At 41.8% G+C, this 70,986-nt stretch overlaps 6 protein-coding genes and 1 non-coding gene across 10 annotated transcripts in view; 3 read left to right on the forward strand and 4 right to left on the reverse strand.

The window, feature by feature from the left end:
* Positions 1 to 10,853: 10,853 nt before the first annotated feature.
* LOC115354800 (U4 spliceosomal RNA) lies at positions 10,854 to 10,994 on the reverse strand. The gene has a single exon (XR_003927802.1). It is a non-coding gene; the product is annotated as a U4 spliceosomal RNA (small nuclear RNA).
* Positions 10,995 to 17,494: 6,500 nt separating this feature from the next.
* On the reverse strand, positions 17,495 to 25,164 carry ppp2r3c (protein phosphatase 2, regulatory subunit B'', gamma). The gene is made up of 13 exons (XM_030044708.1): positions 24,993 to 25,164; positions 24,706 to 24,830; positions 24,066 to 24,170; positions 23,189 to 23,301; positions 22,795 to 22,892; positions 22,423 to 22,493; positions 22,183 to 22,315; positions 20,795 to 20,850; positions 20,365 to 20,440; positions 19,466 to 19,602; positions 19,040 to 19,177; positions 18,490 to 18,549; positions 17,495 to 18,115 (listed from the first exon to the last, which is right to left on the reverse strand). The coding sequence occupies exons 1-13, from the start codon at positions 25,057 to 25,059 to the stop codon at positions 17,921 to 17,923; spliced, it is 1,374 nt and encodes a 457-aa protein (XP_029900568.1). The 5' UTR covers positions 25,060 to 25,164; the 3' UTR covers positions 17,495 to 17,920.
* Positions 25,165 to 25,416: 252 nt separating this feature from the next.
* Positions 25,417 to 37,780, forward strand: prorp (protein only RNase P catalytic subunit). Its single transcript, XM_030044706.1, is given in 11 exon segments — positions 25,417 to 26,282; positions 26,739 to 26,877; positions 27,130 to 27,364; positions 27,550 to 27,824; positions 28,218 to 28,265; positions 28,737 to 28,869; positions 34,781 to 34,885; positions 36,636 to 36,684; positions 36,687 to 36,783; positions 37,250 to 37,448; positions 37,569 to 37,780. Coding segments are annotated over 11 exon segments (1,878 nt in total). The 5' UTR covers positions 25,417 to 25,813; the 3' UTR covers positions 37,698 to 37,780.
* Positions 37,781 to 38,548: 768 nt separating this feature from the next.
* On the forward strand, positions 38,549 to 45,105 carry psma6a (proteasome 20S subunit alpha 6a). The gene is made up of 7 exons (XM_030044969.1): positions 38,549 to 38,739; positions 39,570 to 39,664; positions 40,407 to 40,488; positions 41,057 to 41,212; positions 41,929 to 42,107; positions 43,435 to 43,529; positions 43,886 to 45,105. The coding sequence occupies exons 1-7, from the start codon at positions 38,664 to 38,666 to the stop codon at positions 43,941 to 43,943; spliced, it is 741 nt and encodes a 246-aa protein (XP_029900829.1). The 5' UTR covers positions 38,549 to 38,663; the 3' UTR covers positions 43,944 to 45,105.
* Positions 45,106 to 46,937: 1,832 nt separating this feature from the next.
* On the reverse strand, positions 46,938 to 60,437 carry nfkbiab (nuclear factor of kappa light polypeptide gene enhancer in B-cells inhibitor, alpha b). Its single transcript, XM_030044415.1, has 7 exons — positions 60,432 to 60,437; positions 52,037 to 52,335; positions 50,223 to 50,328; positions 49,905 to 50,115; positions 48,954 to 49,042; positions 48,160 to 48,420; positions 46,938 to 47,563 (listed from the first exon to the last, which is right to left on the reverse strand). Exons 2-7 carry the CDS (start codon positions 52,288 to 52,290, stop codon positions 47,528 to 47,530), a joined length of 957 nt encoding a protein of 318 aa, XP_029900275.1. The 5' UTR covers positions 52,291 to 52,335; positions 60,432 to 60,437; the 3' UTR covers positions 46,938 to 47,527.
* A 2,421-nt stretch (positions 60,438 to 62,858) lies between these two features.
* insm2 (insulinoma-associated 2) lies at positions 62,859 to 64,936 on the forward strand. The gene is made up of 2 exons (XM_030044410.1): positions 62,859 to 62,975; positions 63,053 to 64,936. The coding sequence occupies exons 1-2, from the start codon at positions 62,859 to 62,861 to the stop codon at positions 64,934 to 64,936; spliced, it is 2,001 nt and encodes a 666-aa protein (XP_029900270.1).
* A 1,821-nt stretch (positions 64,937 to 66,757) lies between these two features.
* The window catches only part of ralgapa1 (Ral GTPase activating protein catalytic subunit alpha 1), a 91,240-nt gene continuing 87,011 nt past the window's right edge, over positions 66,758 to 70,986 (reverse strand). For all 4 annotated transcript variants that reach the window (XM_030044409.1, XM_030044407.1, XM_030044405.1 and 1 more), the window contains one exon: positions 66,758 to 70,986. This exon is cut by the window's right edge and continues 453 nt beyond it. The gene's annotated coding sequence lies outside the window, so the exon portion shown is untranslated.

A 70,986-nucleotide genomic window follows, 5' to 3' on the forward strand; every position in this document is an offset into this window, starting at 1 on the left:
CATTCAGAGGTATGCTACCATTCATTTTTGCCTTCCATCTTCAGAAACTACTGTATTTAATTAATATTTACATGATGAAATACACAGTGGTTCATAATATAAGTCATTGCAATAAAGCTTTCACCATACTTTTATCTTTAAAGTTTTCAGATTTGCTTGTGAGTGCATACCCAAGACTGGCAAATATCTGTGGTGGCTGGATGCTGTATAAGTCCACAGGTATGTAGGCATATATAGTGGATTAATGTTTTTTCAAAATATTCTGTCTATGAGTCTGTATCTATATTCAATCTATATTGCTTAGTAAAATTTAGTATACTTTTTCAATTTAGGTGGTGGTGGGCAGAGGAAATTGGTTGTTATACCCCCAGATCTACAGGGATACACTGGTCAGCAGCTAAAAGCAGTGAGCGGGAATGGAAAAAACATATTGTACATTTCTCCTTTACAAGAGGAACTTGATACAAATCCATTACCACCTGAAGCAAAGGAGTTTGAGAACATGCCCAAAGCTCAGTGTACAACCTGCAAGAAAATGGTTCCACTGCAGATTCTTCCGGTACACATCAAGGAATGCAAGAAAGAACTTGTAGATTTGTGCTATTCTGCTGAAGAGGTATGTCATAGCTTCATCTTTTAGTCTGTATTGCAGAGCTGTTCATTTTGAAAAATGAAATGTTATTCTGTATTGTGACACACTTACTTATTATATTTCTCCCCTAGGAAAGCTGCAACGAAGAGCATGAAGATATATTCCCAGACTCTGTTTGCAACCAGACAGACAAGGTGAAATTGTTTGTGCCTTCCTGGTAAATTAAAGTGATCCTTACCTTTCTGGCATTTCACATTGGTAAAAATTTGAGCATCATCAAAAAAGTGCCTAATTTAAGGCCTAATTTACACATCATTAGACGTCTGTTTTTTACATGCAAAAAAGCACTGTAATCTCCAGTTAGTCAAGGTATTTTCTTTGCAACAATTACAGGTGATGGTGTTAAGTTTTGCATGTCACTTTCTGGTGCTATCGATCAGGTCCTACAAGCATTGTTAAAGGCCATTTCCAGTCATAATCAGTGTTTGTCTCAGAAATCAAGTCACCTATGATAAGTTCATCTCATACCGTGCATACACCCAGCTGCAGCATGTGGACGTTTATATTCAGTTTTGTTCAAAAATGTATCATTTTGTCAGTGTGAACGTATGGGCATCGGACATATTTAAAATTGTTCTGTAGTTGAATGTTTCATCCTTCTGTCCATCATCAATTCCTAAACACTCGCATTTAAAAGGCTTTTCATCTTAGATATATTCTACTACATTTCTGGACTAATATAAGGCTTTATTCCTATTCCTTGTGAATTCTGTTTTTAGACAGCAGAGTGTCCTGTATGCAAAAAGTCGTTTGAAGTGGACATCATTGAGATCCATGCAGCTACATGTGGATTACGGTAATATTTATGATTTCAGTGAAACTGTTTAAGTGTATACCGACATTCATTTGACTAATTACATTCAAGGAGATTGCCTTGCATACTTGTATATGTATGCAAGTGTTGATTTCAAGAAAATTTAGGATGAGCTGTTTCTTTATGTGTACAGGCCTTCAGACGATCTCATCCATGACTCAAGTGAATCAGTACCAGTCAGTCCAGTCCGTACCTTAGAAAGGTAATATTGTACATTATGTAATTAGGGTGACAAATTATGTTATATGTGTAGTAATATAATGTTGTAATATAGTGTGATACTACAGGATCAATCATATTTTTGCTGTTGAAAATTTTTGTCATGTTGGAGTCACACAGACAAATGTGCTAATCCAAAAACATGGTATGTTTGTGACAAACATCGCTCTTAACTTGATTTGCATTTAAGCTTCTCTTCACCCTTTGAATTTCACCTGTATAGGAGGTTTGTTAATTGCTGCATCCTAAAACCACCCTGCTGCAAACAGCTGTAAAATCAAATCATACAGACAGTAAAACCATATCTAATTTTAGTTTTCTATTTAAATGCTCAATGAAGAAATAGATAAGTAAATAAAGCACTCAGAAAAGACATGTTGGTGTCTACTTAAAAGTTGTCTTTTTTTTTTTTTTTTTTTTTTTAAATTCCAGTTCTGAGGAAATCTTGAATTGGCTCTCTTGTCAAGTTGATGAAGCCAACACATTTTCCATCTGTGTGTCGCGGACTGACCTCTTCAGCAGAGGCATGCAACAGTGGCAACGCCAGAAGAAGACCTCGCCCAAAAGTAGACTGAAGGTCACATTTTTTGGTGAAGCAGGCATTGATACTGGTGCCCTTAGCAGGGAATTCCTCACAGGTAAAAAAGTTAGTCCATATTTAATTTAATCTAATACTAGGTGCACACTGTTTGTCCATATTTGTCAAATCAGATGCACTTGATATGGTGTTAATAGGTGGCCTCTGGAGAAACAGGAGAGACCTTTTGAATTTCCTGTGTTTGCTGTTTTACAGAAATGCTGGCAGAGATTGAAAAAAGACTCTTTGTCGGAGGTTCAGATAAGAATGGAAAGAATCCTGCTTATTGTCTAAACAGTTTGGACTCTAACTACTTCAGGTGTGTAGTGAAATTCCTGTAGTGGTTGGAGTGAGACTATTCATAGTGTAATAATTTGCCCCATACCTAAATTTACATAATATTGTGTGTATGATATTCAAATGAACAATCTCCTCTTAATTTAGCATCTGATTGACAAAAACACAAATAATAATTTTATACAACTGTAAATATATTCAAGTAGTTTAGTTGCTGAGTTATTTTGTTTTGGGTAGGAGTGCAGGGGAAGTCATGGCAGCTAGTCTGGCACAAGGTGGACCTTGCCCTAACTTCATGCGTGAGTGGTGCTTCAGATATCTCTGCTCAGGTGACTCTGACAGCATACAAGTGTCTACCAGTGACGTCACAGATTTTGAACTGTCACAGCTTATTGAGAGGGTAAATACAATAGCTTGCACAATTACTTTGGTTTGTTGCTTGCAGAGAACCAGGATACAATGCAACTTAATTTCACTTGACACCTGTTCTATTTTCAGATAATGAATGCTGATAATGATAACATCAGTGACCTGGTTGATGATATAGTTACCTGCGGGTACACCAGAACAGTGTCTTTAGAGAAAAGAGAGAACATTATAAGGTATTTTGACATTTTTGGTTTCTATTAAGGCAAGGATGTACAAGAATTTGTGACTTGAATTACTTTTTGGCGCCGCATGTAAAACATGGAATCACTCTGATGCAAAGCTGTGTTGTACAGTTTGTATTTGTGTATGGAATTTTTTAATGAGTTTTTTTTTTAATGTAGTTTTGTCTTTTATCCTCTACGTGCAAGTTTTACCACTTAAGTAGATGAAACATTTTGTCCATTAGGACTGTTGTACTTCATTCCACCATGAGAGTCATCCCGATGCTTGACCAGCTCAGAAAAGGCCTGCAGCTGTATGACTTACCAAAGATGATGAAAACACATCAAGACCTCTGCCTCCCACTGTTTGTTCCAGGGGAAGATGATAAGGTATAATCATGTGTTTTAGAGTGCTATTAATTGAGCATGAATGTCTTTTGCAAGAGGTACAATGTAGGACTGAAATGCACTTCCTTCTTCTTAAAGGTGGATGCAGCCTTCCTCCTGGAAAGGAGCCGCCCTGTCTTCAGTGAGATTGGTTCTGCCAAGCACCAGATGGAAGTAAACATCATGAACTTTCTTCAGGACTACCTTCAGGAAATTGAGGATTCTGGTATGTTTTAGCCAAGATAGGGTTATAAAGAGGTTAACTATAGAATCCATGAAATTTAAATGTTTTTGGAAACTTGATGTCACTGTCCATATGTGAGCTCAAGAATAATAGTTTCTTGAAACTAGGAATTACAGATGGATGAGTTGCATAGTTTTATTGACAACAATTAGGGGTGTGTGAACGGTTGCCACAACATGATGCCTGTCATCCAGCCAAAACAAATGCAACTGTTAAAAGGTCTATGTAGTTTCTTTTATTTATCAAATGTTCTTATACTCAAAATGGTCAATATGACTTGTGTATATTGGATCTATGTAAAGCATTGTCAACTTGAAAACTAAAATGTATTATTTTCAATTCAGACTGACATTGTGTTTAATTTTTCATTAAGAAGACGACTCCAGCAACAACAGCGCTACTGCAGCAGGCTTGACTGTAGGACACATCATGCAGTGGATGACCGGACAACGACACAAGCCTGTTCTGCCAAGTGAAAAGAAGGACTTTGTCATAAATATGAAATTCCACCATGACTGTGACACACAACACACTGTTTGCTTTCCAACTGTAAGCGCCTGCAGTTGTACAGTCACGTTTCCCACAGCTCACCTGAAAACTTTCATAGAATTCAAAAATGTTTTTACACTGGCCATATGTCACGGGCAAGCTTTTGACAGAGTGTAACAACTAAAGTTGTCTAAAGTAAGTCTAAAGGGAAAAACAAGACACACAACTGCAACATGTCAAATCCAGTTTGAATCTTTATTCATTTTTAGGTGACAATTTCCTGGTTCAGTCAATTTTTACTTTTCATTGTTACAAAGCCACTGCTTTACTGTTAATGACTGTTTACCTCAAAGTTAGTTTTTACCTCTGTTTCTGTTGAGGATACGCAAAGTGAAAATGTTCAAGGTTTGAAAAACTCACTTAACATATACAGGACTGTTTACAGTGTTACTCCACCACCATCATACAAACAAAATACAACACATCTAAAGGACTACATTTAAAGCAGTACTATACAAACATTTCTACACATACTGTATGTTTGAGACTCATGTTAAATTGAACTGATGAGCCTTTGTTTAACTGTCTGTCCATGCCATTAAATCTTTTACAACATCTTTTATATCTCAGGCATTTCTTGTGTTGCCCTTAGACTTTCAATACACTGAACCATAGTTATGTAAATGTCTCTGCCAAATGATTCAGATGATGCCAAGGGATTTATCATGGAATGTATAGTTTCCATAATATACGGAGTTAGTGGCCACTCAATTTCCTGGACTTGAACGCCACACGGTTCCTCATGCACAGCATCAAACATCTCCCAGTCACTTCCAAATAGCTCCATGTTCTGAAAAAACAACAAAAAAAAAAACAATATTCTTCAGTATGAAACTGCATTTGCCAAAGTTGTATTATAAGTTGTTGTTTTTTTTTTTTTACATGATAATGTTAAGAAAGCAAAACTAGGCAGATATAACAATTTAGCCATAATATGACCATGAGGCTAATGATTTAGGAATATTTCACTGACGCACACAGACCTAGTGCAGTGGCCACAAAACATTTAACCAGAGAATAAAATATGGATGTTTTAGTAACAGAAACATCTATCACAAATTTTGCTTTGTTGACTTGTTCTAATTCTGTGATCACGTCAATAAAATAACTCCCACATATAATTTTTCAACAATTTGCTCCTGAATTTTAACCTTCTTGAAGATGTTAACACCATTCAAATGGATTGCTTCTATATAAACTTTAGCCTCTAAACATTCAGGTTTAACACTTGTCAACTGCACTCTGCCTCTGTACACAGCACTTTGAGTTTGAGCATTAACAAACCTGCAAATCTTCATTTGAGTCACAAGGGTTCTTCATGTGACCCAAAACCCAGAGCTGGTTCGGAGAGAGTCCACCTTCAGACCGTAAAGGATGGTTGTCCCAGCCTTCTGTGAAGGTGTGAAGGGCCTCTGCCAAACGTGGAAGGAAAACATAGTGGGCACAAAACAGATGAACCACATCTGCCAAATCCAACAGGCCATCTTCCTCGAGACTGTGAAGAACTTCATAGTACAGTTGTGTCACGCTGGTCCAGACATCTCGCCACAGGCGCTCTATTCTGGATCAGAAACAGGACTTTTTCAACTTAAAAGTAATAACTTAAATTGTCTGACTGAAAATACTTTCCAACAATAATTTTCAATGTTCTTATTAATGCAGGGTTTCTGCAGGATCTTAAAAAGATAAATTAAATTTAGTTAAGTCTTAATTATGTACGTTCATTTACTGCTTCCTCTGCAGCCTTTTGAATAAAAAAAAAAAAAAAAAAATTGTTGATTGGAGAAAGGTATTAGTATGATTCTCAGTTGGTTGTGTGTGTTGTAGTTTTATTCTGAAGGATCCATGTGTTGAATTCAGTGCTGGATTCAAACGGGAAGCAAACAATCAGTGTGAAGCTCAATGCATTATCTGCAAGAAGACCCTCAGATTAGACTTGAGACTCATTTTTTCATACTTCATATAGGTCTTAAATTTACTTTATAATGGTCTTAAAAATGTCTTAAAGAGTCATAAATTTTGGCTTGTTCAAATCAGGAACCCTGTATTAATATACTGTAAATTAGGTGAATTATTATGGTAACCTCTGATTATGTACACTCCGCCCAGATATGAAGCTCCCTCTTCCAGTGCCTTTCACAGTGAACATCGTCTCAGCAATAGCAACATTTTCAACACCTTCATCGCCCCTTACCCTTGAAAATACATGGGAGAAATATTCAGTCATATTCATCACAACAAAATCAAACATTACTGAAATGAGTAATTAGGGCATGGAAACAATAGCCCATGTTTGTAACATTGTGTACCTAGAGGGCCAGCCATACTTTTCCACTGCCTCCAGGAAAAATGAATGAGCAGTGTTGGCGCGATTATTAGATCCTGGTTCCAGATAGAAAATCTGTATAGAAAGACAAAGAGTGTTTGAACCTGTGGAGGCAAAATACTAAGGCCTATAATACATAATGCATCAAAACAAACAACAATAAAAAGCATAAATAATCTACATTGATCCCTAGGCGAAAATACAGGAATCATAGTAACTGTGGTAAAAGCAGGAATATGAATAGATAAGGGTCAAGAATACCAAGCATAAGCATAAAAGAAAAATGGAATAATAATTTAAATGAGCTTTCTGTAGCATTTCTACTGATCACAGAAATTGATTAGAATGAACAAGTTTTGTAGAGTCATCAATATATATAATGTTTTAAAATATTTATCCCCTGCTCCTCTCCTCCTTTGTCTTCCCACCTGCCTTCCTCATCCATCAACCACTCTTGACCTCTCATTCCCTTCTCCTCTTTCCCTCATATTTTTCTCCATATGATTGGCCAAAAAACAAAACAAAACAAACATTCTGTGTAATTTTGAATAAAGAAGTCTCTCTGAGTGCAGCCCCTTTTACTTTTTGGTGATCTTTAGGAGTATATTCAGGACATCACACCAGGAGTCCACTGAGCAGTGGCGGCCATGTAAAGTGAATCAATATTGCTCCCTACAATTGTCATCTAGGCAAAGTGATGGAGTGGAATATGATTAATGTGATAAAAAGTTTTTAAAATTCATTGTTAATGATGTATGTGAACCATATGAGTAAATATGCAATTTATGATCAGTGAATACATTAACACAAACATTTACAGAGATAATAAAGCACTAATAAAAGGAGACAAACCTTTCTGGAATACCCATCTATTGCTCCAAATATGATGATGTTGTACCTTAAAAACAAAAGATGAAATGAAAATAAGCGGTCAATCCCCCACCCACCCACTCTCCCCCAATGAATAAATATGTAAATAATTGTCTTACCTTATGAGCTTATGGTTTGTGTCCACATGGACTAAGGATAAAGGCCCCTGCACAAAGTATGACCTCCTTACAATGCACCCCAGCTGTGTCATCCTTTCCAAAACACCTGGAGCATCAACTCTGTGCATTGACTCCTTGATGCGATCCCACTGAACTCTATGTCCATCTGCAAGCAGACAACCCTTAACCATTCTGTATCCTGCATTTGGGATCCTGCTTTTTATGGACTGCACTGCATCATCCAGTTCACTATCAGATAAGCTGCTGTATGTAGATGTTGTGGACAACCCAAGTTCACGCATACGCCGAAAGATTGTGCTTTGGCTGACACCCAAAAGACTTGCAATGCAAGACACTGGTAAGGGCATGCTGATGAGCCGGGACAGAAGCTCCTCAGAAAAAATGAACTTTGGTCGGCCATGTCCTCCAGCTCTTGTAAAAGCACAGGGACTCTCTTGGGAAATAGCTGCGTGGATCTTACTTTGCAGGGATAAAAGACACTCCACAATTTCAACTGGGATGTTCAAAGTAGTAGAGGCAGCCGTCAAAATAAATGCTTCCTGATTTACAACGTAGTGGAAATAGTCCAAATTCAGGTGTGGTTGACTTAACACATCAGTAATCCTTGATTTCAGACGTTCCAGTAATTGAGTAGCCACCTGTCCCTGTAAACAACAAAATACAAATTTGATGCATTAAAAGTAAATGACACTGTGAATTTAACTGTTTAACAACATAGAGTACTCTTTCAATACTGTATTGAGTGTATTCTATATATTGTAACGTTAGGATGGACAGACGTTCAGTCACGGCTGACCAATCAGAATGCAGCATTCCCTTTAACTGAAAGCACACGCGGGCGCAAACGCAATAATAATGTCCAAACTCACCAAATACTAAATAATAAGAAGTCCTGCCGGGTTTACTCTCCTTAAAAATCTCACACACTCTACATTAACCTTTATTTATTTGCCTACAGTCAGTTTAAAACTCAGTCAGCATTAAATTAGCGTCATCGGCATGAAAACATCGTTAGCTTAGCCTCCAAGAAAAAGTCTGTAAATAGTAATTGCATATTATTTAAAACAGAAATATTTCATGAAATAACTACTTCTTTAAATAAATAATGGACATACACGTTTATAAACTTTACCTGTGATGTTCCCTCGGGGTTAGCAGCGCCACTCGGTCGGCTGTTGCCATCGTTGCCCTCCATGCCCGCCTGCCTCTGGAGCTGTATGCGCATGCGTGGTTGGAAGAATCTAGGATCGATTATTATCCCCTGCGACCTGAGTGACGTCATTTCAGCACCGTTCAACTCGTATTCGTAAACTTGGAAGTCGTATTCACAGTGAAGATTCTGTACTTGTAGAAATTTGATTCGTATTCACAAGACTTTGCACTCACAGCTTTTAGATTCATATTCATAAAAACAATCCTAACCTGAACCCAATTTCACAGACTCACGGATATGACAGCAGAATTTTGTGTGCAACAATTTTTTTTACACATGAATTGTTAACATTATGAATACGAATTATTGAATTACGGACACATCTTTTTGACAGCTATCTTACTCCATATTAATCCCGCTTCATGATACAGGCCTCAGGTATAGTCAGCTAACTTGCCACTGGATACAAAAACGAGATTCATTTTACACAACAAACGTTACGGTGTGATTCGCCTGGTGCTAACCATCTACGTTAGTTAGCTAAAGCTAGCTAACGACCATTAGCTAACGCTCTCTAAATTACATACCTTCGATGTTGTGCAAATAGCTGGAGATGTATAACTTAAAACACTTTTCTTGTTTGCTTTTGGGGGCAGGGGAAGTGGCAGCAACGTTTCGGTGGACATAGTTTATCGTTAGTCTGGGCAAATCCGTGAGGCACCGGGAGAATATGTAAGCGTTAGGCTTAGCCATTACACAGACCGGAAACTGAAGTGCCGCTATCTGGCGAAACCGGATGTGCGTCACTCGTCTTGTGCACAGAGTCAATTGGTCATTTTCTAAAAACACTTCGTAACTGCGCTGCCATGCAAGAGAAAAATGATACAGAGATTGGTAGATACAAGCTACGCTATGTCTGTTCAAACCAACAAGTGGGAGTTGCAGCGCAACTTGAGGATGGACTAGTGTAACCCGGGTAACCATGGTTACCGATCTCAATATAAGCTCCGGGTTATGAGGTCACTTCCTCTTCCGCCTCTTCCTCCGCATGTTATGCGAGTGTTTGGTTGTGTTGTTGCTGCTACTAAACTTATAGTCTACTCCCGCTATAAAGTTGTGGGTTCTACATTCAACGGTGAGTAGAAAGTCGTTACATGGTTAGGTGTCACCCGTTGTCATTTTTTTCTAAGAATTGTTAAAATGGTTAATATTGCGACCGAGTTACACGGTCGGCGTGTTCATTGCTAACGCTAAATGTATGTAAATTGCCAGTTGGGTTAGCTGGTTAGCTTAACTTTTGTGATTCGCACACTAGCAATGTGTGTATATATATGTGCAATTTTGTGATACTTATGCCGGCTATAAATTGTTGAATTATGATGCTATTGAATGTTGTACAGCAGAAAAAAAAGAAAAGAAGTTTAAGTTGAATGTTAATATTGTTGTTTGACCTGACCTTTTAGGTCAGGTTTTTTTGTGGGTTTTTGTTTTTCCTCTCCCCGAGGATTTTCCAGTGATCTGCACTATAGATGGTGAGCTACCTCGAACTTAAGGGATCTTCAGTTTCGTCCGTGAGCTACCTCGAGCTTAAGGGATCTTCATTTTCGTCGACGAGCTACCTCGAGCCTTCATCTTCATCTTCGTTTTCGTCTTCGTCTCCCTCCACCCCCAACGTGTGGTAGGAAGAGAAACAAACTGAACTTTTCCTTTCATTCTCAGGAACATTAAACTGGACTGTGAAAAGACATTAAGACATTTAAAGAAGGGCCTATATTTTTGTTATTTATTTATTTATTTTTTTCTCCTCATCTATTGTGAAACTTGTGTTTGTTATACTGTTGGTGACTAAAACCAGTCATAAAAGATACATTTGTTGAAATCCGAACCTGCCTGCTGTGTTATTCTTTGGCACTCACACTTTTAGGCTCCTTCCTGAATCCTGAGTTTTCTGATTTTCAGTCAGTTATTCAGCAATTTAAATTCATCCTTATGCCTGGTTACACTAGCATGCTGTTTTTGTTAACACTTCAGTTAGCCTCCTTGGAGACCATCAAAAATTGCCAAGGCTGGCTATATCGCAAGCCATCCTGGCGGGGTATTGGGTTAAGTTTTCAACCAGCAATAATCACGTCTCAGTAGACCTTCATAGACTATGATATTGCCTCTGCGCAAGAACAGTGCTCAGCGGGTGCAAATTTGATCAGGGCTTTTGGGAAAGCCACATCATACACGGTGTCTTTCTGTAGCCTTCCTGTGTGTTTCTGTATGACATTTTCTCATACACACATGATCAACAAATATGATGGCTTGTAAAACAACTTCCAAATTAAATTAGTGAGTCGAATGGAGCGGAAAATAATAAAGTGGATCTTTACAATGAAGGCAGAAAAAACAAACAAAAAACAAAAACAAAACAAAAAAAAATAGCTGAAAAGGATTCTGGGTATTGCGTTGCCTGGGAAATCACAACACATACACCCGCAATTTGCATTTCACAAGGAAACCAAAGGACCACCCTGTTACAAACGCACCGCTAGGGATCCCACTGGATTTCTGGCAAGACACGCCCACCAGCTCCCTGACTTGCCATAAAATAGGTTGGCCAATTGCTCAAACAGGCTTTGACGTAAACCCTCATCCAAGCGTAACCTCAACAAAGTGGGCGTGTCCAAGAGACCCCTCACCCAACCATAACACTAAACTTGACCGCGTGAGCACAGGTAGTCCAGCTCCTGAGGGAATCGATGTTTGAGGCCCTCGATCAGGCACTTGAGGAGCTTCAGGCACTGCTTACTGCGAGAGAGAGAGGATCAAATAATTTACTGCAGAAACACTTTGAATTATTCCTTATCTTATCTTCTCAAAGTGAGGTATCCACTCCTTGAAAAATGCTCCAATTCCTTTCCTTTTATCTTTGCATTTTTTAAAAAATACAAGCAACCAACATAAACATTTAAACAAGAACCCATGAGGCTGGATTCATAGATGTTCTGTGAAGATATAAGAAATTACATAGTGTTCTTCTTTTTTATTTTCTTAGTGACAGTCTAATTTCTTAGGGATTTCTTTAATTGTCTTTCTTACAAATGTCTCAGAATAGTGCCTGACTTAATTAGAGTCTCTGTAAAACAACATGAGGAAATGTAAGTGTGTTTTATCTCTTAGCAGTCCTGGTTGATTTTCCACCTTAGATGCAACCCAAAGTTTTTCCATTTTGAAAAAAAAAAACTGAAAAACAGACTTATGGCAATGCCAAGTTGTGCTTTTCTTGTATCTCACACACAGACCCATTACACAGTGCAAAGTCTCACTGGCAGCATTTGGTGGCAGTGCTTTCACAACAGGTCTTCTTGTTGCCATGGAACAAGATGATTTTTTTCTCAATGTGAGAGAAAGATATCCTCCAACTCTCTGGCAGAGACACAAAAAGAGAAAAATCTGACGTTAGACAATATTAAAACACACATGCAGGATGTTTAACTCCAGCTGAAAGAGGGAATAAAACCGAAAAATGCTCTAACCTCCTACAGTTTATCCCAAAATGAGGCCTGAGTCATTTTTCTGCTCCTGTCAGTCAAGAGTTGGTAAGAAGATGAGACAGACACTGAGTTTGCCCATGGAGCTCCAGCTTATCGCCTACTGAAGTTTTCTTTTCACACCCTGGTCATTATTTTGCATGCTCACGTTTTAGCTGCTCCCATTTGATGTAATACTGAAAGCTGCATGACCTCAATCGTTATATTAAAATAATACAAATTTTTATTTACATATTTTTTCCAGTATGTTTTATTATATAATTTATTTGTATTCACAGTAATGTCATTACCTATTTAAGTGATTATATCATGCGCCAAAGGTAAGAAAGGTTTAAATCGGATTCAGAAAACTGGGTCAGTCGCAGCTGCTGCAAGTCAGCTGCAAATTCTCCAGAGAAAAAAAAATATATGTATATATAAGCATAAGTGAAATGATGAGAAATAAAAAAGGAAAAATAAGAAATATAAAAATATGTGCATCTGAAATTTGTTAAAAATGTGTATGAATTATGTACAAATATGTGCAACAATCCTACAATAATATCACAACAGTATATACAGAAATAAGAAACTGAGAATCTGTGTAAAGCACAGCTATACACACCATATATACAGCGGGGTTTTGCATTATGGAGCTGCTGGTGTGAACTCTTTGGGCTCTAGTTTCCCGGCGCAGCGCGGGGTGGCGCAGTGAGGCGAACCCCGCGCAGAGCTAGTTTCGACCGGCGAAACGGGAGAGGCGGACAGTGTCCAAGTTTCGCAGACGGACTTGCGCGGAGATGGGAGTGGTGGCGCAGCGGGGGGAGGTGCCGACAGATTCAACTTTGCGCAGTGACAGTTTCGTGCCAAAAGGCTTCGCCGAGGTGCGCCAAAAGCTCGCCTCCTGAAACCACGTCTACTTTCCGCGCAAGGCGGAGCGGAGCCGGCGCAGTGGAAGTTTGGCTGACTGGCGCACATCACCAAAACCTCACAATCAGCATAAACGGTGCCAATCTCCTTTGATCTGACATCAGCTGTGATGGGACAGTTGATATGGAGATATATGTATGTGCTGATTGTGATCGTAGCATTGAATAGTGTTTTTTTCGGTATTTATTGCATCGTTCATGTGCCTGACACTCCGGAAGCCTGCCTGTGAGGTTTTGGTGACGTGTCCGCACTGCTCGCCGGTCTCCGCTCCGCGCCTGTCTCCTGAGCTCCGCTCCGCCTGCGGCAATATACCTCCATATCAGCTGTGTAAACTTTCATTACGCCTTCGCGCAGCGCATTTTAAAGGCAAGGACAGGGGCTCATTTGATTGGTTAAATGTGAATCGGCTGTGTCAAACCCACTCCACGCCTTCTCTCCTCCCTTGCGCCGGTAGGAGGGACGGCGGAGTACTTGCGCCACCGAGCACGGCGTGCCAAACTTGGAAAATCCGCCTGGCCACACCCAGTTGGCGAAGCGCATCTGCGCTACGCCCCCGCCTCGCCAGGTCTGCGAAACTAGAGCCCTTTGTGTGCTTTTGGCCATAGTTCAGTCAACAAACAAACAAACAAATGCCTGAATTGACTGAAGTTTAATTTTGGGTTGAACTGTTCCTTTAAGTTTACTTTGAGCCGAGCGGACAGCAGCTGTACCACTTGTTTTTTTGTCTTTTGTTTTTCTCTCTGTGCTCTGTACGTCTCACTTCTGCCCACAGACACCGACAGATTTATAGGTAAGGCAACTTTCACCTTTGGCCGCCTCGCTCAGCTTCCTCCCCTTCATCCTCTTGGGCACAAAGTAGCAGGGCAAACTTTTGATTTGTTGTCAGTTTTTCTTCCCGAGCCAGTTGTCCACGTCTGGGCCGTTGCGGGCGGCGCACGGCCAGCCCTGTCACGGGTAAATCTGCAGACAGGACGAAAGAGGGGTTATGCAATTAGGTCATTCAACGAATATTCCAGAAAAATACTCAGCCTGAGACAAGATGTTTGGTACATTTGTCACCTCTGCACGTCCAGTAGTTTGGTTCTAATGGGTAGCATTTCATGTTAGCTTAGCATAAAGACTTAAAGTCAATGGGAGTCAATAGCCTACCTGTGTCAAAGTGAAAAAATAAACTTTATAGCCACTCTGAAGCTGTCTTGTTTACACAGTGTATCAATTGAATTAAAAAAAAACAAATGAGTAATTTTAGGAAAAGTTCATTTGTCATGGATCTTCCTCTACCTTCTGCGGTATCGATCACTGGCGGAGGAATAAATGTGTTCAGCGGGGACAGCTACACCATCTAACTTCTCCTAAAATAACTTTTTTTTTTTTTTTGGACCAAATTTGACCAAATTCACAAAGACTAAAACTGAAGACATTTGCCGTACATTTTTATTTTAGTTTATTTGTTTTGTAAGCACACAATATTGTTTCAGTTAGCTTTTTTTTTTTATTGCAATCAATTCTATGTTTTTTTCACACCTAGTTTTAGTTTTAATTGTAGTTTTGTTAACTATAATAACCTTGCTCCATGCTCCCATTATGTAAAGTGTCTTGAATGAAAACCTTCAGGGAGTCCTCTAAACAGGCAGGTTAACTCTTTACCTCCAGACTAGTAACCACGTCCACCGAGATGAGCTCCTCACTGCTGTTGTCCATCCTGACCAGAGACAAAAGTGACAGCTGGGGAGTTGAATCGCTTCCTGTTCACCAGCCAGTGGCAGCGCTCATCAGTCGCTGCAAACAAACAGAAAAAAGGGCAACCATTGCTGCTGTGCAGCAATGGTTGGGGCCGGGCAATTTTAGGCAATTCTGAGCAACAAGTGGAGAATTGGAAAATGAAAAGAAAGGTGGCATTTTAATGTGCATTTTGCATCAGTTGAGGCTTGATCTCAGTTTCTGGCATGCAGGACAACGCTTTATCTCACTGAGCTAATTGACAAGTGTCAATTCATGTGAGGCTTCACAAATTGACTAAGCCAGTCACTTTCCATGCAAAACCACTGTAGAAAAAAAAAAAATCAGTCATCAAGACAAAAATCTGACAATCATTATCTGGCATGGGACTGGACGTTTGTGCAAAGTTTGGTGAATTTTCACACATGGGAATGTTGCATAAGCTGAGGCTTAAACTCACAATCTTCAACACCAAGGACTGGCCTCTATCTCACTGAGCTAAAACTTCATATGTAGCTTCACAAACTGACTGAGCCAATCACTGACATGCAGGGCAGCAGGCAGCCATGCATGGAAAGGCAGATTTTAAACAGCTGTCAAAAATTTAGTTAGGGGAGAGTGGGGTAAGTAGTGCCAATTTTTACTTAAAGTGCCTTTAAAGCGAGGGGATTACAGTAATGCCTCCAACTAAAATATACACACATAGTTTAAGATGTTGTGCATCCCTGGGAACAATCACTTTGGATCTTATATAAACTGTTTGAGAAATATAGCTTTTGAAAAAAAAAGTGGTTTTGTGGCACAACTTGCCCCCGGTGCGGGGTAAATTGTGCCCTTAGAGAGAATACACTGGGGTAAATTGTGCCATTAATAATTGAAGTAAAACAGATCATTTTAATCTCACAAATGATAATGCTATATAAAAGCAAAACAAATTCAATACAAAATTATTTATTTAACATTTATTTATTATTTTAACAAGATCACAGGCCACTTTTCTATAACAAGGCCGAGCGCCACATGAACACATACCCAGAACAAAATAAAAATTCCAAAATGAGCACCTGCAAATCATCTTCATCTGATTCTGAATAGTTTTAGTGATCAAAGGTAAGAAGACAATGTACAATAACAATAAAATACAATAAAGTAATATATAGTATATAATCACAAGTTGTGCCACTGGCACAACTTACCCCAAGGTCCTTTGGCACAAATTACCCCAAGCCCACCATTTTGAAAAAAATGCATCCCCCAGCTGTTTTGAGCTAACATCATGCTAACTGTATAGACTCATGGTGTAGCTTACTAAAGTACTAAAACCTGTGTGAACTGTTTTCAAAGTTTTCTATAATTGTTCAAACACAGCAATCAAAAAACCTTGATCATGGAAATTTTACTTTGGAGGGCAAAAAAAGGTTTTTTGAACTGAAATGTGCTTTCCTCTCAAGCCATGTGTCTCCCTTCTTTGCAGGATGAGTGAAATGGATGCCTCTTCAAAATATGTGGTCACATGACCAACTTCTTCTATGGTTTTCTAGATAACAGGGGTGGCACTACTTGCCCCTTGGCACAAATTACCCCACTCTCCCCTATTTAGACAAAAATCTGAAAGTATATTGCATCTAGACAGCATGGAGATGTTGATCATTTGTTTTTAACAATGATTGATTTGCTCCATAAGTGAAAAAGTGATGTTTAAAAATGCCATTCTTGCGTTGACTCCAATTGTTCACGAGTGCAAAATTCAAAATGCTGTCAAAAATTCAGTTTTTGAGATACAGTTCTGAAATTTGCTACACATCATCTACTATGACTCCAAAATATTGTCCATTTTTTTCATGAACATTGAAGATTTATTTACCAAGAATTTGCAAGTGTATGTTTACAGTACCATTTACATTCAAACATTTTGATGCACTGTAGGCTCAATTTTTGATAAATCAAAAATCTGTGTGGATAGTTTGTGTAGGACAGTCTGAAGATGCTCTGTATCAAATTTGGTGACATTTGAGCAAAAATTGTGGGAGGAGATAGGTTTAATAAGTTTTACAGTTTTTGAAAAAAATAGAATGATGGAATTCATAATTTGCAAGAGGTTTGAGTGTACAAAAGTTTCTTCATGGGGCTACATGTTGGTGAAAGTTGCAAAGCTGTAGCACATATGGTTGATTTGTTATGAATTTTCAATGTTTTAAACTTTAAAGGCTTACTATAGCGCCACCATCAGGACTATTGGCTTGAGTTTGCATCTGAATGTATCTGGCATGGGACTGGACCTTCGTGCATGGGAAGTAGGACTTCCTCGGAAGAAAGAAGAACATTCACAATTACAAGATTACAATTATTAGCCAGGACCCTAATAACTGATAGATAGATAGATAGATAGATATACTTTATTGATCCCAACCAGGGAAATTCTGGGCACAACTTTCTTTTGGTTCATTTTATGCATCCTGCTCTTCCTGCTTACTTTGCTATAAAATGTATGATTGGTGTTGTGCAGACAAAAATCATTACAAAATACATTTTATTGAAAGATGGGTTATAAATATCAACATACTTAAAGACAAACATTTAAGAGGTTAATGCTTATTCCAACATATGGTCTGGGGCAACATTTGTGAACATATACAAGTAAGTTGAATCTTGAAGCAAGAAACAGTAATAGTCAGTTTTCAGTCTTTGAGAGTTAGGTAAGGAGGTCCGGAGGGGAAGTTGGGGGAAAATTCAAGGCACAAGGAGACATTTTTAATACATCTGCTAAAAAACAATACACACATTAATTCATATTTACTTTGTAATACAAAACAGGCTCATAAACAATATTTAAATAATCCACCATTCCTGACCTTCCTCCTTCCATACACTAATTCATCTCTCTGTCTCTCTTTCCCTCTCCTCTATCGTGAAAAGCCAACCAACACCGAAACCATGTTTATGTGTCATCGAGGTCGACTGAGCTGATGCCGTCGTTGTCATTGGCGACCAGCACCTCTCTGTTCTCGTAGGTCCAGAAGCCATTGAGGTCGATCAGGATGCTGGTCACTGTGTCGCCCTGGCAGCTGTTCACCAGGTCCTGCAGCGTGATCTTGTACGGGTCTTTAGGCTTCACCATGTCAAAGATCTCGTCCTGCACACAGACACATGGGCAGGCAGGCACACGGAGATGTTGTTGACATGAGAAGTGTAATCGTGTAGTGTGCATCCATCCATCCCGTCTCTGAGCTTCTGCATGTTTCAGTGCCTCACCCCATTTCCTTTTGTAAAACTCAATACTTTCCCAGACATGAATTTAAACTGTAGGTATCAGGCGTGTTGCTGAATCTGTATCCAGTATTCAGCAACGCATGAATCATGTATAAGAATGTTTATTACACCTGAATATTTGTATTCAGAAAAGCAAATCCAACTATAGGTTCACTGGTGCTCATACTACAAAAGACTTGGAAATTGTCAACACTATCCTTTATATGTGTGAGTGTGTGTGTGATTGTGTGTGTGTACCTTGACATCCTGGAAAGAGACAGGCTCCTGGCCGTGGAGCTTCATCTGCTCCTGAATGGCCTGATGAACAACACACACAGCAGCAATGTCAAACAGTGATACAGCACAGTCTTTTGACTGTGTGTGTCTGTGTATGTGTGTGTGTGTGTGTATTCTTGTGGTCATCCCCAAAACAGATAAATAAAACCCCGAGAGTGGATACTGTTTTACTTAAAAAAAAAAAAAAAAAATGGGCCATTTGAGGGTTGGGAGTCATAAACATTTAGAGGTTGGAGAATGTATATGATAGAACAGATGAAACATCCACACAGAGTTACAAACATGTAGTCATGTATTGTGTTTGTGTTTATGAGTGTGTGAGTTTGTCTGAGTACTGTATGAATGAATTAATGTGCTTCTACATCTATGTTCCAGTGCAAGTACATTGGTGTTTCAGTGTGTCTGGGTCTCGGAGTCTGTATGGGTGTGTGCATGTGTGTGTGTGTGTGTGTGTGTGTGTGTGTGTGTGTGTGTGTGTGTATGCATATTCATGTGTGTATGCAGCTGATACCCTAAAGAAGTAATTGAGAGAGAAGACATTGAGGTATCCTTGGTTCTCCATGTCCAGCAGTTTAAAAATATACTGTAACGCCGCCGGCTCCTTCCTGTTCTCCAGAGCCAATACAAAGTCTAGATAGGTTTTATAGTCCTGAGGGAGGGAGAGGGAGAGGGAGAGAGAGAGAGAGAGGGAGAGAGAGAGAGAGAGAGAGAGAGAGAGAGAGAGAGAGAGAGATGAAGAAGTACAGGGACGAAGAGTAACATGTTAATCCTTTCCAAATGATTTTTGTTTTATCACATCAACAGAACACCTTCTGCTACCACAACTACTGTTACTATTACTAGAGTCTTTTACTATTACTACCACTATGTAACCACAGTAGATTACTATCACAAATACTACTACCAGTGCCGTTACTGGTATTGTTATTAATAGTACCATTTCTCCATCATAGGTGAGGCACTCCTGGTAAACTCTGTCCAGGAAGACGGAGGTGAGAGTGGCTGTGCCGTAGCGGGAAAGCTCCTCTTTGCTCAACATGCCGTTATGGTCTTTATCCAAGTTAAGATACTGGCCTGCGGAGACACACACACACACACACACACACACACACACACACACACACACACACACACACACACACACACACACTAAGAAACAACTAACACAGCTATTGTCTCGTTCTGGTCTGTGATCTAGACCACATTAAGGAGTGTTTATTACACACAAACACACATGTGCCACTGTTTTCAAAAATGCTACACCAATAAATCATGATGTCATTGTTTTTGATTCACAATTAATTTTGTAAATAGTGATATTAATAGCTGTAATTGAGTTTTTTGGTTGCCATATGAAGATTCCCTTTCCTCCTCTATGGAGGTATTAAAATCAGTTTATGGATCAAACTGTCCCCTGAGCAGTGAAGTACACAAGTAAAACACTACATTCTATAATCCAAGTCAAATTATAGTTACATAATAGAGGTCACTAAGAGTACAAAAGTTGCAAAGCTGCAGCCTAATCTTTTCTTTCAGTTTCAGGTTTGATTTCATAACAAAACAGCATAAGAGGCACTTCACCGCCGACTTGAAAATCCCTGATTTTGAACTTCCCACCAGCTAAAACGTTTTAAAAATGCATAATGGTGGAAATTCATTTGTCACATCTCTTGTGACAAATGAATTAAATCTCACAGCCCACACTATTGAAAGTGCAGTATATTATGAGGTCTTTCACAAAATCCAGGCTTACTAACGAAAAAGATTATCAACACATCAATTTAAACACAATATATGACATTAGAACCCCAACATCTGCAAAGGGGTTTGTCTCACCATAAACTCGGAGAGCAGAGGGAGCTGAGAACCAGTTAGACTCCTGACTCTCTTTAGACAACTCCTCATCTCTCAGCTGTGAGGGAAGGAGGGAGGGAGGTAGGGAGGGAGAGAGGGAGAGAGAGAGAGAGAGAGAGAGAGAGAGAGAGAGAGAGAGAGAGAGAGAGAGAGAGAGAGATGATGTATATGTTCCAACACTACTGAAATTATAGTCACATTTTTGTTCCTGGAGAAATTCTCTTTTTTTTGGTTGTGGCCCTTTAACTGGTTTAAATGCCTTACAGATAGTTCATGGGCCTAAACTTCATACATTTTACAGATACATCTACATGACAGCAGGCAAAACCCATGTTTTGGAGTGGAGACAAACTGTGGATTAGAAGTTTAAAAAGTTAAGAGCACAGTAATTACAGATTAATAAATAATCTACCTCCAGCAGGTCATCCAGAAAACTGCACGCCAAGATATCCTGAATCTTTATCTTTCCTGGAAAAGGAAGACAGACCTTCAGTAACAGAAATCTGCACAGACGGTATATCTCAACATGTTACCTTGATTTCCACTGCACATATGGACACTTACACTACTCACAAAAAGTTAGGGATATTCGGCTTTCGGGTGAAATTTCAGGATGAACCTAAAATGCATTATAACCTTTACAGGTGAACTTAATGTGACCTTCTGTAAACTTTTGAATGCACATGTCCAACTGTTCAGTGTTTCAGTACTTTTTGCACAAGTTCCTGTTCTCTAACAAGGAGTTTAACGGCAAAATTCACATCAGGTGTTTGATGCTCCAGCTCATCGAGGTCGTATCATTAGAGAATGGCTGCTGGAGACTGGGGTACCTCAAATGGAGTGGCCTGCACTTCCTCCAGACCTGCATCCCATAGAAAACCTATGGGATCAGCTGAGTCACCGTGTAGAGGCTCGGAGCTCTGTACCCCAGAACCTCAATGTCCTGAGGGCCGCCCTTCAAGAAGAGTGGGATGCCATGCCTCAGCAGACAATAAGTCGACTTGTGAACAGCATGAGACGTCGTTGTCAAGCTGTAATTGATGCTCAAGGGCACATGACAAGTTATTGACACTGACATTTTTTGTTGTGGTACAGTACAGGCCAAAAGTTTGGACACACCTTCTCATTCAATGCTTTTTCTTTATTTTCATGACTATTTACATTGCAGATTCTCATTGAAGGCATCAAAACTATGAATGAACACGTGGAGTTATGTACTTAACAAAAAAAGGTGAAATAACTGGTGAAATAATTTCAGGTGACTACCTCTTGAAGCTCATCGAGAGAATGCCAAGAGTGTGCAAAGCAGTAATCAGAGCAAAGGGTGGCTATTTTGAAGAAACTAGAATATAAAACATGTTTTCTGTTATTTCACCTTTTTTTGTTAAGTACATAACTCCACATGTGTTCATTCATAGTTTTGATTCCTTCAGTGAGAATCTACAATGTAAATAGTCATGAAAATAAAGAAAACGCATTGAATGAGAAGGTGTGTCCAAACTTTTGGCCTGTACTGTATATCCACCACTGTTGTTGGCTTTTGTTTCAAGAAATTGTTTGAGATGAGGAAATCACCAGTGTATGCTTCTACTTAAATGCCCTACTTTCATGATATAATATCACTGTAGCGTGAACTTTTTATATTTTCCATAAATTTCACCCAAAAGCCAAATATCCCTAACTTTTTGTGAGTAGTGTATATGTAAGCGGTAGAATAACTCATGTGCACATTAGTTATTCTTCAACATGTTCCATTTCAGATACATGTGACCATTTGTTAACCAAGGCGTTTAGCCTCACCGGTGCGGAGGGGGTCGAGGAAGAAAAAGAACTTGCGAACGGCAGTGCAGACGTAGAAGGAGTAGAATGACTTCTCCAGTCCGTCCAACTGGGGCAGAGTGGGAATCAGCTCTAGAATGTAGTTCTCCAGATCCTAGAAACAGAGATGAGCATCATCCACTCAAACAGCACCAGGAGATTTTCACCCACTCTTCACCCACTAGATGACTGAAATCAGTGACTAATAGTTGAAATGCTTACCGATTCCCTGAGGTAGCCTTGTCCTGCCACATCATACAAACTCAGACCTATCCTGGTCTGGTGCAACCACACTAGAAACACACACACACACAGAAATTCATAAACTTCAGTGACACAATATTCAGTGGAAAAGATTAATCACATGTCAGCATTCGGTCTCAGAAACAACAGCGAGCTAACAAAACAATACAACATAAAAAACAATTATGAGGTGTAAATCAACAAAGTTCGATAATTTTGGTACCTGAATTAGTATTGACCTTTTGAAGTTGTTATAAAAGTGCCGGTCTTTGTTTTTATGTATTGCTTAAGTGTGTGAGAAAGGAGGAAGGAGGAGGAGGAAGAAGATGAAATCAGAACAAAGGTGCAGACCTTTCCGCATGACATAGTTGAAGAACTGCATGATTGAGATCCTTCCATAGGGGTCGTTGTGGAGCAGCTTGCCGTACACTCTGGCCGTGAAGAACTGTCTGAAAGAGAGTGGTGAAAGTGAGTCTGTTATTCTCACTGGATCTGCTAGGTTATGAAGCGAATTAACGCCCAAATGTATCTCTGATCACCTCCAGAGCTGGTCTGGGTGAATGAATCTTCAATAGCTTTGCTCTGTCTGAACACACTGTCTTCAGTCAGGGAATATGTTTATGTTTACACGAGGTGAACAGGTGATCAGGCTTCCTCACCATCTAGTTTTGATGTAGCACCTTTAATTAAGATAATTCCTACCCAACTGGAGTGAACAGTTTTATGCTTCCATCTGTTAACTTACTTGCACTTGGGCCCAGCCTTCTCCCCCACCTTCAGGTAGGCTTCATAGCTGATCATGGCCTCCTCTCCAGTCATTGGAGGCACCTGGTGCTTATCCAGCAGAAACCACAGGTTCTACAGACAGACAGACAAACACACAGAAAGGCAGGTGGCAGAGTAAACAAAAAGACACAAATAGACAGGTTATGCACTAGTTACAGCAGGTATGACATATATGCAGTGCTAAGTCACTGTTATGCCTTTCCACCAAAGAAGTTCTGGTTCTCAACCTGGATCAGTTCAAGATTCTTGGAACCAAAGTGCAAAATGAGGAACTTGTCTGCATTTCAACCAGTTTTTGGAGTGGAACCACTGCAGCATCAATGGTGGTCAACCGTAGTCTTGGCAGTGCAGGACAACAGTGTCGTGGTGACTCTGCCGGCCTGCTGTCAACTGCAGCACAGAGCCCGACCCCTCATACCTGTTAGAATAATTAACCTACATAATCTGATAAGCCTGACGGGGTGCAGATGGAGAATTATAAACGCTAAATTGCTTTTTGTTGTTGTTTATATTGTGTTTTTAATTGCAAACGTGAACACAAGTGTGAGGGAATCTGTTTAGTGTGGGCAAAAACATTTTTAACCAGACCACAAAGTTTTCTTGGTAGTCATTTACATCCTTCCTAAAAATACACACCCACCCGGTTCCACTTGAGAACTACTATTTTCTGATTCTAGTTGAGAACCAACCTTCCCATTTGGGAACCAATCTATATTTGGTGGAAATGCAAAGAATGGTTCCAAATCTGGTGAACAAACCAGAACGGAAGCGGCTCTTTGTTGGTGGAAAAGGCATATGTGTGACGTCTATGTCCAAACTGGGTCTGTGTGTTATACCTGTAGCTCCTCATTGTCCAGAAGCTCTCTGCTCTTCCTCTGGAGGAAGACAGCTCTGGACTCTTCTCTTAGCTTCTGGAGTAATACCTCATCCTCTGCTGGTAGCTATGTGACAACATCATCATCATCATCATCATCAACATCATCATCATCAGCTTCACTTTCCAATCCCATCTTTAGCTGTCAGTCACAGTATGGGCTATATGTCAACATGATCATCATTATCATGTAAGTTTTGTGTTGGTACCTCCCTCTCTTATGACAACTGTGCATTAAACATTGACCATCACCGACATCATCATCACCAACATCCTCCTCATCATCAAGACAACTGAATGTATCAGCATTACACTGCTATCACATTTGGGAGCAGGACCTTCTCCTCTGCTGTCAACTATATGCCAACTTCAACGTGATGGCACTGAATGGTTCATTTAACAAATTCTCAACCTAAATCAATCACAATTACACCAAGTCATAAAAAGATGAGTTATTTGATGTATTTTCATTTTGTACATGCCCCATTTGCTCATAGCTGATCACGGTTCTGAGCTATCTTTCATGGACACAATACAACCAAAATAACAACACAGCCGTCATTAGGTCGAGGTTGATATCATATTTTTAATCATGACTGTACCCTGTAGTAGAAGCGAGGGATGTTCTTGTAGGAGCTGTCACGGTGGCCTCCTCCCTTCCACTGGGAGTAATATTTACTAAACAGTTCAGTTTCCTCGGCTTTCTTCTCCTCTTCGCTTCTCTCGTCTGCACAGTATCAGGGAATTGAACAAAACAGCACGTTAATATTATTACTAATGAAAAAATAACCTAGCAGCCAACTAAACGAGTACATTAGTTTAATGTTAGTGCCTTAGCTAGCTAGCTATCAAGTCAAAAGTTATGAATGTTAGCTCTGAACCCTCTCACCTTTTTTGGAGTTTGCTAACCGCCTTTTTAAAATATCCGACCAGTGAGGTGGTTTTTCTTTTGCCATGGTTACTCTAAACTTAAACTAGGTCCACACAGATACAACTTTTTCATCTAAAAAGGCTAAAACAAGCAGAAGTCTACAACTGGGAAGCTCTTAGCCCCTGCCTCTACCCGGCCAGGCATAAGCTTCCGGTCAACATTTTCATAATAAACTCCCGTTGCAAAAATTTTTGAGTAACGCAAAATAGAAAACAAGCAACAACAACAAATATGGTAAGAATATAAATTTATTAAACGAAAGGAAGCATTGGCATTTTCCAAAAAGCCCAGGACACAAATATTAGACATACTTTTTTTCAAGCGTAACAATTTGAGCTTTTATTTTGCAAAACCGCAGCTCCCTGTCACATGATGTCACATATGCGACAGGAGTCATGCCTGTGAAGTTTTGTCGGAGGGAATAAACATTAAAAAAAATATCTGTGGAAGTCATCTCGTATCCATGAAAGCCGGTGTGCGTCGCCTTCAGAGGAGGATGTTAGTGAGTTGGTGTTGGCGGCAGAGCAGGATCCATGTCTTTTAGTAGCTACAGGTCTGACATTTTGAAACAGCATGCTAGCAGCAGTGGTAAAGTCAGCTAGTCTCCTCTGTTGTGACACGTTTGTTCGCTAGTGAGCTGTTTTGGAGCCTCGCTATCACAGTTGCATTGCAGCTGACGTGGTAACCAGTGATAACCAGTGCGAATGTGCCTCTTAATAAGCTAATAATCCACATTAATTTAAAGTCAGGCTGCTAACCTTGAGGCTTGACAGTCTAAGATGTGCTCCACCTTGATGTCCAGAGCCAGAATATGCCTGATCCCCCTAAATCCTCTAGTCCATCATGGAAACTCAGGTTTCTTCACCATGAAAATGCTGCCAAAATCATCCCATCCACCTACTGTGGCATGTGCTCTGTGTACTGATGGCACTAACTCTAATCATGGAGGCAGGGCTGTGGCACATCGCAGGCAGACAGACACAAGGAACAGCAGACCGACTGGCAGTGGATCGGACGGGATAAAAAATGCCGCCATCCGACCCAGGGAAAAGGGATGGAGGAATGGTGTGCTGGAGGGAAGAGGTGACGGCTCTGCCCTGCAGGAGAGGCCGTCCTTCACCAAGTCCGTGTTTGCTGCTGGGACGGCCAAGAGGCGGGCGGAGATGCTGAGGAGGAAGGCAGGCCTGGCTGCTCAGGACGGGGAGGAGGAGGAGCAGGAGTCTGCAGGGAGACGGGTTCGAGGAGCAGGTGGGAAAGATCAAACAGCAAGCAGCCTCACTCTTAGTTAGGGCTGCACGATATGGACAAAATTTCATCCCTCGATATCTGTGCCACATATTTCGATCGTGGCATGTTATGACAATGGGTTAGCACTTACTTGAAATTTAAGTGTTGCAACAGTGAAAAACAGCATAATAATACCAAATGGATGTGGACAGTGCAGTTACTTCACCAAGTATTGTAATGCAAGAGACTAACCTTTGCTCTAAAGTTATTGTTCATATCGTGTCCTTTTGAGATATTAATATCACACATGTCTAGATAACCATATGATAATGATATATCATTCAGCCCTGCTCTTAGTATCATCAGCAATGCCCTCCCTTCCTGCCTCTCTCCTCTGATCTCCTCTGGTCATACAGATTCCTGAAAATGAATCATCTGTGAAGTTGATTTCCCTGCAACCAAATGTATGTTTCTCAGGAAAGGCGGTGCCTCCAGAGCGGCCGCTCTCTGCCTCCGAGTGGAAGAAGCTGAAAGAGGCATCGGACAGTCCGCAAAACTTCGACATCCAGATGATGACCGCAATGTTTCTCTCTGGGGCTGAGCTGGATATTGCGAAGTGAGAACCAGAGTTATTATTATAGTTTTGTGTTTTTCATTAGTTTTCATTTTTATTTTGGTTTTAAGTTTTTTGTTTTCAGTTCAGTTAGTTTACAGAGTGGGTTTACTCATTTCAGTTTAGTTTTTCTTGTTGTGTCTGTGTTTGTGTGTGTGTGTGTGTGTGTGTCAGGGTTGGGAGATATATCTACATTAAATCAATATCATGATATAAGACTGGAGATTGTCTTGGATCGTAATATTGTGTTATCAGGTCCCTGCTGACCTTTGTCGCCATGGAAACGGGGACGCTGTCCTATCAGCTGCTGTTACGGTACCTGACGCTGTGTGTGAGCAGAGGCCACGACGCCGAGGTGTTTGACGTCTATGAGATCATGCGGAGGAGTTTCCAGTCTCTGGACACGGGAGCCTCCAGCCTCTTCATCAAGTCGTTCAGCCGGACGGCGAGGTGGAAGGAGGCCCTCTCTGTCCTGCAGGACATAAAGAAGGTGACTGACGCAGAGGACTAGACAAGAACAGGCCCAAATCTGTATGAGGCCTGACCTCTCGTGGTGAAAAGTAGGGTTCCCGGTCTTTGCCGTCAGGTGATGTCACCTCCCATACAGACCAACAGGTGGTAACATCACCTTGCCCTATTCTTTACATCCTCACCTATTTTTATTGATCCTAACAGGTCCTCACTCCCTCGCCACGCAACTACGGTGACATCATAGCTGGGGCAGTGGTGCACAACGACATGGCCACCGCCTGGGCACTTTATGATGAAGTCCTGGAAAAGGGCCTGAGCCCACACCAGGAGACATGGAGCACTCTGTTTCGAGGAGGAGAGAGGCAGGAGGCCGAGTCGGACCACCAGGAGAAGCTGCTGAGCATTCTGCTCTACATGAGGAACAACCAGGTGTACCCTCAGCAGGGCCTCGCCGGCGGCATCAAGACCTGGTTCGAGAGGTACGACCATGGGATAACTGAGTATGATGAAGATACTGATGACTAGGTGATAGATTTTGTTGTGGTCAGGGTCAATTTTCAGTTCACTAAACCTTGAGTTGCCTGCATTAAATAGGATTTTTTAAGTTAATGGCTTCCACATAACTAAACCCCTAAACGCAAATCTCTGTAAAGCCTGACCTCTAGTGGTGAAAAGTAGAGTAGCTGATCTTTAGCTGTACCTGCTGGATCAGGCCTCACACAGATTTGGGTTTGGAGTTTTGTTGCACTTTAATTTTCTCTTACACAACACTTTTGTTTGTAAAGTCTGCATGAACTCTGCATAATATCTCTTTGCCATTTTATATGTCTGAATTTATTCTCCCTTGTTGTCCCTCTTCTATTCTCTGTCAGTCTTGCAGGGCAGAAATGGAGAGGAAGCTGGACCAGTGTTAACCCAAAGTAAATAATTTACATCATTTCCAGCTTCATTTTTATAAGTGCATCTTTTTATTGTCATGTTGTCATTTACTAACTCTAAATCCAATACAACATGACTTATCACCATCACATACTCATATATCTGTCTATATCTTTATATATTTTCACCTGTCTGTATATAAAGATACACATTATTTATACTGTCCATACCTACACAGCCCTGTTACAATCTGTTACATCTTTAAGCCTGTGCAACATAAACACAATTCAAAATATGTATTATGTGTATCATGGATCATATATTGCTAAAGCTCTTTATTCATGTTTTCATTCATGTCTCTTTGTCATTGTGCATTGTGATATGTATGCTTTTGTATGTGTTTACTTGCTTTTACCACATTTGTGTATAGGTATAAATGTGTGTGTGTGTGTATTCTTGCATGGTGGTGCTTTTTCACTCATTTTTGCATATATTTCTATTTGTGTGTTTAGGGGTGCGTGTAGGTGTTGTGGGTCACACTTAGAGTCTATCCAGCTGAGCGCCGATGAGTTCCAACAGCTGAAAGACAGAGTCATGGCAGACATCATCCAGGGACGAGATGTCTTCAAAAAGACCACGCCTGAGGTACACACACACACACAAACACACACATACATTAATCAGGGTGTCTACCAGTCCTTCATAAGTCTTCAGTTAATTCAATTTAATGACTTTAAAGCATTAACATTTGAAGATTAAACACAACAATAAGAGGATTTACTTTGTTTTTGACCACCTTATGCAGTTTTATACTCTATGTAGTTTAGTTTCATTCTCATTCAGCTATAAAAAGAGGAAGTGCGATTAACGTTCTTTACATTCGGTGATATTTAATCAAGGCAGATTGAAAGCATAGTCTGAAAGCATGTACTTTTGAATGGAACCCGCACTAGTGTTGGTTTTGCTTCCGTATGTTGTGGTTCATTATTTCCACCTGCACTTAGTAAGACTGATTTCACACGCTTATCTACTCCTTGATAAGGGCGGGTATGTGTGGGTTAAGCTCTTTTATCAGGCTGCATGCTGGTTGTCACTAGATGGCGCCATTAGTGCACGCTCAGTCATCTGGGAGTGAGGGTTAATTGAAGTAGGATAGCAGACTCCTCCTCAGACGGCTACTTTCACTTTCTGGATGAGTGAAGCAGCTCATGAGCAGATCTCCCTTTGATGCGGCTTAAAGGGAAACTTTCAGGGAAATTAAGTTCTGAGTTTAAACACAAGGGATTTCAGGTGCACATGATGCAATCACTTGTGTGTGAGCTCCTGATTCAAACAGTGATATTTAATATGCAGTCTAAGAAACAGAAGATGACCTCTGAATGGTGGCCTCTTTTTTTTGTGCAGCTATACATCAAATACTTCTTTTTGGCAGGAGACAGGTATCTGGTATTTAGTTGAACCAACACGTTGCGCACTTCAGCCCAGCTCATTCACTTTGTGGCCACTAGCATGCCAACGTCATCACTGTTCACAGTTTTATGATCTTTTAACCACAAAGATAGCAGTGATGTAAAGCAGATGCAGCTAATTCACAACAGACTAATAAGCATATAGGTGCTCGTGGGAGATTGGCCTATTGGTTTGTTCATAATGAAAACAGCCACCAAAATCACCCGTGCCTCCCAGGTGGTTTTGTGACTGTTTGGTGTGTGGTTAGATCTAGATTGGCACAGATTCTTGTGATGAGCGCCTATGAACATACTGTAACACTTAAGCATACAAAATGTTGTGTGATAGCAGCTTGCATTGTCTCAAACATGAGAAAATGATAGCAAATTAACCATGAATGATATATGGGAAAGTTTGGCGGTTTTGTGCAGAATATTGGTCAAATTCACACAAAGCCTAATGTTTGAACTAGTGGGAACTGCCTTCCCTGTTTCTATAGGAAGTGAAGGTGTGCTGCTAAAAATGACCGCACAGCAAATGCGGCTGCTCACCTGAAATAGTCCCAGCGCGGATCTCGCTGTTATCTCCATTTCAGTCGTTAGAGGGACCTTCAGTGCGATGACAGTTAGGCCAAATTGAGGGGATTTCCAGCATGTGCTGCTCCATGTGAATTTGTCTGGACCGCTACCCGCCTCCTGCAGAGCAGACAGGCGGAGGAGGGCAGACAAACGGTCAATTCATCTCAACTTTATTAGTAATACCCCATTTGACTCAATTGATTTTAAGGGCAAACAGAGTGCTTCAGACAACAATGAAGCAACACAAGCCAAGACAGGAGGGGAAACTAGGACAGATGGAGATCCGGGAGATCCCAGCCTACAGGGCGAAAGAGGATAAATGTCCATCCGTATGTGGGAATTAACATAGTAGTTAGTGTGTTAGTGTATGAGAATATGCCACAACACCAATTTCCAAGTCTTGTTCCATTTATTGTAACACACTAGCCTACAACTAAAACAATCACAGAACATAAAAAATAAAATAAGTACATATGTATACCTATAGAGTCTGAAACTATAAAGTGTTCTTCTACTACTGTTGTAAATACTACTGTTACAAGTGAATCTGAATATTTTGGGATGCATTTTCACTCTGCCCGTGATCATCATTTGGATGGCACTGTGAGACAACAGATGTAAACTAGTCTATTGTAATATTGTAATATGGAGCAATTCAATCCAGACGCTGTGGATAGCACTCTGTCTTTAATACAGAGCTTTAAAACGAGTTGCAATAGCATATTGTGCATTATTTCCATGCCTTTTTTCCTGCCCAGTCAGTTGGTTTCCCTGAAAAATTACAAATAAAACCCGTATGATACTTAAGTTACAGAATAACGAATTATGGCATCGCAAAATCAATGAAATTTGGGCAAATATAAAACAGCTGGGTGTTAATAGTCTATTAGGAAATGAAATATGAAGATAAAATGAACGTTATATAATCTTGTAAGACAATAGCGACATTAATAGGATACAATCGGTTGAATATAAACGATAAAACAATAAAAGCAGTGAGCAGCATTATAAACTAAAAAATAAAATAAACAATCGTTGGGTTTAATGACCACATATTCTTGCCAATGTCTGCATGTTACTGTATGAGTGAGATGTATGGGGAAAAGTATGGCTCCCCTATAGTTAATTTTACTGTCTATGTTGATAGCTTACCTAACTCTGGATTAATAAATATAAATATGTGCTAGATGCATCACTATATGTAGAAGTAATCATTACAAAAACATAGAACTATAATAAAAATGGAGCTACAGAGTATCAACGCTGGGAGAGAATGAGGCACGAGGTTCACTTTAAACACTTTAGAGCCATAATTGATACATGTCATAATAGCCTATATCCTGCAGTCGATTATAGGCTTTTGGCTTCTGGACGTTAAGTTGGTCAGTGCTCATCCTGTTGAATAAGTTTATGTTATATGTGATTATGATGGCATATGTAGGGGACAGTATGCTTTGTGTGTGTGAGTGTGTGTGTGTGTGTGTGTGTGTGTGTGTGTGTGTGCGCGCGCACGCAGTCATATTATCCCCAGCAGCACAATGAGCTGGTTTCACATATCAGCTCTGGAAAGTCCCTGGATAATTATGCTGGACTCTCTCTCTCACTCACTCACTCTCTCTCTCTCTGTCTGTCTGTCTGTCTCTCTCTCTCACTCACTCACTCACTCTCTCTCTCTGTCTGTCTGTCTGTCTGTCTCTCTCTCTTTCCTGCATCTACTTTCTTTTTTCTCTGCCTCATTTGCCCATCATCTGTCCATATCTTACTTTCATCACTTTCATCGTCCAATTTATTCACTCGTTCTACCCTCCCTATCTAACACACACACACACACACACACACACACACACACACTCAAAATCCCCCATCCACCTTTAAACTAGCCTCCAGTGTGACCCTGCACCCTGCAAGTGTAGGTATAACATTATCTCATGCTGAATCAAAGCACTGAAAAATGAGATATTGGAATAGCAACAATAACAACTTTGTTTAAGAGACGTTTTAAGTAGGAAACAGTTACATCAGAGGAGGAATATTTCAGCTTTTTATTTGAAAGTTCTTATTACATTTTGATCGCTCATATTCATGCAACCACGTTTGTGTGTGTGTGTGTGTGTGAGTGTGTGTGTGTGAGTGTGTGCGCGCTGTGTGCAGTGAGAAGTGGCAGTCCAGGGGAATTCACAGCAGCCTATTTCCATAATGCTGCTATCTAAAAGTGAAAATACTAATGTTCCACTGCCGGAGGCCTATTCTGAGCCGCCACGCAACTTTCCTTTTATGGTACAGCGTTGCACCACAGATGTGTTTTTAGGGACTAGATCAAGACCCAAAGGTGGGTCACAATCTGTGAGAAATTAATATACAGAGTTATTGCATGCACAGAGCCCTCATAAGTCCATGTAATGCAATATAAAACATAGAGTAACACCTCAGTTCAACAGCTTGGCAGAAAGTACATGCAGATGTTCATTCATGTGTCTATAGTGCATCTTTATAGGCTCACAACAATTGTGAATGTAACTCCTGAACTCAGTAGAGCTTTTAATGACACATTATAGTCACTTCAAAGTAGGTTGACTATCGCAATTGGAAATAAACTGTGAACACAGTTATATAGATTTTTGTCATATTAGCATGCAAAGTTCTAAAGTGAATATGGAAAGCAAAATAAAGATCAAACAAGAATTTCTCAGTGCAGATTTCCGTCTTTGTTTGAACTTCAAGATTCAGATCAACACACCAGACACTTACTTTAGAAAAAATACTTCACTCTTTCTAACTCCGTACATATTGGCCAGCACAAAAGCCTGTAAAGTCAGTTTCTGTTAATGGGGAAATGATATTTAAAATCCACTGTAGCGTGTGATCGTAAAGTGTGCCACACTGTCAGGCTGTTGTCACTTGGCAGGCTGCCGTGTCAGTCCGAAGCAGGAAAGAACAGGTAGATTTATTACAGGAAGGCTTGTGATCACTTAGTCAGAAAACCAGCCAACCATCGGGCCAGTCAGCACACAGCTGGAGCTCAGCCACGCTCTTTAGCCACGATAAGGAACAAACACCTCGCCTTGTTGTAGAGCAGTGTGCAGTTACAAACTTTATGTTCAGCCAGTGAGCCCTCCAGTCACCCCGCTCACTTTCTCAGCTTGTCGCCCTGTGGGTGAGGCAGCCAGGCCTGCAGTGCTGGAACTTGCAGCTGAACTTCTCCAAAATGAATCAAATCTGCCGCACGATTCACTGAGCTCAAAAATTACATCAAAAAGCACAGTGTGAGATTTTTTGACTCTGTATTCCTGAATGTAAAATGAAACTGACGAGAAGGTTAAAGTAAATGCATCTAGCCCTAAATTCAGATTTGTCACCATGTCAGATGAACAGTTCAACAACTTAAGCATCTATTATACATGGTCTGCATATTATATGTATGTTGTACTAGGAGATAATATATGATAATTTACACGACATGTATACTGTTATATTAAAGTTATGATATTTGATGCTGTGTCACAGGAAAATTGTTGCAACGTGACCTGTAGTAGTTGCAACTCACAGCTGTTTCCCACAGCCGTTATCATATCGTCAGGTTCTCAGCACTTTAAGCGCTTCAGCTCTGTCACTCCCATGGGTGTGTTTGCCATCACTGTGCGGCCGAGCTTTGTTCAAAGCCACAGAAGTGTCTTGTAAATTCTAGGGGAGATCCCAGGGTTTCCAAAGATACCAAATATGTGCTGCTGAATTACAGGGAAATGTGTATAAATTGAGGCACAGAAAGTGAATGGCCCACGCTGGTTCTACCCATTCAGTTTCTATGCACATGACATGTCAATATTTTCTACTTGGTACAATGCTGCAGCCATAAAACAATGGCGTCTTGGCTTTCAATATAATTTTATAAGAAATGGTATTTTATTCTTACTTTTATGTTTTTGTAATACTTATATTTATTTTATTGTGTGATGTAGCTTCAATGAAGCACCACAACCAGCAGATGTATATTTTTTATTTTGAAGCTATAGGGGAAAATTAAGTAGAAATTGGAAATTCAAGGCATTAATGTATAAATATAAAATAATTCAGCTGGAGACAAGACACTTTACTGTAAAATACTGTGAACTCACTGTGCTTAAATAACTGTGAGTGGGGATACAGTAGCTGATTCGTGTAAGAATATAGTTTTTAGGGGAAAAAAGCTCATTTGAAAATGTTGTTGTCTTTTGTTTATTTTGATAATTGTTGCCTAAGGGTGATCATATGTTGAAGGTCACGGTAAACTTTCATTTTTAATTACCCTCACATAACAGTGGATAAATGAAAAAGGGTTCTGAGCAATTAAAGTCACCATGAAGCGTGAGACACTAGTGGTTATCTAGTAGTTATTGTTTCTAAATTAGTTCTTGAATGAAACTCCTACATTGCCACTCCTGATGCAATCAATGACCAATACGAGCTGTACTGTCTTGTTTTATCTTTACTCTGCTTTTGTTCTTCCTCTCTCTCTCTCTCTCTCTCTCTCTCTCTCTCTCTGTCTTGTGTAGGAGTTGGAGAGATTCAAGGCTTTTGTTCAGGGGAAGCCGGCGTTTGATGTGGTCGTTGACGGCCTGAACGTTGCAAATATCACCAAGGGCAAGCAATCAGAGACGGTGACAATACACACACAAATGCACATGATTTGACTGGGGAATGAAAGCAGACAGCAAAATGTTTAAGGAGGGAAATGTGAGCCTAAAGAGGAATTTACCTACCATCGAAATTATTGCCTGTACACACTCACACATCCACACACACTCAGAACATGCTCGGTCGGAGTTTTACGGTTCAGTTTTCAGTAGTGTCTTCAACCCGAGGGGCTTTTCTGTGTGCGCACCGATGCATGCGTGGGGCGGTTTTACCTTTATTACTGGCCACTGCCCTGTTTTATCCACACCTACTGTCTGCCAGCTGACATGTCTGTCTGTGTCTGAGTGTGTGTGTGGTTGCCTGGCTGACTATTGGTCTGTCTGTCTCTCTGTCCCAAACTGTCTGGTTTAAACCAGACAAACCACTTGTCAGAAATGAGTGTGTACAGGACAGACATGGAGATGGAGAGAGACAGAAAAACATATTTCCCTACCTTTTCATGTTTTTAAAGTAACAAGCAGCAACATTTTTATATAGATAAAAGTTTGTTTTGCTAGTCTTAATCAAAGATTGCAAAGAACACAATAGCGATTTAACTCAGTCAGTGCACAAAATACTTTTACTGTTCTGAACACTCCATGTTGGTCAAATGTTTTGTTTCCAGTTTGCTTGCAATAAATATATCAATTTATTGTCCCATACCTTGTAAAAAAAGGGCCTTTTCCACTTAGGATGCAATCATTTGGCTTCCGAAGACGTGGACCATGCTGCATTAGTTGCATGGAGTAATTTTGTCGTCCTTTTTTCTGTTTTTGGATTGCTAAAAAGCAGTATCCATTGACTTCAGTTGTTTGGTGAAGGCTACTTGCATTGTGTTAAATGGACAAAGATGCTTCAGCAATGTGTCTATCGGCACGCGCATGAGCAGATAAACACAAATGTTCATGATTTGGTGAACTGTCCCTTTAATACTTTAATGGACCTGTTGATGCCTGAGGCCAGCAGCCCGGAGCAGGTTAGGTTCTCAGCACAGGAACGAGACTGACTGTCCTGATGGGATGAGAGAGGAAGAAAATACAAAATCTTACATGAAGTGGAAACATGTTTGATTCTGAACAGACAGCACACAGTGGCAGACTCCCCGGCCATAATGACTGCTGCTAAATTGAGGAAGCCCTTGACAAAATCCAGACTCATCGAGTGCAGCCTGGCAATAGAAACAGGCCATCACATGCAGAGCTGGCTTCACAAGCAGAGCATGCTTTAAATATTAGACTTTTTTTTTTTTTTTTATAGGATTCCCACTCGTTATGGAATTCCTGGAATATTATGGAAGAGCTGGATTCCACACAGGAAGTCAGGGACTGTGAGGCTTTTACAAATAGGTCACGTTACGGAAATAGAGCAGAATGGATTTTCCAACTTGCTTCACATATTCATTGCATTATGACACAAAGGCAGATTATTCGTCGCATTAGATGATTAAAGCAACTAATTTTAAAACACAAGTCCCTTTGATAGCCCTTCCTTCCCTGACAGCCTGTTGCTTCTAAAGGTCCATTCAGAGAAATAAGAGGCCTCTCAAATAGGCAGACAGCCGTTGGTGTTTTCATTCACAAAAAGCGTCTAAACACACACCTGAAAACCCACCACCTGAGTGTATTTGTCATGTAACCTCCAAAATGCATCTTAACTGTGTATCCAGGTTTCTCTACTGTACTGATCATTCAGTAGTTGTGTGTGTGTGTGCGTGTGTGCGTGTGTGTGATCCAGTTGTTGGCAGTGGTGTCGGAGCTGGAGCGGCAGGGCCAGAGAGTGCTGGTGCTGGTAGAAAACACATGCTGCAGCCCTCCAGGTCGTGGGATAGACGCAACATGAACCTTGTCCAGCAGAAAGCCCACTGCTTTTTCACTGAAAACATGTGAGTACATCTGAACGGAACCAGATGCCGTCAAGCAGACACCGTTTGTAACCCATACAGCACATGGTAACCTGCTTTTCAGCTAGAATATCTAAGTTTTATCCAAATTTCATGAGGCTCTCATTGTCCTAAATGTCACAGTGGGTCATTTTATACAGTGATGTCAGGTTTGAAAAAAATGCTCTCACTTCAATGAAATGGCCCCTATGGGGGCTAACATCATCACACATGAATCAAACATGGCTTATTGAATCCACAAGAGTCTCAGCTTTCCACTCAAAGCCAATTTAGCTGTGGCTGCCCAGCGAACCCATTTTCATTCAGAGATCTGGAGGTCAAAGCTCAAGAATCGCAGTACTTAAATGAATCATTTTTCTCCCCCCCACCACGTGCCGGTCTGTCTGCTTGCTCATCTGTCTGTCTATATCTGTGTCACTCCCTGTCCCTCGGCGCACGTGTCTTTCAGCTCAGAGGACGACCCCTTCCTGCTGTACGCCACGTTGCACTCTGGGAACCACTGTCGCTTCGTGAGCCGGGACCTGATGAGGGACCACAAGGCCTGCCTGCCCGACGGAGCCACCAGGCGGCTCTTCTTCAAATGGCAGAGGGGACACCAGCTGGTGGTGGACGGGACGGTGGCAGCGGGCAGGAGGGTCCGATTTCAGGTGAGGAGGAGGAGGAAGGATGGAGAGATTATGAGAGGGGAGAACAGGTAAAAGCAACCCACATAGCTCATTGGACTAAGAGCGCCTGACAGAATTTTTTTTTTTCACGGTGTCTTTCAGAGTATTCCCAGCTATGACACCGTGGTCCAGACCTCAGGAAGCTCGTGGCATGTTCCCTACGACGACTCGGAGGACAGGAGCTCCTATGAAGTTCCTCAGAGATGGCTGTGCCTGGCCAACACACAGTGAACACAGGCAGCGTTTTGCAGTGCTTGTTGTTCAGAGTGTCACTGACTGTACACACGGGCCTGTAAATAAACTGTTTACACCAACACGACTCACTGTGTCACCTCATTAGAGCTGAGGCATGTCGGCTCATTCTGACTGAGCTGGTGACTGAGGTCAACAGTGCCAGAGGTCACTGATTTCTGTCTTTCCTTTTTTCATCATCCCTACCCTTCCTCCTTCCTTCCTTCCTTCATCCCTTTCTTTCTTTTTCTATCCTCCCTTTCTTTCCTTCCTTCCTCCTTTCTTTCTTCCCCTCTTCCCTTCCTTCCTTCCTTCCTCCCTCCCTTTTTCTCTCTTCCTTCCTCCTTTCCTTTTTTCTTTCTTTCTTCATTCCTCCCTTCCTTTCCTCCTGTCTTTCTTTCTTCATTCCTCCCTTCCTGTCCTCCTTTCTTTCTCTTCCTCTCTTCCCTTCCTTCCTTCATCCCTCCTTCCTCCCTTTCTTTCTTTTCTTCCTTCATTTTTTACTTCCTTTCCTCCTTTCTTTCTTCATTCCTCCTTTCTTTTCCTCCTTTCTTTCTTTCTTTCTTTCTTCATTCCTTGCTTCCTTTCCTCATTTCTTTTTCTTTCTTCCTCTCTTCCCTTCCTTCCTTCCCTCCTTCATCCCTTTTTCTTTTTCTGTCTTCCTTCCTTTGTTTGTTTCTTTCCTTTCCTTTCCTCCTTTCTTTCTTTTTTCTTCAGTCCTCCCTTCCTTTCCTAATTTCTTTCTTTGCTCTCTTTCCTTGCCATCTTTCTTCCCTCCTTTCCTTCTCTCTGTCCTTTCCTCCTCCTTGCTTACTGTTTTGCTCCTGTCTTAAACCGGATGTGCTCAGTTCATACTGACAGAGCACATCCGGGGCAGATCTGGTCCATGTTTCTCTTGTGTTGGCAGCCTCTTTACTACTTTCAGTTTTATTTTGCACCAGTTTACCTCAGTTATTAACAGCTGACATGTCCCGGGGGTCGAGTGCGGGCTTTGACCGCCACATCACCATCTTCTCGCCGGAGGGAAGACTCTACCAAGTCGGTGAGTGGCGGGAGAGATGAAGAAAAGTTAACCTGCTCTGTCATCTCCACAGGCTAGCCGGCTAATCACGGCTAGCACCACTCAGCTAGCACATGTAGCGTTTAAGTTACATAGAAAAAATACTAGTGAGAAAATGAACATAACGTTAGTTAACAGGGGGTTTATTGAGGTGAAACAAGTTGCGAGCAAGACGCAGTATACAAGCTAAATTAGCATTATTGCTAAACGTAAAAGTCTTAGTTGTGCTAGGTTAGCTAGCAGAGCACTGTTATGTAAAGGCTGTCAAGAGTAGCCATGCTAATTATTAGTTCAAGAGTAGCATTTATTAGCCGTGAAATGCAATTTTGAAGCATTGTTAGTTGGGTGACTGTTGTAAAACTAATTTTATCTGTGTACCAGGGTGACATTAGGACACCAGTAGTGTTTGTTATGGTATTTAAATGACGGGACGTGTCACTCCGCTAACGTTAACCAAACTGAGTAAGCAGAAATTCACAATGAGCCTCTAACTCTTGTGATCTTATTAATACTTGTGGAGCCACCTGAAGCAGAAACGTAAACAAATCATGGGCTAGTTGTGTTGTGGTTACAGTCCTTGCTTCTCAGTTTAGTAAGTATGCCAGCACTCTTGTTAAGTGGAAGTTTATGAAACCAAGCTGAGCCATAACAGGCTAGATGATGATGATGATGCATAAATGAGCTGCTGTCTGTCTGACTGATAACTCACTCAAGCAGATTGGTTGTCAGGACATTTCCTCGGTCAAGGCAGTGGGAAAGGATTTGAGGATGTGTTTATGTGGCTCTTGTGTAAACCTGTTGTTTCCCACCAGAGTATGCCTTCAAAGCCATCAACCAGGGAGGACTGACATCCGTAGCGGTCAGAGGGAAGGACTGCGCTGTGGTCGTCACTCAAAAGAAAGTCCCAGTCAGTACAAATGGAAATGCACAGGCTTTGTACACAGACATACACACACCGGTCTGACCTCCATCAATAAGCTCAAGAAGAGAGTCTGATATTGGATTTGTGTACACCCGGCCTGCAGCAAAATATGATGTGTCACCCACATAATGTCACGCCTCTTGGGACAATCAACCATTATAACTGCTGCTAAAGCACTGGAGTCTCATTTCAACACAGAAGGCAGTCTCTGTTGTTTTGATCACATGGGTGACCACATAAATTGATTAATTTCCGCAACTATTGATTTAAAAGATGTGATTCTCATTTATTCTTTTCTGCATGTAGCTCCTTTTGTCACGCTGTTTTCCTAATTAGAGAATCCACTTACATATCCAGACATTATTAATGTTTAAAAAAAAAAAAAAAAGCTTATGCATCAGTCTTTGTTGATTATGATTCTTGCTTTGCGTCACTAGATGAGAATGCAGTTTGACACAGGGTTTACAAGGCCTTTTTCAATTTTTAAAAAAATCATTCATCAGAGTATTTTTATCCTTGTTCAGAAGCTTTAACTGGAGTTAAACTTGTGAGGGAGATTGCTGTATTTCCATGACTTCTCACAAAGGTTTGGCGTGTACATTTACAACATGTTTTTTTTCCCCTCTCCCCTCAGCTATCGTTATGGTTATTGTGTCCCAAAATGCAGTATTGCATTATGTTGCTGACTTAGCAATGTCTCGAGCATGTTTTTTTTTTTTTTTCTTAGGACAAGCTGTTGGACTCCTCTACAGTCACACATCTGTTCAGAATCACAGAGAACATCGGTTGTGTAATGTCTGGCATGACTGGTAAGTGAGGGCCCGTCCAGCTGTCAGTTAACAGTTAGCATTTTCAGCTAATCAGTTCAGTCTGCGTTGCCTTCAGCCATGATGGAAATCAAACAGTCAGACAAAGACAGAAGAGAATGCTTCAGAGAACAAAGACATTGTAAACTTCAGTCATGGATAATTGTTTGCAAAAATTGAACTTCTGTTCTGTGTTACTTCATTGTTGCCATGTTCACCATGATCCTTTTTAAGAGCTGGAAATGTCTCCTACATTACAGTCAGTTGTCATTTCAGAGCTACAGAGATAACATCATAATGTGTAATATAATATTAGTCTGGTTCCTGCTCTTAGCATTACTTGGACCACATTACAGAACATTATACAGTTAGTCAATTCAGCTGCCTCTCCAGTTTCCAAACAGTATGAAATATGTTACCTCTGTAATGACTGGTAAGAAATAACCCGTCGTGGCTTGCAAATTCAACCTGATTGCATTTGTTTTTTTTACTTTTTTATGTTTTTTTTTTTTATTATTATTAATGGGGGGTAAAGTATTTTGTTTCTGTCTCTGTCTCTTCCTTCCTCTAGCTGACAGCAGGTCTCAGGTTCAGAGGGCGCGTTATGAAGCAGCTAACTGGAGGTATAAGTACGGCTATGAGATCCCTGTGGACATGCTGTGTAAACGGATGGCAGATATCTCCCAAGTGTACACACAGAATGCTGAAATGAGGCCGCTTGGCTGCTGTGAGTAGTGTGTATTTTGAAGATCACTTATTGAAAAAGGGACAGTGCACATGAATGTCAGTTCAGATGTCAGTGTGCCAGAATTAGACAAAAGGCTAGTTTGCATTTGTTGTCTCTCTGCCTAGTGTTGTTTGGCCACTAACATAGAAGAAATAGAAAATACATAAAAACATGAGAGATAAAATACAGTTAGGCTAAGAATGTAGTGAGTTAAACAATTACATAGTGCAAATAGACAAGGTGTACAGAATAAGATATAAACACAGGTGAGCAAATTGAAATAGTTTGTGAGTAAACACTTAAATAAGGTGGAGAATTCACTAGAATTAAAATGGTGAAATAAGAAATAACCGTCTTGAAACAGGGTGATGTATTCTTTCATACACTGGATTGGTGGGTGGGGTGGTGTGTGGATGAAATAGTGGGAAGGACTGCAAAGAGAGGGAAGCCCCTTCCAGGCTCGCCAGGAGTGCAATGAGTGCCTAGTGGGCAATTATAGCTCTAATCTGTTTAAATCAGATTATTAATTCTAATCAAATAATGTTATATAGTTAAACAAAACAGATGATTCAAATCAAAACATACAGTATTTGCTCTGTTCTCTTTCCGCTGTGAAAAAGAAAATAACAGAGGTGTAAAGCGACATTGTTTCCACTTTTTTCCCTATCGTCCTGCCATTCTTCCCTCTCCCTGGCCTCGTCCATCCCTCCCTGCAGGTATGATAGTGATAGGAGTGGACGAGGAGTTGGGTCCTCAGCTCTACAAGTGCGACCCAGCTGGCTACTACTGTGGGTTCAAGGCCACAGCAGCTGGAGTCAAACAGACCGAAGCCACCAGCTTCCTGGAGAAAAAGGTCAAGAAGAAACTGGACTGGACCCACGAGCAGACCATAGAGGTTGGACACACACACACACACACTCACACAGAGCTGTCATAGCACATGTATTATCAGCCTTTCCATGTTCATAGAAAACGTTGTCAAATGCATACAGTAATACTGTGTTCTCACAGTATAAAAAACCCATGCTGATCATCAGCGTCATGGGATCTCAGTCAGTCAGAGCAAACTGACCTCTAGTTGCCATAGGGACTTCAGTTTGAAAAAAAGATGCTCAGTAATTACATAATGGCAGGGCTCCTCCTGATTGTGGAATTTCTTGAGTGTTAGTGAGGTTTTTTTTAGGTCTCTTCCAGACAGGGAAAGTGAGGGAATTTGACAAATTCTCCAGGGAAGTCCGGAAATTTCATAAATGCGTTCCAACTTGGAAACGTTCATTGCATTAGCTGGTGGCTTTATTTCAACTGTTTTTCTCCATAGGAAGTTATAAGTTATGGAATAGAACAGAATAGAATAGAAGATACTTTATTCATCCCATTCCCATTCAGGGAAATTCAGTTATCCAGGAGTTCAAAAAACACAAACATGTGACATATAATAATAAATAGATAAATATAAAAATATATATATAAAAAATACATAATAATAGATAAATATAAAAAAAATACATAATAAAAAAGGAAGTGTGCTGACATAATCCTGTACAGTCATGGAAAAGTCACTGAATTTTATTTTACCTCCACAGTAGGAACAGTAGGAAGTCTTTTAAATATGACATGATAATAAGCAGAGATTATTAAATGTAATTCCCACTATGAGTAAATGTTAAGTCAAAGCAGCGATGCCCTTTTATGACTGTAAACAGCTGGTTTAGAAAGGGAAAAAGGCAAAATTGGAATTTCTCTGGTTGTTTTGGCAGCTGATTGCTGGAAACAGTTATGTAAAGGTGAGCGGTAACTGCTGCTCGTTCTTTTCTGAGGAAGTTCTGCAGATTTTCCTGAGTCAGTTACTTCTAAGAGGGTGCGGTCTTTTATGTAGCCAAACATAGCTTATTATATTTTTACAGAAGTCTAAAAAATGATTACAAGAAAGACAACAACTTTGATTTTCTCCATTTAATTTAAGTGATTGAGTCCTTACTTCTTACAGAGGGCATCCGTCCACTCATGCATGCATACAGTAGGTTTTCAGCCGTGGTGTCGCTCCGTCATTACTCAGTGTGTCCTAAATGCCTACATGCACACCTGTATATTTAGGCAGGATTTTCTTTCCATGCTTTTGAATTATTTGACAATTATTTGTTCCAGTTTCCAAATAGCTCTAAGATAAGGCCTCCTCTTTTCCTCTCTCCTGTCCTGCTTTTCTCCCTCTCCTTCCAAAACAGACGGCTATCTCTTGTCTGTCCACCGTACTGTCAATCGACTTTAAACCCTCTGAGCTGGAAGTGGGAGTTGTCACTACAGAAGACCCAAGGTTCAGGTAAGCCTGAGAGAGAAAATGTCCTCAGATCTGGAAGTGAGGAGCATGATTATTAGGGCAGTGTAATACAGGTGTCACTAATGACATTAAGATACTTTTCTATTTAAGTGGATAAGAGTCTCTCCAGTGAGGCAGCATGAACAATAGCAGGGCCCTGGCTGGTTAGACCTCAATGGAGCAGAACCTTAATCGATGTTATTAGCAATGCCTGTGTTTACCCTCTGTTTCATGTCAAAATGACTGCTGTGAAAAAGGTCTGTTGCTTCCATTGGCATGTGTTTTGTCCACTGGTGTATGTGTGCATGACCATATTATGGGTGTTACATTATTAATGTGTGTGTCACTGTGCGCTGCAGGGTTTTGTCAGAGGCGGAGATCGACACTCACCTGGTGGCTCTGTCTGAGAGAGACTGAGGAACTACAGCAGTATATTTGTTTTTTTTTTGTTTTTTTTTTGCTGCCCTTCACCGTGATCTGGAAATGGATGATGAACGGTAACACCAGAAAGCCCTGCCTCCCTCACTCAAAGGTCTCCTCTAGAGGGAAGATAACAGAGGAGTCGGTATCACCTGGTCAGGATGGGGTGTACAACACCTGCACAGAGGGGATGGTAGAAATAGTGGAAAATCTCACCCTGGTGCTCTGTATGTGTTGTCCTTCCCCTGAGCTGTGGGGGGTTCAAATTGATCACAGCGCAGATCTGACACTATGAAACTTGTCAACAACCCCCTTCTGCAGCAGTGGCCATGGTCACTCCTCACCCCTGACTGACCATATTAATACCGACCCCTCCTGCCTTTCCTTCTAGTTGTACTGACATGTCCTCACTGTAGCCAGCTGCCAAATCTCAGTGCCTGGAGAAGTGACATTCAAATCGGCCCTTCGTACAATGCCTCAGTCCGATACCTTTCCACTTGGCTGATGATGTGTCACACAGCTGTTGCCACCAGAATGCAGCCTTCAAGGACTGGACAGTGATTTTTTTTAAGTATATAATGAGGAAATGAATATACCCGACGTTGGTTAAAAAAAAAAAAATACAATTTAAGCTGATTACTGGATGGTGACGAGCAGGTTCGAAGCTAGGGGTGTGATAACAGTGGCACTTGATAACTCCTAAACATCAGCTGGGGCCCAGTGGGGTCCAGTGGTGTCTTGAGTCACTGCATTTTAACAGTGCTTCCCAACCTTTTTATCTCAGGGCTGCAAGAACTTCAGAGTTCTGTGTCGATCTCTTTACTGTTACTGACGCGCGTTGAAGACTCTGACTCTGGTGTTCTTTGAAGAGCACCAGTGGATGGCCCGTAGCTGTGTTGGGAACCACTGGTCCACGATGACGTTTGTACTCTGATGTACTTCCTGATAACCCAGGGCAGAGTAGCGGGAATTGTCCTGCTGCAACATTATCATCATCGTCACACCCCTATGTTCTGAGTCTGAGGCCAGTGTCAGCGGAAAGTCTCTGATTATTTAAGAGTCCTCCTCCCTACCCCTCCCACTGCTGCAATCCTCCTCCAGTCTCCTGCCATCGCTGTACATTACTGCAGTTCTATTAAATACAATGTTTTTGACAAACGCTGAGGCTTCCATGTTGTCTTTTTCTTAGATTGTCTGTGATGGAAATTGTTTCACCAGTCATTCAACAAAGTGAGTTTTCTTCAGAATTCAGTTACTGAGAGCCAGTTTGCTGCCAGACTCTCGTTATGTACAACCGTATAAAATATACATGGTAATATATATTGTCAGTGTAACTTGCAATTTTTATTTAGCCCTTTGAAACCGTGATCATTGTCAGATTTCTTGTGTTTAAATGTTTGCGAAAAGTGTCTGCAGCCTTAGGTGGCAGAAGCTTTCCACAGACATTTAAGTTGTAAAGATTAAAAAAAAAAAAAAAAAAAAAGAATCTACAAAGTGAGCAGGTCACAGCCTGGTGGGTAATAGGATCACAAGTCAAAGATGCAGAGGGTTAAAGATCAGTCTAGTTGGACTTTTAAATGCTAACATTGAAACTGACTGTCTCTGCTCATTTATCCATACAGATTCCAGCCTGACAAGCCAAAACCATTCACAGTGAAATGAGAAATCTTTTTATTTAGTCCTCTGCGGTTCAGATATTTCCATGGATGTGTAAACAGGACACAGCCTCAGTTCATTGTTTGTCCACAAGATTGTTGGCACAAGCTAAAAATAGCATTTGGTGCTTACATTTAAAATGTATTAGACAGTATTTTGTACAATCCTTGTTATTGTACTGGTTTTAGGAAGGCTGACGGAGGAAGAGATGAAGAGAGAAAGCATCATGTTTGTTACCTCAAAATATAGACATTTTCACTTCGCTCTGAGGGACACAACCCGTCAGCATGTGACTTGCACGTTAAAGGCTATCGGGGAGCCTGCAGGTCCTGAGAAAGGCTCTGCATTAATTTAGCTGTATTCTCTGAGATTTTGTTTGTTTTGCATTCCCATTAGTTTTTGCAAAATAAGTCTTATATTTCTTTCCGGCATTAAAAAGATCTTTAAAATTTGCTCATTTGACTTTAAACGTGGGGAGTTAAGCAGATGCTTTGAGCTGCTCGACATGATCTCAGTCATTTGGAGTGCAAAGCTGGTTTATAAGATAATAGAACTGAATTTGAATCCAGTAGGGTCGATTGGTTGGATAATAACTAAGGCATTCTGCTGCTCAATGGAGATTCCCTTGATGAGGGATGAGAAGCGGGGCTGTCGGGAACAGCTGACTGCTCTGTTCTGGGAATTTCCTGTTGCTTCCCCCTTGGCCAGTCTTTGATTTAGTTTGCTCAGTGATCAGTGTTCACACACACACACACACATTCCCTTATCTCTTTACAGAATGAGGAACTAAATGGCTGCCTGAATTGATCACTACTTCCTCATTCAGCAGAAATGTGCTGTCGTTTTAACAGCAAGTTTCCTACATGACATGCGTCGTATGAATGTGAAGGACGTTAGTCAGAAACAGAATTCAGCTGTCATGCTTTCATCGGCAGCAGCCATATAAGTATAAAGAACTGACAGCTGAGGAAAGAGCACCCGGCTGAAAGTTAAATTTTCCAATGCTGGGTAATTACAGCCTTGGGCCCACTGGTATGTTAGTCGTCTGGTAGATCCTGTAAGGCTTTTACACTCTGTCACTATGAATTGTTTTTAATTCAGCATATACCATAACCAAATCCTTATGACTGATGAACATGGATTTTTGTTGATGCATAGGGCAGTTGTTCCCATCCAGACTTGTTTTAGGACCAAATGTATTTTTTCTACTTAAAAAAAAAAAATCATCATCTTTATTTCCACAACACTATTGTAATCTTCCTGCACTCTAAAGCTGTGAACCAACCCAGCCACTGAAACCCCTTTGGTATATAATGCACACAGGAGAGGTTAACATGGAGTTAAATATAAGTTTTTTTTTTAATTTAAATGGAGTGTGCTGCACTGTTTGCTGTCTTGACATTTACAACCCGCTCAACTGTACACATTCACAGCTTCCATAAAAAATACATCTTTGTATACACAGCATTTACAATATCATACAACATACATGTTGCAGGTACAACTGTGTGGATGGATGTTTTGTGAGGTTTTTTTTTCTTTTGCAGTGTCCATAGAATACAAGCGATCCTCTATCATACAGCAATAAGAGACCCCCATCCCATCATAATTTGGATTTTTTTTTCTTCTTTTTTCTTTTTTAGCATCTGATCATGTTTGTGTGTGCTTCCGGCACTCTGGAGCAGTCTCATTGGTTTATTCAGCTGTCAGTCTCTGGCTTGTTTGAGTCAACCGTGCAGCTGTCTGTCCATCCTTACGACCTGTCCCCCTGTTTGTCCGTCGACACGCTCGTGCTGCGTCACCCGTACGTTGTTGGGCTCCTGTGACTTCATTGCAGGAAGAATACGGACATGCCGAGGCAGTTTCTGTTGTCCGTTGCCATCATCATCACAGCCCCCCTCCTCTGCAACTTCCTTTGCTTCCTGTTAATGTCCGTTCCACTGGATGTCATCATATCCCACCTGCAGACGCATGAAGGAGAGGCGAGAGGTTAAGGAGTGTGCAAACTGTTACGGAAATGGAATTACACACTAACACCAGCTCTTTAATGTCTATTGTTACACCGGTTTGCCAACAAATGGCCCGGTCAGAGGAATCATTCCGGTGTAGTGTGGGCGTACTTCACTCAAAAGTCTCAGGTGTCAGTGTGTAAAAAGTACAGTGTTTAATGGAAAGTTCTGGTGTCTCGTGACTAAACGCTGTTTCAAGGGCTTTTCCATCCTGACGAGAATAAAACTTCGGGGAAAACACTGCACCACCATCATTTGAACACTACTGTGTACATATGACTCATTTTGTATAGTTAATGAATATCAGGGCTTGCTCTGGAATTTTATCATTACTGAGTTAAGCCCAGGAGGCAGGGAAGAAGACCGACTTGCGGAAAACGCTTTTGATCCTGTCCACCAGTTGTATTTGGGGGAATTTCCACTGCTGACGCGAGCAGTTGGCACTGCAGCCTCGCAGGCATAAACATTTAATGCCTGCACTGATGTTTATCTTAATGTTCAGCCTGTGTGAATGAACAGTGGAGCCGCGGCAAGTTTAAGACACACACCTCCTCATCAGACTGCTCATCCTCCTCTTCCTCACTGTCTTCTGATTCGCTGTCGGGCAGCTCCCTCAGGGCAGGACTGGTCAGTGGGTAGAGCTCTTTCCTGATGTCATCGTCTTCGCGACCGTAGGTGAGGTGGAATGGGGAATGGCCGCCGTAGGTCAGGTGGTTGGGGTTGGCGCCGCCCTTCAGCAGCAGTTTGACCAGCGACAGGTTCTGCTGGTCTACAGCCAAATGTAGCGCACTGCGACCATTACACTGCTCCTGGACGACAGGGGGGACAACACATTGTGTTAGCACGAGGGGGTAAACTGTTGCACATACAAGTCCAATGGAAAGATGCATCACTAATATCACGCATTATCTATACAGCTTCTAGCAGAAAACATAGGAAACAGCTTCTCTGTCCCGTCACGTCTATAACATAAGTACATCTCAGATATAAATTGCCTGCCAGTCCTGTAAGTCAAAAAATGTGCTGTCTACATTCATGACTTCACAAATAATTAAATATAGCCCTTAAGGGTTAACTTTCACTTTTAGAGATCCTGAAAATGTTGTGGTTTCTCGGGTTTCCCGCTGTGATTTTCACCTTCAGTGACTATCAGAAGCAAAACTGAACTTCTGTTTCAGTCTAACTGCCGTTAAAAAGGCTTTTAAAACGTCTCAGGTTTAACTTGAAGAAAGCTGACATAAAACACTGGCCACTGTTTTGTTGCTGATCATATGCTGTGTGTGCTTTGTTTGTGACTAGCTGTGAATTCACATACACACATGGTGTGTGATGTATACTGTACCTGTGCGTTGATGTCAGCTCCTAGAGCGACCAGGGTCTCCACCAGTGAGAGGAAGCCCTGCACTGAGGCCAGGTGGAGGCAATTCTGACCTGGAGGGAAACACAAGAACAACAGGTCAACACCTGACAACAGACCAGCACAGGTCATTTACACCAAGACCTGGTGCAAGATCCAAAGGTGGGTCGCAGGTGAATTATTAACTGGATAAATAGATGATTTTGTATGAGATATTTTTGTTCTAACATGCGGTTAAATCAGCCTAAAAATCCCCTCTATGTTTAGGCTGAACACTGTAGATTTTTTGGGAAACAGACAGACCAAATAAAGCCACTTCCGCTCCACCAACAGCTTTGCCAAAATCAGTTTCAGTCGTGAGAAAATTTATTTTGAAAGTCTAGCTCCCTTGAGAAAAGGTTTTCAAACCAGCCAAAAACACCATACCAGAGGCCTCAAAGTGTGCAAGAATCTAAAAATGGAGCAGCCTGCCTCTCTTTCAGCTCAGCATCTAACATTATCTGCCATGTAATGGAAGGGTTTTAGTCGGGGTGTGATTGTATGGCGTTTGAATGGCTATGGCATTCCCCTTGCTCACCAAAAATTTAAATACTTCCTCCTTCCTAACCATAGTACTTAAGGTTAATGTGTAGCAGAAATGACTCTCTTCCTGCCTGTCATTCCTCCTGCTAAATGGTAGTTAGTTAAGCCAGTGTCTCCTCTGTTTCCATTCAGAAGCGGTGGGCCACCACTGCTACAGAAAATATGATCACACTGCAGAAACACTGTAATTATGCCTACCAGTTTCAAATTATAATATTTCGCCCCCCGAAAAAACAACTAAGAACAGACAGATCAATTTTTCACAATGGTTTGAGTGCTGCAGCTTGGACTATATTGAAACTGGAAACACCTGCTATAAAACAATGAAAGCTATTGCAGACTCTGTGATCTTACCCTGGTAGTTGCAGGCAGCCATGATGGTGTTTAAATGCTCCGACTGACAGTTCTGTGTGATGGTGCTGAAGCAGACCAGGTTACCGCGGCGACAGGCGATGTGAAGAGGCGTGTCCCCGCTGTCGTCCACCAGCGTGGGGTCGCAGCCGGCCACCAGCAGGCGCTCACACACGTCCGGCTGGTCTGTTATTACTGCTAGGTGGAGGGGAGTCTGCATGTGGAGGAGAGGCAGCCAGGTGAGTCATTTTCATTGTCTTTAATTACAGACGTGTAGCACATGAGGAGTCCACATACACCACATAATCAGACTGTCTCTACCTGTCTCTGGTCATTCTGTGTGTTGAGGAAGTGTGTGTTCCTGGACAAATTGATCATGGTGCTGATACAGTCCTTGGCCTCGTGGATGATGGCCAGGTGGAGGAGCCTGCAGAAAGGGAGAGGACAGTAGAGCACATGTTAGACCTCACATACACTATCAGGATTTTGAAACTCACACTAGCCCCCAGGGAAATGTTGATGAATTTTGTCTCTGGCTTCTTCTAAGTCTATGAAATCTACAAGACCAAAGTATTATTTTGCATCATAGCCATTTTGAGCAAATTGCTAATGTCAAATACAAATGCCTTTAAGTAATAAAGATTTCATCAGCATTACATAGAATTATACTTTTTTTTTTTTTTTTTTTGTGGCATATCTGCTTTAGAGAGATACAGGAATGGCAGGGGAGAGGGGATGAATTCAAACCCAGGCCACTGAGGTAAGGACATGTGGCATGTTCTCTACCAGGTTAGTATCCTTGTATTTTGGTGTTGGTGTTTACGGGCTCTACAAGGTAACTGGGCCTAGTATCTGCAACACTATTTGGAGATTGATAGAATCCAAAATAATTAAACACTAAATTAGGAACAGGTCAAGAGAGATTTAATGTAGAGAAGTTAGTGTTGGGAAATAAATTAAAGAATTTCTGAGAGTAATTTTTTAAAGGGACAACACAAAAATGCAGTAGGTTTTAAGGGAAACCCCAGAAAAACTGGGATTTCCATTAGAAATCAATGGGAGTTGGATGTCCATAAAAGGGAATTGTGGGGGGAAAACCCCAAAAGTTTAAGTTTTTCATACCGCTTTTTCATACTGAAACATTTTCATCACAACTCATTTAGTCTCAGGTGAAAGTCTGAATAATTTTGGTCCAAGTGTAACTCATGAATACAATAGTTCTGTAAATGGGGTCATTGGTTGTGAATAAAACCACAGTGACCCTCTGGAAGCTCCTGAGGGCCCCAGGTGCTCCAGGGGGTCACTGTAATTTAAGCAGCCCAAAGTGGAAAACACTGCCTTATGTGCCTTTAAAACACTGTTTCAACTATTCACGGTTAAACCACTACTCTAGTTTCATCTTGTTTATGAAAAAGGTTCTGAGTTCTGATTGGCCCAGTTCAAAGACGCCGTAAAAACGCCCAATCAGCGCGCACCTTGAACCATAAAAACAGGACATAAACATTAGCTAATGCACTGACCGAAAATAACCTGCAGGAGTGGAGCTTTCCGTGGAACTATACAACTTGGCGGAAGGAAGACAGTCCGTTATTTTGATTTACTGAACGTGTCTCTAGGTGGCTGCTGTACCACAGCAACACAGAGCAGCCAAACGGGTTTTAGACAACTTTCTGCGGAAAGTTGGAGTACTTTTTTCTACTTCCCCCCTGTGTTCTCGTTTCACGGGAGCGCGCATCGGTCGGATTCCTTGGCGGCGCGCCTGGGACTTTCCCAGGCAGCCGAGTCTGACCCGCGGCCATAGTAGATTCCCTTCTGATAATAGCCTTTTGTTTACGTCCAAAACCGCAATGCCTGACCACAGCTAGACTCATTATCAAACTGGACACCCGTTCTGTGCATTGTTAACAAGGCAGCTCGATACTTTAATAAGCCCTAATGCGTAAACTCAGCCTAAACTCTGCCTGCGCCTGTGCATTGTAATGACAAGGCAGAGGAAGACATTATTCGCAACAGGAAAGGGATCAAATTACCTCCAAGAGCAAAGCTAGGCCTAGTCAGGCGGCACGACAAGCGTAACTATGGCGCCTAAATGCATAAATATCCCATGTTAAAGGTCAATTCCTGTAAAAACCTACGTGTCTCCGTCCTCCGTGATCTGTGTTTTCCATTCCTGCGGCTCTCCGGTCGCAGCGGGTTGCTGTTGGTGCTGCGGCGGCAGGCAGTCCACCTTGAGCCGAGTCAGCTCGGCCGCCACAGCCTGGTATTCCTCCTCTTTCAGCGAGTCCAAGCCGCTGTCTAGCCGCTCTTCCGTCGCCTGAGCCGGCTTGCCCTCTTTCGAATCGCCGCTGTAATCCATTTGATTCAATATACTGGTCCGGTGAAGGTCCATGGCGCTGCGTCTGCTCTGTGAAGACGAAGTGCGTTTGGTTGTATCCTCGCGGAGCTCTGAGGCAGTCAGTCAGTGCCCTCTGTGTGGCTACAGCGGGGCGGGGCAACACAACTAGGTGGGGGATTTCCAGCAAACTGTCACTTAGAATAACACTGCATACAGATTGCTGGCACCAAGAGGGGATTTCTACCGAGACGTGTATAAATACACACAGACAGGCTGCATGTACTTGCACCAGGGGCGCAAAGTAACTTTGCAGGCTACATTTAGTGAAGAGCTATATTGAAACAATACATACACCAAGTACATCTTTCTTCAATCAAGTATTTGGACTTGATTTATACATTTTTCCTTCTTGTGGTTCCTGCGTCTGTTCCAAAAATGCATCTCTCCTTCTTTTTATTCTGTATCTGAAACACGCAGTAGCTTGAAAATAAGCCTTTAAAGGAGGCAAACACGCAGAGCTCAATGCATCAAATACTTAAACCAGATTATTATATAGCGTATATATACCTCCACATTTTAATTACTTCTCCCTATATTGCTAAATGCACAGTTGGTGGACCTGTCCTCCATTATGAAAGTAATACTTTTACTTAAATAAGGGGTACATACAATTCCTAAAATATTAAGAATCATCATAATAACTCTGGCATATTTACAATTGTTTTTGTTTTATTAATATGCATTGTCCCTTGATTAAATAAACTAAAGTGAAACTGAATAAGCTTGTGTTCTTGTTTCATAATGTACTGCACAAAGGTGAACATATGCAACTGTTGTTTCACAGCCCATCAGCATTTGAGTGGGTAGACAGACATGGAGGAGGGGGGCAGGGCTGCAGAATGCACAGGACTTTCCTCCAAAACTTGCCACAGAATCAGAAAAGACGATTGCACTATAGTTCCTTGATTAATGTTTGATAGCAATATAATAATAAAAGAAGAAAAAAAAAACTGTCCTGCTCTGGAGTTTCCCTGAGAATTACAGAACCATACAGGCAAGATACAAGATAATGTGTTTGTTCTTAAAGGGACATGTCACTTTGATATCATATTTACAGTATTCCTGATTTATATTGGAGAAGTTACTAAGATGGCCCTGTAATAAATAGTAATGCCACTCATGTTTGCTTTCCATATGGGAAAATCATAACTGCATGAAGCAGCTAACTCATTTTGCCTGTTTGCAATTATTAATAAAGCAAGTAAGGAAAAAAAAAAAAGTCTGGATGTCAGCAGTGAACGCAGTCCATGGCTGAGGTAATGTCTCAGGCTGAGAGCTATAAGAAAGGCACACCAGGTACAGAAATCTAAATGGAAATGTAATATAGTTAATGCACGTTCAGACATTCTAGACCATTATCCCAGATGTCAAAAAAACAACAACATTATCAGAGGCCAGAAGTTGTTAGTGTGCATTGACTGTGCTGATGCATAGTCAAATCAGATGAGTTACATTCTAAAAATGTCACACCTAACCACAGAGAAAGACTCTCACAGAGGAATTGCTTCAACTCCCCTCTGCGGACGGACTGACTCTAATAAACCTCCACCAACTCCTCTTTCCAAAACCCAAGTATCAAAAACCCTGATGCAATATCTTTTTTCGGACGCGATGGCAGAACACCAAGTCCGCGATAAATCAGAGAGACATTTTAAAGCCCTGACCTATGCCTTTAAAAAAACAAACATCGACTTGAGCATGATGTTCTGGAGGCCCGGGGGAAACTCCAGTGTTGTTTTACCTCCCATTGTTCCTTCCATGTGACCAGTTAGACTGGGAAACCCACACTTCTCCCTCGGTGCATTTGCACTGTCACGTTTGCGACCGCTCAGCAAGCACAGAAGGATTTTGGTTAGGAAAAGGCACACGCGCATACACACACACACACACTCTCTCTCTCTCTCTCTCACACACACACACCCAGATCCAGCCAAGTATGCTGCTATTTTCTGAATGTTGTGGCTTGAGAGGAGAAAGCTCTCTCTGCTGTGCATAATGTGCATATGTTGAGAAGATTCAAGTGCTTCATCTGCTGCTGAAACACAGTTAAATCACTGCAACAACTGCAATATTTTGTTTTATGTAACACTGCATTCTTATCAGTTAGTGAAGATTAGGAGGATGATATAAAACATGAGGCACATTCATATCCACCAAACATTGTAGGTACAGAGTATGCACCTTATCACAAACACCCTGATGCTATCACTTGTTGAGGCCCTGTGAAAACAAGGCCTCTGTTTGAACAATAATAAGGCAAATGAATGGAGGACAGGAATGCACACAGACCGAAAGAAAGGCAGCGTTCACTACAGCTGGAGAAGCAAAAGGAGAAAACAAAAGCAGCTATACACACATGCGTTCATACAGAGCCGTATTCACACAAAGGGAACTGAATATTTTTAAGCAGATTAGGAAATCCACCCTCATTTATGGCAATGGAAAGATTTTATTTATTGGTTTTCCGCTCCGCTCCAGTTAAACCAAAATCTCTGCGTAACATCAATGCTTCTCTGCTCGGGTAAATTTAAAGCTTATAATGAGATCACCCTCCCTCTAAATTTATAGACTTTTTATAGATGTTCTTTATGTGATGTGTGCTTTTACTGGATAGCGCGCAGCGGGGAGGAATGGCATGCGATAAAGGTCACGGAGCCAAACCCACATTGCAATTATTTGATAAATGTAATAGATGGTTTCCAGAAGCATTTTGATAGCGGCCGAGGATAGAAAGGAATCGTTTACATAGCATGATCCTGGATTTTTGTTCATGGCCTGTCGCCCTGCTCAGTGCAGCCATGACAAATTCAAATCTGGGCAAGAAAATGCGAAGAATCAAATTTTCTGGGCCTGTCAAAATGTAGCGTGAGTCACCAGGATTCCCCCAGATTACCCACTTAAATGTGGAGTGTATCCTGATTGGAAAGCTAGGGAGTTAATCACATTAAAGCCATATTAAACATCACTTGGACATGAGCACTTTGCTATCTATTACAAATAAAACACCAATGCAGGACTTAAAAGAGAAGATTATCAGGGTGTGAAAGATCTTGCCTTGAAACTTTGAAGTGGCTGCACTGAGAAGCTGCTGCCAGTGTCATCTGTCACCTCCATGTTTACATTCTCTCAGTGAATGTTCCTGAAAGAGCTGCTGAAAACACAGCGGCCGCACAGTGGAAAAGGAAGAGCAGGACTGTACGCACTGAAATAACATTGACATACTAAGATAACACTGCCAGCTGCTGGGATCCAGTTTGGCCTCGCTCGCTCCAATAACAGAAACATCGTCAAGGTGACCCGCCCTGGATTCACCGAACCAAAACCATTTTAACTTTAAGATGGCGTTTGACCAGCAGCTCATAGTCTCATAAGCTAAATAAAGGTCCAAACTGAGAGATACACCCGTTGAAAAACATGAACATTTGCTTTTAAAAGACTGTCTGCATATAGCAGGAATGAAAACCACAGTATGGTCTACCATAAATGCTCAGAGTCACTTCATGTCCTTTACATACACAGTTCTTTTGAGGATAGATCATCAACTATGTGTTTTGGGTTATATTGACTCAGGAATTTGGGATAGAAAACTGAACAAAATAAAAAACAAAACAAAACCGATGCTATGCTCTTACAAATTAGGTTGAAATAAATATCCATACATTAAAAAGGGTGAGGGTAGTTTTGCTCGTATTACCACATAATTTCAAAGAGCTTCGTCTTCCAATAAACATTTAAGGCTTACATTGCCCATGTTATTTTCACAGATATGAAAACAACAAGCCCACTTAAAAGGCCAGGCTCCATCACTGAGGTATCAGGGTTGTGTAAAAGTGAAGCTTTCATTAACTCAACAGCACTTTGACTGAGTGTCATCTAGAATATAACAATAAAAAGAAGATTATGGTGGCCTTGTTAAATAATACAGTATAATCGGGGCTGTGTGTATGTGTGTGTGTGTGTGTGGATAGATAGATAGATAGATAGATAGATAGATATATGCTTCTATATATTTAGGTATGTGTGGGAATTCATCTGCTTTTCCAGACATGAGCGGACATGTACAGTACAGAATGACTCACCCTGAACTGCCGACTCACTCAGTCATACACAGAGTAAAATACAGTGTGGTTTTAGGGGGTCAAAGTGAGCACTGACTCATCAAATTGCATTCTGAACGCATGACTGGGAAAACATGAAGGCGTGATGAAGACGCAAAATATGCTCACGAGAGGTTTCAGTGTTTTCGCTGATGCTGTTACCTGCTTCCTCTTTTCTCCGTTTCCTGCTTCCTCTTCCAGTTTGCACACATATGGAGGAGCTGCAGCTTCATCTAGAAGAACTTCCTCTGGGTTTTTTTTTTTTTTTTTTTTTTTTTAATGGAAAGGTTTTATTGCCAGTGGGTGTAAATGCTGCTTGATGTCTATGCCAGCCACAGCAGAATACATTTCTGGCTGAAACAGAGCTATATCTGGTTATAGCTCTGCCTGTGTGTGTGGTGCTGTCAAGTTAAATGTGTACAGTAAAGCACCAACGCTGCCATTCTTAGGGCTTCAGTTTCCTCTCTGGTGCCGTGTGTTAGAGCGAGCATGGCCGGCTCTACACAGTGGGGGTCCTGGGATAACCTTGTCCTCATACCCCACCACCAGCCACCCCACCACTTTTGTAATGAAGAATGGATTTTGAAGCTCTCAAACCTAAATGAAATCCCTTTTTTCATGGAAACATGTTTAAGAATAATTATTTTTCACTGTGGAAATGCATTTTTTTTGTCAGAGAGCACAGATTTGTAGCATTTTTTTTTTTAATTTTTAAAAAAAGATATTTTATTTTCAGATTTGTAAATATCCTTTAAAATCCTTTTAATTTTCTTTAACTTTTGTTTAAAAAAGGATCTTTTTTTTAATTGTTTGTAGCTTGTACTTGAGCCTGTGCTTTCCAACAAAAGAATTGCATCTTCACATGGCAAAGTAGCAATGTCTAAAAGAAATAGTATTTAATATTTTAACAGAAACACATTGAATCTTGTGCTCTGACAATGCATTCAGGTTTGAGAAGGTTCAAACAGTTATGTGATCGTTACACTAGAGCAGATGTAAACATCAATCCATGAACACAAAACAGTGCAAAATAAGGCACAAAACAGTTAGGACTGTTTTGACAGGCTTTCATTATCACAGCCTGCACAGGGGTTAACCTTACCATTCACCAACTAAAGAAGAGGGGAGGTGGTGCACTTACAATAAACTTCGTGATCCCACAATGTTTTACCAGTCTTTGCATTTTTTTTTTTTTTTTTAAAGTGGGACGATTTCAAAAACCAGTGTTATCAAATCAGAAATTTCTGCTACCAAATATGATTTAGATTCTGTACATTTCACAAAGACAGATAGGTGAGGACATGCAGGTCAGCTGAACTGGAGACTCTACTCTTCCTGCAGGTGTAAATGTGAGTGTGTTTGTCTGTGTGTGCACCATGCGATGGACTGGTGCCCTGTCCCGAGTGTTTCCCTGCCTTCGCCCCAGTGGTTACTTGGAACTTGGAAGATTGCTGGTCATGTAACTTTGACATGAGGATGACTCTGCCAACCCCAAAACACCAAGCAGAGACAATCAGGGTGAACCATTTTCTTGGAGATCTAAGGAGAGAACCCAACAGTGTGAGACAGGTCTGCACAGCAAGCCTCCCTCGGGATGCACAGACATCCAAACATGCCCTCAGTGGGCTGTAGGAGTAGTGGTTACAGGTGGACAAGTACCAAAACCAGACAGAGACATCCAGGCTGTCCACAAGCACAGGACAGTAAAAAGCAAAATGTGCTGTGTGTGTGTGTGTGTGTGTGTGTGTGTGTGTGTGTGTGTGTGTGTGTGTGTGTGTGTGTGTGTGTGTGTGTGTGTGTGTGCTGTGTAGGTCAGACCTCTGTCAGCAGGGGGCGTAAGAGGGCTGCTGCACTTACTCAGAGAGAGAGAGAGAGAGAGAGAGAGAGAGAGAGAGAGATGTTGATTCATATAACAGACTTTTTTTTTTTTTTTTTTTTGGGCAAATACTGTGCAGTGACAAAATTAAGGTATACTGTTTCAGAATTTAGTCCCAAACACTTTTGCACTTTTAGTCTAATTTCTCAAGTCCATTTTGATATATATTATTTATACTTGATACAGCATGTTTCATATATTTTGTACTGCAGTGAGTTATGTAATGTTTTTCCTACCTTGGGACTGTTAGGTCCTGAGCTTGAACACAGATACAATACAATACAAATACTGTGGATTTCAAATCAGAATATGCTGTGTTATTGGATCAGAAATTTAAAAAGGTCTAATCTCAGTTTGCATCATGTGAAATTTTCGTTTGAGAATGTGAGTCTCCACAGAGAATCCGGAAAGGGCTCAAACAGACAGAACAACGGGATAAACAGTGTATGAATCTCTGGGGCCTAAGAATAACTACCACTTTGATCCGCTAGGTGGCGGCAGACGACCAACTAATTGATTGGGACGGTCGACGTGAAAATAAAGAAAGATTGACAGGAGAAAAAAAAGAGATACCGAGTCACTGGCTACCAGCCTTTGTATATTATATATGTTTTAGATAGAGGACCAAAACACGGTGCCATGCCTCGCGGAACTGCATGTCTCATAATCAGAGAAATAAGTTTGAGCTGTTCAATTAATTCACTTTTACAATTTACAACTCACTTTCATGGAGGAACAAAATCTGGGTTCTACTGATTACTAATTAATTACTAACTGATGGTCGTGTGGTAATTTAATACCACTACCACCCTCCTACTAATAATAATCATCATTGTCGTAATCATAATCATGGTAAGGTTTATTATTATTATCATCGCTGTTGTTGCTGTTATCGTTATTATTGGTGTTGTTGTTCTTATATTATTATGAGGCTGTGTGCCTCAACTCCTGCTTGGACCAGAGGTTCTTCAGGGGTGCCTCACTTAGGATTATTGGCTCTATATGGATCTATAGTAAAACAAACAACCTTATAATTTTCTAACTTTATTTACAGTCAGAATAAAGAAACCAGTGTGGCTCGACTGGGTCACTGGTCAAATAATCTGTTCAGCGAGGTTTGAAAATAGACACCAGCATAACCTAAGACGTTCATGTGTAAAACAGTTTTTTTTTTTTTTTTTTTTTTTTTTTTTAGGACGCAGCAACGTGTGCTCACCTTGGCAGACTTTCATTTGGTCTTCAGTATAGAAATACAGACACACGTCACTCAAATACAAGCATACTTCCAATAGCCCTGCTCAAGAGTTCATTCATGCAAAGAGACACACAGACAGACAGGCAGACAGGCAGGCAGCTAGACAGCTCAGTTCTGTAATATAGTTTAATACTTAAAACCTGGTGACTGAGAGGCAGAGATCAATAGAGTCATTTTCAGCAGTCTGGAGGATTATCCCACCTCACTGCCCACTGATGGGCTACAAACTGAAGACACACACAGCTCATGTCCTCCAGCCCACGACCTCCCCTGACTCCAGGGATCCATTTTACAGAAGATTTACTAATGGCAGTCTAAAAAAAAAAAAAAAAAAAAAAAAAGAACCCACTTTTAAAACTACTGATAAACTGCCTTGTGTCCATCCAAGGTTATGGTAAATTGGAGCTCCATTTTTGTGCCTCATGATGCAGCTTTGTGTAAGAGATGAGAGAAGATGTGTCCATTTCCTCTTACTATGTGCTTAATATGTGATTTCTTTCGGATTATATTGTTATGTATATACAATATATATGATGTGCATCAGTTCATTCAAATTTATGCTTCTGCTTCAAAATTCCTTCTTAGACATCCTCACATCAAGAATATTGTACAAATTATAACTGCTGGCTGAATCCAGGGCAGATTTAAAATTGAAAGTCAAATCTGCAGGATAAGTGACCGGAGACAGATGGACCATGGAAAAAACGAATGTCTCAAACACTGATAAAGTTGAAATTACAGGCAGCGATTATGTGTATCTAAATGAAAAGATGGAGACGCTGTGATGACAGCTGGGGGTCCTCGGTTAATATCTGATCCTTAAAAGATTCTCGTTTACCTTGCATCGGTTTAATGTTTAAGGTTCATGTTGTAAAGATGTATGTGAGGCCGGAAAAATGTATTAGACGGAAGAGCAAACCGAGTCCCGCGGGTCAACAAATGTTTGCTGTACGTGGGAATGGCTGATACAGTAAAAACGCCCAAACTGGAGGTCCGGGAAGCTTTGTTGTTAATTAGTTTTTTAGTGTGGGACCCCCCTCTTCTCCTCCACCCATCTCATTTCTATTCTCATTTCAATTCCCTAGGCGGCTCTCGTCAAGCCAGCATCCCGACCCTGAAGCCCGTTCTCACGCTCCATCCGCCTTGACTGATTTCCAGGGAGCTACGCCGGGCTGGCCCGAGCCGGCTGGCCGAGCTATAGAGCACTTGGCCCGCTTGGAGGGGGCTGGCTGCCCCGGGGGAGAGGATGGATGGATGGATGGATGATGCTCCCTCCGATCTCTTATCTGCCACAGCAGCTTCCAGGGGAGGAGGAGGGGTAAAAAAACACACACACACACACACACACACACACACACACACACACACACACACACACACACACACACACACACACACACACACACACACACGGAGCGAGAGAGAGGGAGAGAGAGAGAGAGAGAGATCAACATCTCTTTCTCCCACCTTCACTCACTCCACTGACCTTCTGTCTTGTTGGAGAGATAACCACACACACACACACACTCTCTCTCTCTCTTTCACACACACACACACACACACACAGACACACACACACACACACACACACACACACACCACACACACACACACACACACACACACACACACACACACACACACACACACACACAGGCAGGGAAAGCCATGCCCGAGGTATTCCCACCATTAACGCAGCAACAAAGGCCGCGATAATCAGACACTTCAACAGGAGTGAAACGGTCATTAGCAGCAGTATGGTGATATGATCTGTATCTGGCTCCCCATGGGTGCTTTAATGTCCCCTGTCCGTAATTACAACGCAACACAGGCCCTGCGTAGAGCAGGCCGTGTAGATGCACAAAGGAACAACAAACTGATCAGAGGTTTCTTGAAAACAAATCTATTTAAGCACCAGCAAGCATTGCTACAAGTGAGCTTCTTATAGAGAAAAGAAACATCATCTCCTGCATGGAAACAGTGACATGTAATTTCACATCCGACAAGCACTGACAATTAAAAATAAATGTACATATCACGCACTGCACAATCAGGCTAAATTAAACACCTCGCATCCTTCAGTAACTGATATATCTATATATATATATATATATATATATATATATATATGTGTGTGTGTGTGTGTGTGTGTGTGTGTGTGTGTGTGTGTGTATATTTATATATTTACACACACACACACACACACACACACACACACACACACACACACACACAATGGAATACAAAGATAACAATAAATTCAGCAGTTGAACATATGAAACTGCACATCCTTGCTTACAATCATATTGTTATTATTATTATTATTATTATTATTATTATTATTATTGTTCTGTACCAGTAATAGTAGTGTTAATATGTCACATGAACGTTAGTCTAAGTAGAATGACGAATCTTTCAAGACTGACCTGGCCGAGTTGCCGATCAACAAGATATAAAATTCATAATGGGCCTACAGTCCAATAAAATAAAGTCATATATCTGTGAGGAACTATACAATAGATAAATTAAAAAAAAAAAATGCTGTTCTTTAGCCTATTTGAGCACCTAAACGAGCTGCTCAGTATCAGCGCAGCAGCTCCTTATCAACTCTCTCACAAGATCCTCTATTAGCCTGTTAGACTCTTTCAGCTTGAAATCAGTTCGCAGTGAATTTTATGAGAAAAACTATAGGCAACCGCTTTGATTTTTTCCTCAGCTCAACCCAAATGATTAGCCTACATTTGAATTTGATCTTGAAGCTTTTATAATTATAGAAGAGACCAAAGATTAAGCAAAACTCAGAATACCATGTGGGGGGAGCCATACTTCAAAACAGGGGACACTGGGGGCCAATGTTTGGTAATAATTTATCACGACCAAATATCTTATCAGTCATCAAGCACTACTGCTTCCCACATATAGAAATGTAGTCTTCACATCACATTAGATAGAGGGACTTTAGCAGCTGTGGGTTGTTGATACCCTGTCAGGCTGACACCTTTCAGAGAGACTGAGCAATTCAGTTCAGTGCTGCAGCATATACACAGACTACAGAGAGAGAGAGAGAGAGAGAGAGAGAGAGAGAGACGAGAGAACGAGAGAGAGAGAGAGAGAGAGAGAGAGATGCAGGGTCGACCTTAGGGATAAAAACAAACCACGCGCACCAGGGATGGTGTCGTGTCTCTCTCGTGCTCACATCACCTCTCTCTCTCGCGCGCGCTCTCTCTCTCATCCACTTCAAAGCTCTACTTCAAAGAGCGCTCGAGACAAGAGTTGTTCTTTCCGCCTCTCCGGCCGGTGCTGCCGCGCGCCGAGCATCATCGTCATCATTATCATGCCTCGAGGATTCCTGGTGAAGAGAAACCGGCGCTGCTCGGCGTCATACCGATCACGGAAGAATAATAACAGTAGTAGTAATAATAATAACAATAATGATGACGACGATAACAAAGCCGCGCTGTATGACAAGAGCGACAGGAACAAAGACAACGACGAGGGCGCCAAAGTGGGACCGGTGACGGACAACAGCGCACCGCCGCTCCACCGGGAGAAGGTGCTGAGCGTTTTCCCGTTGAGCGGCCGGACCCACTGCTCTCAGGGTCCCGCGAGGACTCCGCCGGTGTCCGGGAGTCGTGGAGCCCGCATGTGGAGTCCGCGCTCGAGGCGGAGGCGGACAGGCGGGCGCAGCTACCGGAGAGCGAGGAGTCGGTGACCGAGGTGGACATTCTGACTCCCGACGGGGATTTCTCCCGCTTCTCTCCTCATCCTCCTCTTCCTCCCGCGCCTCGCGACCTGACTTTAACGGAGTCTTGCAGCCCTGTCAAACCGGTTGGCACGAGGCTGCTGGATCTGCGCGGGGAGGAGGAAGAGGAGAAGCAGCTGTTGTTCCCCGGCAGGTGCCTGACGTCATCCCCGGTGTCGGAGTCACCGGCGGAGTTAGCGGAGCTGCCGTTCCTGCTCGGCTCCACGCCGACCTCCGTGTCCGCGTCCATCGAGAGGATCCTCGCGGGCGACAGCCGCCACCACGCGCCGTCCTACGGCCAGGATGAGAACTTCGGCCCGAACATGGCTCACGTGCACCTGTACCCGCCGCTGACGCTGATAAACCACCAGCAGCAGCACGCGGCGAGGAAACGCTCGTTCATAGAACCGGATCAGCGCTTCGTGAATAACAGACAGGCCAATGCCGCTGGCGGAAACCCGAGCAAGAAACCCAAAGTGAACCGGAGACTGAACTTCGAGGACGAGGTCACGACCTCCCCGGTGCTCGGTCTGCGCATCAAGAAGGAGAGCCCCGAGCTGAGGAGGCACCGGGACAAGGCTGTGGCCCCCGGGAGCCAGCCCTTAGGGGAGTTCATCTGCCAGCTGTGTAAGGAGGAGTATCCCGACCCCTTCTCCCTCGCGCAGCACAAGTGCTCCCGCATTGTGCGCGTGGAGTACCGCTGTCCTGAATGCGACAAAGTCTTTAGCTGTCCCGCCAACCTGGCCTCTCACCGCCGCTGGCACAAACCGCGTCCGGTGAACAACCACGCGGGAGAGCCTCCGAAAACCAAAAGCCAGCCGTTAACGGAGGCGCGAGGGCTCATGCAGCATGAGAGACAGCCGGTAGAGATGGAGGGCAAAGAGAACGAGCTGCTGCGCGTGAACGGTAATCAGCACCACGGAGCGCTGGACAGTTCCCGCCTCCGGCGCGAGCCGTCCCTGCTGCTGGTCCGCGGGCGGGTGCGGGACAGTCCTGACGGCGACAGCCTCGCGCCTCCTCACTACGACGCCTCCTCTCACTACCGGAATCCAGGTGAGAACTGTCTGGACCTGCAGCAGCACGTGAGAGCGGCGGACAGCCCGCCGTCGAGCCTCCTACTGCTCAACAGCAGCCCGGAGGAGCGCGCGGAGCAGCCGCAGCCGCCGTCTCTCGCGCCTCCTCCGCTGCAGTTCGTCCAGTCGTCACCGGAAGAGGAAGTCTACGATTGTCGGTACTGCGGGAAGAAGTTCCGCCGACAGGCTTACCTGAGGAAACACCTGGCCGCGCACGAGGTGACAGCGCGAGCCTCTTCGCCCCTGTCTCCGTACGGACAGGCGCGCGAGAGCAGCGGCGGACAGAGCCACGTGTTCCCGTGCCACCTGTGCGGCGCGCGCTTCCCGTCTGTAGAAATCAGGGACAAGCATCGTCTGTGGCACGCGATGAGGGACGACTTACTGACAGGGGCAATGGGAGGGGGGCTCAGACCGGAGGTGCTCCACGCGCACAGAGACGACAACGGCGCCGCTGAGTGCGAGCAGCAGCAGATCTTCACGTGCAAACACTGTCCGTCCACGTTCTACAGCTCCCCGGGGCTCACGAGACACATCAACAAGTCTCACCCCACCGAGAACCGACAGGTGATGCTGCTGCAGATGGCCGTCCGACCGTAACAGTCACCGCGCAAGCACACACGCACGCACGCACGCACGCACGCACGCACGCTCACACACACACACACACACACACACACACACACACACACACACACACACACACACACACACACACACACACACACACACACATGTTCCACATCTACCTTTGCCAGTCACTTCTGGACAAATGATCAGTTATTGATTATTAACATGGATGGAGAACTTATCAATTGTATTTAACCTGAAAGTGTGTTTTGTGTTTTTTTCATTACGTTGGACTCATTTTGTTACAGATATTTCTGCTGCACTGTGAACACAGCGCGAGGGCCCCTGTGTTCATCTTGTCCTGGTCATAAATCAAAGTGTGTTACAGGCTGCGGGTGAAAGGTTCTCTAGTCAGTGGACATTTGATTCAAGGTCAAACTCCAAAAAAGCATCCTAAAATGATATTTTGCCCACTGATCATACTGTTACTGGCACAATAAAACTACAAACGCTGTCCATGGTGCTGAAACCTGAAATTGATGCCCACCCGAGTCCATGGAAGGAAACCAGTACAATTAAATGCAACTAAACCACAAAACTCTGTCCAAGGTCCTGAAACTAGTACAGTTAATTCAGAGTGCTATCCATTGACCCTAAAAAGACAGCAGGCTTCTGTTTTTTTTTTAATCCATAAGCAATACTACCATTAATAAAAGCTTAATTATACAGCTATCACAATGTGTGAAACTGTCTTTGTGGATTATAATGGGAAAGGCGCTCCATAATTTTCAAAAACCAGGCCAGGTCTTAATACACATGGTTATAGATTTTTTACAGTTTTTTTTCTTTTTGAAAGAAACATACTTGACTTGAAACCTCAGAGGTCATATCATTTATTTTGACAATGAAGGCAACATATTCCTTCTTGTAACTGAATATACATAGAATGTATTGTATGTCATTATTTATGTGGATTAGGAGGATGCCACCTCTTTTCCCCATGAAGTCCAACACTGCTTTCTGTAATAACACACATTCCTGTGATCACAAGACAGTTACTGTAATGTCTTAGTTTGTTGAACTAATGGTTGACTGCCATTATATTCTGTAGATTGCCATTTAAGTTCATGTTCTATGGATTTCTGAAACAAAGTAATCTGATTACACTGATGCTCTGGAGTAATCTGGTGGGTTTCATGACTTGCTCGGTCTATGATGTAAAGCAGAGCCAGACCATAATTAGAAACCTGTAATTACATTTGGAAAGTGACCTTCCCTGCCCTGAGAACTGGAGACAGGATCGATGTCTTAACTCTATTTGCAAAGTAATTTTATGTACAGTCAGCAACAAAAAACAAAACAATGTGAGAAAAGTGAATCCGACAAGAGACAGACCATAATATGACTTTTGAAAGTAGTTCCTATGGAAACACAGCTTGCTTGTTCCAGTATAAATGGCTTGTTGGATGACTTCTCAGCTAGAAAACTGTTATTTTCATACAGCATAAAAAAAACAACTCATTACTGTTTCTGTTCGTCCTTAGTAAAAACTGAATTGTCTGTCTTTAAGAAATAGCAATTATTCATTTAAATATTTGCTGAAATGAAATGCCTTCATGATAAAAAGTCTAACTGTGGTTCTATGAAGCCTATACTATTTTGATATTTTGAAGTTAAATGTGAAATCTATTCAAATTATTGTCAATAAACGTTAATACAGTATAATTAAAGAGCAGTCGTGCACTACTGCCATATTACTGTTGTTTTAAGGTTGTTTTCCACACACACACACACACACACACACACACACACACACACACACACACACACATTGACTCAATCAGCGTAGCAGTCAGTGGTAAGAATCTTTTATTGTCAAATTCCATCATCGCACATCCACTCTCTCTGTGTGTCTGAAATAGCCATTATACATGTATACATACTATAGGTTTGACACTAATATACTTCTTGGAGTGTGTGTGTGCGCGTGTGTGCATGTGTGTGTTGTGGTACAGCTGTTAAATGGTCAACACATGCAGTTAGTACTGAACTGGTGTCATGCAGTATGTATAGTCAGTAGTTACATACATCAGCTTCGTCCCAAACCCACCCTCTGGACTGCAGCCTTCACGCTCACTGGCTGAAATCTTACATAGGCACAGAAGTTCAGATTTTATTCTTGTGGCCAATTTCTGATGCTGTCATGGCTGCCCGAAAACACTGAAGTAAGTGAAGTCCTGTTTTTGCCAACTCAGACAGCTGAGAACATCAGATTTGGGCCGAAAGGCTAAAAATATCACTTTATTCAAGCAAAAACAGTTGCAGTCCTCAGTAGATGTGATGGGTTGGTGCTGCTGGATGAGTTCCCCATAGAGCTTTAATGGCTTTGGGTATTCATGCTGCCTTCAAATCATATATGGGAATGACGGTTCAAATCACTTGCAATGACTAGGCAGTGTTCAGACGCATGTGAAGCTGTCAAAATGCCACAGCTGAAGATTTCTGCAGACTTAGGTTGCTTCTGACCAGTTTTTAAACTTGTGCATGTGCAAGTGCCCATGTGACAAGTATTTGCCACCTGAAAGATGATATTTTAAAGTAGGAAGCTCTGATGTGCCGTCTTTCCCATGGGACATGGATGCAGCTAGAGGACTTGAGTCATCATGGGTAAAGAATGTGGGGAGTGTAAACAGGGTGTCGCCGTGTAGTTTAGGTGCGAGGAGTGAGTTTGGGGTGCAGCCAGGCAACAAGGAACACCACTGGGTCCCAGGAAGCAGGAGCTGGGGTTAAGGAGTAAGTTTGGGATGTGACCAGTGAACACGGTCAGGCTGTCGGAGTGTAAACGGGATGCGGCTGGGCGGTTTACGTCCTAGGAGAGAGTTTGGGATGTGGCCAGTGACTGGCGAGTAAGCTGTAGTCTATTTACAGCATGTACAGATCAGTCCCATGGTGCACTCAGGGGGTAACAGACCACTGGTCTCAACCAATCATGGTGCAGAAGGAGGGAGGCAGCTCATTCCAGGACCAATAGGAGAACGGCGCTTCAACCTCAGAGTCCACTCTCTTGGTCATTAATAATAAAAAGAACAGCAACAACAATAATTTAAAGGGACAACTCAAATTTTGACCACAAATATTCAAAACACACACACACAAAAAAAATGACAATGTGAATTTGACCTCATTGTACAATGGCATTTTAAAAGACAGCCATTTCAACCCAAAAGCAGACAAAATTAAATATTTGCCATTTTACAATCCCTTTCCTCTCTACAGAGAAACTATGGCTGAAAAGAAAAAAAAAATCACAAGTATACCAGACAGCAGAAACAGTTGTGGAGTCCACTTCTCAGTTCAGCTGGTGAGGCACCGTGCTGCTGAACCTTGATGACACAAAGCACTTCTGGGCAATACCGTGCTTTCAGTGATGTGATCATTACGACATGAAAAATACATCTGGAAATAACCCATCATTAAAAATAAATGAAGAATGTTGTGTCCTGATAAATCTCCAGACTTACAGCCCTGATATTCTTGAACCCACGTCGAAGTCGACACGTTTGAGGCTACGGAGGTAAATCAGCTGTATTAAACAATTTGAGATCTAGTCTTGCCCAGATCGGATACAGAGCAATTTATTGTTTTAATAATTGGAGCGATGTTTTAGTTTGAGAGGCGTACCAACGGAGTGCTGGGAGGAGGACATAAAGCTTCTGAATACATTAAGATCCTTAGGTTAATGGTAGTGTTATGCACAAGCTACGTTTCTGGATTTAGATACATGCGGATCCCCTCCATCCAGAACTGGTGGGGACGAGTCCAAAGAAAAGAAAAGAAAAAAAAAAAATTCAAATCCAAGTCTAGAAAAGTTGACCATCTCTCTCTTTCTCAGCTCTTTGGCCATGGAAAAACATCTCTCTCTCTCTCTCGTATGTACAGCCTTTGTTTCTCCCTCATTCCCTCTTTCGATCGCCATGATAATGAAGATGATAGCAGAGGTGATGAAGAACTGCCAGTACCAGTCCGCCTCTCAAACTACCTCAAACACAAAGACAGTGGGCTTCATTTAGCAACATGTGTCTAACGCTGGAAAATGTCGAAATAATGAGCTGAAGCTTCTCGAACACACACACACACGCACACACACACACGCACACGTGCACACACATACACACACACACTGGGTTTGAAAGAGGTGATGCTTTTTCAGGGATGAATTTTTTTGGCAAATTTTAGGGATGAAACTAAAAAGCAGCTGCAGCAACGTTAGTTGCGCACATGAATGAAGTGGGTTTGCTGATAAATGAAGCCCGTCCCGTCTCTCCTCACAAGGGGAAAAACGATTCTCCCCCAAAATCTTCATACAGTGGCTGTGGTGGCTGAGTGGCGTCTGATACATTTAAGGACTCTGTAAGTGTTTGACCTAACATAAGCTGATCTGTAAATTCCTACTGAATAACGCCTTGTTTACAAACATCAAAGTGATGAAGCGTAAAATCTCGTAGTGTTAATTCTTTAGTGGATATGGTCTGAGGTTAAACCATGGTTTGGTTTTGGCAGCTATTCTCACATAAGAGTATATATATATACACAACAAGCCTTCTCACACTGTACACATTCAATATAGATATTCATATATCTACTATATATATATATATATATATACTCATACATATATAGATATACAGAATATATGTACTCAGAAGAATGAAGAAAGAAAAGCTGTGGTTCCATTGCATCAGATAACAAACTGACACTGAACTAAAAATACAGCAACATTCTTGTTTGGGAACACATTTTACAGTCAATTAAAAAAACAAAAAAACAGACAAACCAAAAAACAAAAAACAAAAAACAAAAAAAGCAAACCTCCACATTTGATCTGTTTGAGGAAAAAATAAACGGTAGTGAGCGCCATATTCAGAAACAGTGCTTTTCCACATTCTTACAGCGTGAAAAAAAAACAAACAAAAAAAAACAGCAAATCAAAAAAATGTTTATGTAACAAGTGCTCGCTTTTTGATCGGTTCGTCTCATTCATTTCCTTTAACAAAATACACCAACATCCCCCCTCCCCATCAATCATTACTGTAACACTGCTCTTCGCTGTGCTCCACACCGACGGAGGGGTCAAATCACTTCCAATCCAATCGATGCGGGGATGTGGGGTGGAAAATATTTTGGCATAAGAAGGCCGTCACATCCACCCTCTTAAAGAGCTCTACTGTTAGCAACTGAACAAGTTTCTATTTACATTTTGAATGGATTGAACGGTAGATGACCCCAGTCCTTCTCTATATAGGGACAAAAATAGACTTTTCTCAGGCTTGCTTTCTCCATGCCGTCACTGTGAAAACGTTCCCGTCTCTTTTTATATCAAAACTCAAGTTTCTGCCAGTAGATGCGCAGACAGACTATAGTACAAATATACAGCTTCCTCGTAGCCACTTCCAGGAGCAGCGCAACACAGCGTTACTGCTCTCCACTCTGTTGTATCTGTTGTACATGTGCTTCCTACAGATGCGGCTGAGTAAAAAGCACAGCGTAGCAAGGTAACAGTTCAGTTCAGCCTTTCGCAGTGCTGCTCACACTGGTCTCCCGAGGGGTTTCTATCATGGCACACTTCCATATGCTCTACTGCCGCTTGGTTTTAACGCTGTTTCTACTGTGGCATTGATTAGTTCAGCATGCTGCAGAAACTGCTTCCACTGGTTCTATGCTGTTTTGTGAAGAAGGCTGAGGCGTAACGCAGCAATATATAAAACGTACAGTATTTTAGAGTCCAGCACAGAACAGTACAGTAGAGTAGCTACAATACACTAGTATGTGTGTTTTTTTGTGTGTACAATTGTGCGTCAAAGCGGTTTCTGTACAGTAAAAGGCCAGTGTCCGATTAGAACGGCAGCATGCTGGAGGAGGCGGGATGAGCCGGGCTGGGGGTCGGGTGGGGAGATTGGCTATTGGCTTAGGGAGGGGGACAGACAGCTAGCACCCCTGAAGGTTACGTTCATTCCTGAGAAAACACCCAATCATTTCCCCTGCTGAAAGAGGATAATTACCTATTTCCTCCAGAGCAGAGG

The sequence above is a fragment of the Myripristis murdjan genome, chromosome 22 (genome assembly GCF_902150065.1).
Source record: "Myripristis murdjan chromosome 22, fMyrMur1.1, whole genome shotgun sequence".
Classification (NCBI taxonomy): Eukaryota; Metazoa; Chordata; class Actinopteri; order Holocentriformes; family Holocentridae; genus Myripristis; species Myripristis murdjan.

Excerpts from the sequence above, each read along its gene's own strand:
- ppp2r3c (XM_030044708.1), bottom strand. The coding sequence starts at position 25,059 with ATGGCAAAAGAAAAACCACCTCACTGGTCGGATATTTTAAAAAGGCGG. Across the intron at positions 24,171-24,705 it reads TCCCTCGCTTCTACTACAGG|CTACCAGCAGAGGATGAGGT; the intron begins GTACAGTCATGA and ends GTTGTCACATAG. Across the intron at positions 20,851-22,182 it reads CCTCGACCCCCTCCGCACCG|GAAAGATAAAGATTCAGGAT; the intron begins GTGAGGCTAAAC and ends TTCCTTTTCCAG.
- psma6a (XM_030044969.1), top strand. The coding sequence starts at position 38,664 with ATGTCCCGGGGGTCGAGTGCGGGCTTTGACCGCCACATCACCATCTTC. Across the intron at positions 38,740-39,569 it reads GGGAAGACTCTACCAAGTCG|AGTATGCCTTCAAAGCCATC; the intron begins GTGAGTGGCGGG and ends GTTTCCCACCAG. Across the intron at positions 42,108-43,434 it reads CCCACGAGCAGACCATAGAG|ACGGCTATCTCTTGTCTGTC; the intron begins GTTGGACACACA and ends CTTCCAAAACAG.
- nfkbiab (XM_030044415.1), bottom strand. The coding sequence starts at position 52,290 with ATGGACCTTCACCGGACCAGTATATTGAATCAAATGGATTACAGCGGC. Across the intron at positions 50,329-52,036 it reads ATCACGGAGGACGGAGACAC|GCTCCTCCACCTGGCCATCA; the intron begins GTAGGTTTTTAC and ends CCCTTTCTGCAG. Across the intron at positions 47,564-48,159 it reads ATGAGCAGTCTGATGAGGAG|GTGGGATATGATGACATCCA; the intron begins GTGTGTGTCTTA and ends ATGCGTCTGCAG.
- insm2 (XM_030044410.1), top strand. The coding sequence starts at position 62,859 with ATGCCTCGAGGATTCCTGGTGAAGAGAAACCGGCGCTGCTCGGCGTCA. Across the intron at positions 62,976-63,052 it reads ATGATGACGACGATAACAAA|CGCACCGCCGCTCCACCGGG; the intron begins GCCGCGCTGTAT and ends GACGGACAACAG.